This window comes from Buteo buteo, chromosome 13 (genome assembly GCF_964188355.1).
Source record: "Buteo buteo chromosome 13, bButBut1.hap1.1, whole genome shotgun sequence".
NCBI classification, from domain to species: Eukaryota; Metazoa; Chordata; class Aves; order Accipitriformes; family Accipitridae; genus Buteo; species Buteo buteo.
The window spans coordinates 20,028,995-20,101,083 of record NC_134183.1 but is presented as its reverse complement, the minus strand read 5'-3'; the positions used below and the strand labels follow the sequence as shown (position 1 = coordinate 20,101,083).

At 43.9% G+C, this 72,089-nt stretch overlaps 1 protein-coding gene and 1 long non-coding RNA gene across 4 annotated transcripts; one reads left to right on the top strand and one right to left on the bottom strand.

Annotated features, from left to right (window-relative positions):
* Nucleotides 1-49,214: 49,214 nt before the first annotated feature.
* LOC142038498 (uncharacterized) lies at nucleotides 49,215-50,910 on the bottom strand. Its single transcript, XR_012652580.1, has 2 exons — nucleotides 50,118-50,910; nucleotides 49,215-49,971 (listed from the first exon to the last, which is right to left on the bottom strand). It is a non-coding gene; the product is annotated as an uncharacterized LOC142038498 (long non-coding RNA).
* A 128-nt stretch (nucleotides 50,911-51,038) lies between these two features.
* Nucleotides 51,039-60,700, top strand: ARRDC4 (arrestin domain containing 4). Of its 3 annotated transcripts, none has more exons than XM_075045028.1 (8): nucleotides 51,039-51,723; nucleotides 52,997-53,063; nucleotides 53,350-53,497; nucleotides 55,320-55,422; nucleotides 56,205-56,461; nucleotides 57,043-57,205; nucleotides 57,751-57,905; nucleotides 58,017-60,700. In XM_075045028.1, exons 1-8 carry the CDS (start codon nucleotides 51,372-51,374, stop codon nucleotides 58,071-58,073), a joined length of 1,302 nt encoding a protein of 433 aa, XP_074901129.1. In that variant the 5' UTR covers nucleotides 51,039-51,371; the 3' UTR covers nucleotides 58,074-60,700. The 3 variants fall into 3 exon arrangements, with proteins under 3 accessions (XP_074901129.1, XP_074901131.1, XP_074901132.1); XM_075045031.1 differs by lacking the exon at nucleotides 51,039-51,723 and adding an exon at nucleotides 51,778-52,270; XM_075045030.1 differs by lacking the exon at nucleotides 51,039-51,723 and adding an exon at nucleotides 51,771-52,270 and having other exon boundaries at nucleotides 52,997-53,497.
* Nucleotides 60,701-72,089: the final 11,389 nt, after the last annotated feature.

Sequence of the window (72,089 nt, the reverse complement as noted above, 5' to 3'; positions counted from 1 at the left end):
TCAGATTTTCAAGAAGTAGGTAGGAAAGCAGCTAAACAGAACTGTAAGGGTAAGCAGGGCAAAATGTCAGAGTTGATTTAACTCATTACATTGAAGTGGAAAATAAGGGATGAAAGTTTAGTTTAAGAAAAATTAAGGAAATACCCAAGAATGAGTTTACAAAGTGCAATATTTTCTCTCAAAGCCATAGGGTTAGCAGGTTGGTATCCAGCATCTGTGACTGATTAGGGGCATTTGAGATGGCAGGTGGCTTTAGGAAATGGAAACCTTACAGGGCTTTACAAATACTTGCTGTAGTTAGGCAAAGTTATTTGATTTATTCTCACTGGTTCTCATTCTATAGCCTGGTTTAAAATCTATCAACTTGTCTTAAGCCATGTTAATATTTTCTTATAGACACAGTGTTGTGAAAATTCTCCAATCAGATTCACTAGAGTTGCTCTGGAGAATAATAGAGTTACTGGGTTTACACTACTGAGGGCCGTGTTAAGGTGAAGAACATAAATCATGGCATTTAAAAATGCCAGCCAAATCTTTTAGACAGTAATGAGATCAAGAACCAGATCTGATCATATTTGCTCCTGACAATTTTAGGGACCTATAATTCTGCATACTTCCACTATGTGTGGTCATGTTGAAATCGTATGTCTGTATTAAGAAGCCAAACCCCCCAAAAACCTACTAAGCAGGCTTAAAGGGTGCAGCAGGGTTGATACACACCACTGCTATGCACAGTGACACACAGACAGAGAATGAGCAGGGAAAGGCAAACTTGCATCTGTTCTTTGCTCTGGTCAGCAGGCCATGAGTTCCTCTGAGGCTGTGCAAGATGCAGGACCACAGAAGAGCTTATGGTACTCCTCTTTTGGTTTGGATGGGAACCAAAACTTATCTCTAGGAAGAAATATTTGGAAGAGAGTCTCAAGACAGGAAAGTAAACCCTATGGGAAATGGCTGGAGCTGCTTCAGAAATCAAGCCAATATACAACTGGCTCCTTAAAAATGATAACAATAGGTAAAATAGAATTTGCAGCGGTGAATAGTACAACTACAAGATGATTCAGGGCAGGTGGAGTTAAAAATCTCAATTAGCTTTCCCAAATAGCATTCCTGGGGAATAACTCAAGGAGCAAATACTGCAGAAGCCCCAGCACACGTTCGTTATTACTGGAGAAGAAAAATCAGCATTTGGCCAAACCTTTCCATTATCTGATATTGTAAAACCAGTCCTGCAGTGCTGTCTGAGATGTTCTAACCTTGGCACTTGTCCAGGTCCATTTCCAGCTATGGACTCTGTGTGTGTGTGTGTTCTTCTCCAGATTTATTTTAAATCGCCCTTCCTGAAGCTGTTCGGCATTCTGATTTATAGGATTTTACTGAGCTTCACATAGCCTTTTCTTTTCTTTACTAAGTATGTTTTACTACTTTGTATTTTTTTTTCCTAAAGAAATAGATTTTATTGGACAGGGGTTCACACATAGCTGCATAATGTTTGTCTTATGGATTTTGTATTAAACCACTTTAACACTTCTGTAGACCTGAGGAACTCGGCAAATACTGTGAGTGAAATGCCCTGAGCTTCATCTTGCATGCTTTGAACTGAGCACGGTGAACTTTGCCTAGTTACCGAGCTGACACGTGAACAATCCATTTGCAATTCAGAGAGACAGAGAGAGGGCCTGATCCTGCTCTTACCAAAGCCAAAGGAAATCCTGCTGCTGACTGCAGCAAGACCAGCAGCAAAATCGTAATAAGTGTTTAAGATGATATTTCACAAGTACAGTAATGTGACAATCATGATGAAGTGGTGGTTTTTCCAGAGGCAGTGTCTGAATTAATAGGGTTTTTCTAGCTAGCTCTCCTTGAAATGGGTTGCAAGAGGTAAAATAAATAAATAAAAAGTCTTAAGGATACTTTCCTGTTGTCAGGATTTTTATTCATTTAATAAATAGCTGTTATATTTTGAAGTCCTTTTTTTTTTCATCATTGTCATCTTCTCCTTTTTTATTGTAGCATGAGTAATCTAATTTTTCTGCATAGCATGTTGCAGTTTGATAGACAGGTCTCTGAGGGATGCCTTATGTGTCAGCATCAGTGAAAATGACTTCTGAGGTTGGCTCACACCCCCGCGCGAGCGTGGAATCCAAATCACCCCAGAGTTACGCATTCGCTTGCCCCACGCCTCACTGCTGGATAATGTATTCATTTGCCTCTGGCGAAAAAAAAGTGAGATCCTCCATCGCATACTGATGTCATGTGGAAGAAGCCATAATTGGGACTGGTCACATGTTAAAGGAACTGGAAGCTGCTTTTTCCCATCTGTGTAGATAAAGTTCATGTCTCTCGATCTGTACCTATAGAAGTCATGTACTCCGAGTACACACAAGGTTTGGAGACCTAGCAATTCAGACACATATTTCACAAAAAAAAAAGAAATGCAAATAGGCTGGAGGCTCCCAGGTCTGTCTCTTTTCCAGAATCCGATCGTAGTGGCAGGAGATTTTTATTTGGCTCCATCACTACTTTGGTTCATCAGTAATAATGACTTGTGCAATTGCATTCCCCACTTTAATCAAGGACAGAGAGTTCAAATCCACAGTTCTAGCAAGAAAGCATTCACAAATCAGCTGCTGATTTTCCATTTCACAGGCAGACACAGACAGGGAAAGAGATTTTTTTGCTTCAGGTGAATATAAAGCTTTACAGCTTGGCTTCCAAGAGGAGTCTTTAGGACTGAGCTTCCCAAGTTTCATGCCTCATTCCCTCCTCCCAGCAATACACCTTAAATAATTTGGGTCCCAACTATTTCAAATTCTCATGTGAAGCCCACTGAACAGACAGGAAGATTTCCAGTGATTCATCTGTTTCCAGTTATGCCCCTAAGAGCACTCCTGCCCTTTCTTCCTGCCTGTCATAGCTGGAGAAGTTACTAGGTCTGCTGGGTCTAGCTGAGGGCTCTGAATGGCCTGCCACTGATTTCTGTGGACTTACTTGGATCATTGCTCTTTAACTCAGTTTCCCCTGTTTGTAAATAACACCTTTAATAAGGGCACGGTCTCTCCAGGGTATGGAAGAGATGCTGAGCACCTGAGATGAATGCTGCTACCTGATAATACTCTAATTGCTGGCAATGACACTAGAGCTGAATCTGCAGATAATGAAATAAGGCTGTAATTTCTGATTTCATTGTCGTCCCACTTCCAGGTAGGGCAATGGAGCTGGGTTTGGAACAAACCCACCACATTCAGTCTTCTTAACCTTCAGTCTGGATAGCTGCAAAGATGAGCAGAAGAATTTTATGCCTAACATTTTAACTTGGCTTGATATGCTTCACAGTAGCATGTAAATAAACTGCCTTATTTGGAGCACTCTATTCCTGACATATAACCCATTTCTCATTTAGCAGATTTAATTTTGCAGGCTATGTGCATTTTTTCCATGACAATGGAGATGCGAACAGACATGTCTTTATCATAGAAAACCACCAACAGCAGAGATTTTTTTGAGTCCATCATTGCTGCTTTTTCAGAGTAGGAGCCCAAGACAATTCTAGTGTGGGGTTAGCCATATTATGACATTAGGCATAGTTTTACTAGCAAACTTTATAACTTTTAATAGCCGCTGTATTTCCTGGCAACTCTCAAGTAATAATGTCAGTGGATATCAAATCTTAAGTACATAAGACTTAATTATGATCTTGCAGAACACAGAGGCTGCTCAAATCCAGTCCAGACTGTGAACTCACAATCTGCTATTTACTTAAAGTATATAGAAAGTACTTGACCTCTTCTCAGTGGCATCCATGTGGAAACACTCGACAATAGAGGCCTTCCTTGGTTTTCTTAGGAGTCATGTTTCGACATTTTTATCTCCTCTAATTAAGGTCAACGGTCATATACTCCCACTTCTCTCCTCACCTCACTCTTCCACCAGAATTGCAGGCACTTACCCAGCTCCAGTTACCCTGTATGAAACATACTGGGCCCAACATGTGCATATGCAATTTGGGCAGGGGGGGCAGAATCATGAAGATTTGGGGCTTTGCTGAACCAAATACTGTGTCTAAGCTTTTGTGTTTATGTGCTCCTATACCACAATGAGCAGCAGAGTCTAATAGTCAGAAGAAAACAGGAGGTGGGGGGTAGGATTGCTGCAAATGTAATTCCACTACAAGAATATTTCCTAACCCACAGTGCGTGTTCCCACCCAGTGGGGAAGGTGTGAGAGATTTCTGAAGGAGGACGGTGGAGAGCGAATCTCATGTCCCTTTGCAACACTGTAAGTGCTAATTGCAGGTGGGAAAGAAGGGTGTAACTGGTAGACGTCTAGGAGAAAGCCTGGGGAATACGGCACAAGGACTCATTTTGTCGTTGTCGAAGAAACCCATGAGCGCTTCACGTCCCGGTATCCCTGGAAAGATTCACTTCGACACTACTGTGCTTTGACTCAAGCCCTGGCTGCAGCTTCATGAAAACCCTCATTGCACTCAGTGGGGCACCTCCGAGGAATGCTAATGCCCCAGCCTGTCAGGATGGCAGAGGACACCTCCTAGCCCACCTTCAAGGCTGAAAGAATACATCCCACTGAATAAAGGGCATGTGGGGACTAGATTTATCATTAGAAAGCCCCGGTGGCTTTTCGGAGCAGTATACATCCTGCTTAGTAATTATCTCTTTTCTACTAAAAAGATTATTCCTTTTTATTATTATTTATTATTGTTGAGTAGGTAGCAGCTATGAATCGTTAACAGTGAAAGACAGATGTTTGTGAAATAAAACTATGTGTTGGTAGAAGTCACCTTAAATATGTAAAACCAAAATTGGTCCAGACAGCTACACACCTCAGTATTTATCTAGGCTTGTAACTGATGCATTGCACTCTTTCCCTTTAGACTGACTCATTCTCATTTCTCACACATAGCAGAATATAATTTCCAGAAAAGAGCAAATGCTGTCTTTTTTTTTTATTATTTAAAAAAAAAAAAAAAACCAAACCCAGAACAAAACTAACGGAGTTGTGCCCTATATGAGATTGTCTTGACCCCTTTGCAAAGGCAGGTCTGCAAGCCACATCCTCAGCACCTCTATCAGCACATGCTTCCAGCCTAACTCCTTTACTTGTGCTGAGCTCAGCCATGGGTGCAGGATCAGGGCAACTGTTTTCTGTAGAGAATAACAGCCCCAAAACATGATTTCCCCCCCACCCCATGCTGTTTTTGTAAGTAGCTGGAAATGTCTGTTTGCTTCTAAGGGTGGAGTGGGGCAGCCTGTGCTGCTGTGCAGCTGGCACAGCACTGTGGGTTCCTCACCCCAGCGGCATGGGGACGGCGTCAGTAGTTTCCTGGCGCCAGAGAGACGTGTCGGAGTGATCTGACAACCTGGAGAGATGGATTTGTCATGTGAAAGTAGAAATTTATTAGCTCCCAAAATGTTCTCTTGTTGGTGGCAGGGCAGCTAGTGCAGCCAAGGTGAAGGCACGTGATGGGCCAACATGGCCCTGCAAAAGGTTTTGTGTTTTCACTTATTGGAGAATAGCGCAATAAAAATCAAGGATATTCAGCCTGAAAGAGCTCAGTCACATATGCCACAGGAAGATTATGTTTAATTAACTATTTAATCCCTTTATGTATTTGTACCAGGTTCTGAATTGCACTCCCTTTCCTTACAACCAGAGGACATTCCCACATCTTCAAAGATTTTACAAATAAGACTAGTTTAGAGTTTTGTTTCCTGTGGAACTGAAATTAAGCTACTTTGGAGCTGGAAACCAGCAACTCTTGAAAATCAGTCTGCCAGCAGAGCAGGCCAGGAAGAGAAAAAACCCACCGTATCCCAGAAGTGAACTACAGGGTGACTTTTTAGTAGCAGACAAACTATATTATTACTTAGTACCTACTTTGTTGTTATGTAGGAGGGCTGGCTTACACCTCTTCCATTTAGTTGTGTAACTGACCCCTGCACTTCAGTTACTCCTTATTTCATTTCTGCAGCACTTTCCTGACTCCTTTTTGGGGAAACCTTCATATTCCTGCCAAAATGTAGTCACTGGGGACTGCTTAGACATCCTCAGACCCCCCCTTGGATTTAAACTCCATCTTTTTTGCGAGTATGCTGTGAGTTTTCTTCATTGCTGGGATATGTGTTATCTTGTTCAATTGCATTTAATTTTGCATCAATTTGCACATTCTCATCCTGGGCTGAATCCGTCAAGATTTTCCCACGACACATTTTGCCTCTGCTGTTCCCATGACACATGTTCCTTCTGCTGTGGCAAGATCTACTTTGCGGATTCATCTCTTTTTTTGAGAAAAGTGAGGCTATTTTTCCAAAGTTCAGGTTCTCGCCATTAGGATTTTCTGTGCCTTCACAAATTTGTATTGATGTCGGTTTAGACACGGTATTTTTTCAGTTCAGTGGGAATGAAACTCAAAATCCTTTCTCACTCGAGTCTCTTAGTTGGCTTGAGCAAAAGGTTGCAGTTTGTGCAATGTCATCTGGTTTGCTGTTGGCTGTTTTGTGCTTTCTTTAAGCCTGTTTCTAGATTCAGAAGGCTACGTTTTAAATACCATCCAAAGACTGGTCATGAGCGTACAGCATTGGGACCCCTTTTCGAAGAACACCTTTGGCCAAGTCACTTGACCTCTCTGTGTCTCAGTTCCCCACATGTAACAGGAGAAAATAATATTAATGCCAGCCTAACTTCCTTCAGATATTGTGAGGATCAGTGTACAAACAGAGGTGATGTTCTTGGGTACTACAGTAATAGGGGTCACAGGAGATAGATAGAAAAATAAAGCAGAAGCTAGTTAAGACTTTCTCAGCTGCTAAGGATTAGTGTTCATTTTAAAATCTCTGGCTTTTGACAAATTGAGAGAGTTACTAACATGTAGTTTAAAAAAAAACCAAAACCAAAACCAGCCTCCCAGCTGAAACAAGGGTGTTGGCAAGTCTAACAGCGCAGCATAGTGTACTTTACCTCTATCTCGGTGAAAAATCAAAGGCACATTTCCAGCTGTGCCCGTGAGCACTATTTGGTCATTGAACAAAGCAACTGGCACCTCGTATCCAACCTACCGAATGATCACAGCCTGATTCAGGTGCACAAACAAGTGCAGAAATGAGCTCCATGCACAGAACTCATTGTTATTCAATCAAGCCTTTAATTGTAAATGTTTTAAGCAAGGAATTGCCCTGTTTTATGAAAGCGTGCTCAGCATTACTCCACCATGGACATCTGTCATTCAGCAGGCGCCACCCAATAAAAGTGCTTAAAATGTTCTGTTCCTCAATTAAAATATAAACCAGAGCTGTTTAAGGGTTTTTACGAGGTGATTTCTATTTACCTGACAGATTTCCACACTGGAGGAGCACGAAGCAGGATTTCAGTTTCTGATCAGAAGCGACAGCTCCACAAAATAGTAACGCTTCAATTGTTTTAATTTATTTCTTTTTTTTTTTAACTTCATGAATAGTAAAATTCCATGAATGAGAAGGAAATTCGTACACCAGAGAACAGCTCAGAACTAGGAAGGGTTGTAGCTGATCATGCACACTGTACTCCCCAAAATGAGCCAGATTGCTTCGGCCCTGGGCTGGTACACTGAAGGAACATGGGAACAAGAAAAAACCTCTGGAGTCTGCATCAGCACCTGCTAGCCTCTTCTTCCAAATTTCATCTGGCAAAAGAGTGCTCTGCTCTGGACTGAAACAGCCTCTTATGAAGAGGAACGAGGCTATGGCTAGACAAAATCCATTTTCCTCTGATGAACCACTGCATGAACGTTCTTATGGGTGTTCCACTGCACATGGACATTCATCTCCTGTCTTGCCTTACTACAGCTCTAAACAAAGACCTTTCTTTTTTCCTCCTGCTACTCAAGCAGGAGTGGACCTTACACTGAAAACAAGCATTTTCACAAAGCCCCCCCTCTACTTCTCTTTGTTCCAGAGCCTCAGAAACTCACCTTCACTGGCATGAGAGATGCCACTTGTCAGTGGCAGTGTGGCTGCTCCAAGCACATCTACTCAGGGTCGTAGAAACAAGAGTGCCCACATTAGAGGTGCCACCTTTTGCAGTAGCATTGCTGCTGCAGCAGTAATCATAAAAGGCTCAATATGCCATCGAGTAGAGGCACCCATGTGTAGCCTCACCAGGATTTCCCTGTTACTCACCTGCAGCTTTACTTAACTGTATTGTATCCCTCTCTGGTACACCTCCTTGCTGAACCACATTTGGGAAGCCGCTGCCAGCTCATGTGGGAGGCTGGCAAGCAGAGAAACGCTGGCCTGATCCATCTTCAGCCTGAAAGCTGCAGAAAAGGCACTGCTTTGTATTATGCTTTGTACAATGGCCTGATCCATGGTCCCCTGTGCTCCATCCTCTGGCAGGCCATCACTTCATCGTACCCAGTCAGCCTCGGGATGGAGGAGGATGGCAGTGTCAGGACAAGAGGGTTGTACCCTTGCAAGACAAAGCCTTCAACACCAAACCTTAAACCCAAGCCTTCTGCTCTTGCCAGGTAACAGTAATTTTTGGACTGATTCTCCCTGTCTTACATTACCAGTAAGCCATTGTGTCACTCTTCATCACACTGGGATTGCAGTTGGTCTCTGGCAGTGCAGGCAAGCAAAGGATGGAGCCTGCGGGGCTGCGCCAGGGGAAGCGAAGGTGGGTGGGTTTGCCCCACTCTTCTCCATGGCTGGGTACCACCCTGCTCCTCCGTGCAGCTGCTTTTGGGTGCCTGCAGCTTCACAGAGCTGCCACATCACGTAACGACCCTCACAGCAAGGCAAACGGGGATCCCACATCACCCCAACCTACCCCAGGAAATGCAGCCTTGTCCCAGGAGTTTCAGGTATCCTGTGTTCATCCTGCCGTGCCTAGCAGAAGAAACAAAACTGCCTGCACCGGAGGTAAAAATAATTGCTGATACTAAGCCTCGAGTTGGTGAGTCTCTGCTGAGCTGCATCATCCAGGAGAAATGTTAATTTCCTTTTAAAATTAAGGAGAGGAGAAGCAAACAGCAACTAAACCCAAGAACAGGTAAACAACCAGCTCCTGGATTTTGCACTGCAGGTACTTGGAGGAGGCTTTCTTCCGTGATCCACACTGCTCAGAAAATGCTAGGAAATCTCATGTTAGTCCTTAACTCAGTCTGTTGTGTGGGTTTTTTTCCTCTCCAGCAGCAGCATGAGTTAAGGATGAGGCATTAGCCCTTGATGTGATATACCCACTGTCAGTTCAAGTCAGATTCTTCATGTTATTTATATGTACCCTTTTGTAAGCGTATTGATTACACAAGTGAGTTCTCGAGTGCTCGGGCACTCAATACAGTCACACAATGGAGGAAGGCATCCAGGCTAACACAGAATTACACATGTGGTGAACATACCAGGGGACAAGAATAAATAGTGACATGTACAAATCAAAGCCATGTCTTAAGAGCTTTCTGTTTTGTTGCAAGGCAGCGCTTCACGCTATTAAAAATAAAACCTGCATTTTAATTTCCAAGGTGTAGCAACCAAAGTTTGTCAGAGCTATTCTTAGCCATGGCAGAATTGCCATCTTCAGGCCACTTTTGAACACACCAGATTATTCCACGATAATCCAAAATCCAGTGCAAGCTCCTCCCTCCCCTCTGTTCGTTTTACCCTCTGCATTATGAATGCTGTGGGTGAGGACTGCCTGTTTCACAGGGGGCTTGGTATCACAGAAAGCTGGTTGTTGATCTCTGGATGCCTGCAGGCCAGCATCTGCGCTACAAGTTACCCCTCTTAAAAAAAATTTTTAAAAAGACAAGTGGATAAAACTGATACAAGCATCTGTAACAAGCTAATTGGACCCTTGTGGGCAACATAGCAGATACAAAATTAAAACAAACAAAACATCTCGTCATACAACTGTACTTTCAGGACCATTATCACAAAGGGATCCGTCTGGATTTTTATTTTAGTTTTGTTTTGTTTAAAAGGACCTAATTATGGCCAGAGCTGGAGTATCACAAGTCTGTTTTCATCTATAAAGAAAGGATATTTTGCCTCTGAACCTGAGAAATTGTTAGAAGTTGGTAATTAGTATGACTTGTTAATAGAGTTTGGCTGTGATTAAGCTGTGATTGAGTGTGAGTTTGGTTCTTGTCAATGCGAATGCCTGTAAGGTTGAGAGATGTTTAATGAGACACCTGTTGTCAGCAGCACCCGGTGGGCTTTGTCGTGCCTGATTGGAATTTGTACCGCAGAGCAGGAGCCGCAGCACGCTGAAACGCAGCAGCGGGCGGGCACCCAGGGCCGCGCAACGCCGGCCGGCGGCTCAGTGGCAGCGTGAAAGGGCCCGAGTGTGACGGAGGGTCAGACCCACTGGGTACATCTGCCCGGCTGCCAAGGGCTGCCCCTCGGTCAGATCAGGCTTGCACCCTTCAGCACGGCCTGAGCCTGCGCTCGAATGCACTGGGGACGGGCCGTGTCCAACAGGTCGTGGTGTTTGGTATGGTACGTCATCCACATCGGCGGCCGTGCAATTACATCTGACTTTGGGGAGTGCGACAGGCAAAAAAATGTTGACATCTTAGTTTAGTTGCTATGGGATGTTGGCCTGTGCCACCGTGTGATGGTGGGTCTTTGGGAGAAGGCAAAAGAGGGGATGCGGCCAGGCAAGTTTAAGGCCCCCACAAATGTCCAGCCCTTGGGTAGTCGGCAATACTGGGACTCTTTAAAATGTGATGTTGATGGAGAAAGGTTCTGCACAGCCCAGCTCTTGTGCATCCTTTCCCTTGGGCATCATCCTCAAAGAAAAATGTCCCACTGAGTGACCTCAGTATCTCCCGGGCTTTGGACAGAGAAAGTTTCATTCACAGACTGCATTATTGTCTCAAAAATCAGCATAATTTTTCACATGACTCCATGTAACCACTCTCCACACCGAAATCCAGGCCTGACAATAAATTTGTGTATTTGGACTGCATACATAAAATATTATTTCACCCCAAATGTCTATTAAACATGTTCAAGTGGCTGCTACTTAAAACATACCTGGGTTTTAGATCCAAAAAGCCCAAGAAGCTGAAAGCAATCAAGCTGGCTACTGTCACAGTCTCTTAATATCTGAGAAATACGTTATCAGGAAACAAGAGCAGAAACATTTTGGCTGGTGTAGTGGTGTAATGTCCCTCAGGAAGGAGCCATTGGCTTTGTGATGAATCTGAGCAACCACTGGATGGCATTGCTCTACACGAATGTACCTGCGAGTGCAAGCAGCCGAGCTAGAGCAGGCTGCTGTGCCAAGGAGATTAATTCAGACCCGAGAGGCTCAGGCCACCGTGACCTTACCAATCCTTTAAATAATATTCAGACTTCTCTTAGCTGTCTGGCTGTGAGCTCTGGGCACAGAGCTTGGTCAGAGCAAACAAAGTCGACATCCCGAAGCAAACCTATTACTAGGCTGAGTGCATTTTCCTTTCATTTTACGTTAGATCTAATATTCAGCCAGTTTTTGATGGTTTTCATTCTCATGACATGGGAAAAAGAATCTTTTGTAATTTATGACCATATCAAACTCTCGCAGGGCAAGCGCACCCAGCTAGCGGGCGAGGACTTGACTGGAGCCCTGATCCTGCAGACATGCTGGCTGGCCAGCTCAGCTCCCAGGGCCCAGGGCTCACATGGTGGGAGTCAGCTAAGGCTGTGTAGCTGAGCAGGTTATTCGTGCGTGGTGTAAAAAACAAAACTAAAGAAAACAAGAAAAAAACTGGGTGCCCGGCATGTTCTGCTTTGATGTGGGCTCCAGAGTATCGAGACCAGGTTATTATCCCAAGTGCAGTGCCTCTTCGTGTGACAGCAGCATCTCAGCACGCATTAATACCACTTTGCCTTCTGCTAACATCACTTATTGATAAGGAATCAGCTGGTGGCCAAATAACCTGATGTTCATATTTTCCCCCAGGGGTCCGTGTTTCTTTCATTAACGACGCTCTGTGTTGGCCTAGCTCTTTTAACGACTACACCTGGCTGGCCAAGCCCATCTGAAAATGTCATTGGCCCAGTTCATGCCCAAAAGGAATCTGCTGATGGTTTTGTAGAGGCAGCAGGATATTTGGAATTGTAGCCCCATGGAAGGTGTATCTGAAGGGGAATACAGTATTTGTGAGGGTCAAGTTTGAAGTTAATTGACAGTCATAGCCAGCACGTGTATCTTCAAATTAGGATATAACTTATCATCAGGTGAGTACTTGTATATTGACTGTTAGGTAAAGCCGTTCTGGGCACAGATTGCCTATTAGTATTGCCCCAGTTTTGACCAGTCTAATAAATTTAAGAATCATAGTCAATTAGATAACTGCAGTTACACTGGGAGTAAATTAGATCAACAGTTCAAGTCCTGCAAAAGCCCCTACACTCCCAGTTCTCCGTTCTGTACTCAAACCTCTATGTAGCACTCAGCTGCCTTTTTAAGTACAGGAGAGGCGGGATGAGTAAATTGCTTTATAAAATAAATGTTACATTTCTTTTATGACCCCATTTGTCTCCTTTTTCTGGACCTACCTCCTAATCCAAACAAAAAGAGAACTGTATCCATCTTGATCTGCTCAGCAGTCCACCAGTAAATGCTTTCTACTGTCAGAAATGCTTAGGCTCGGTGGGAAATTAAGGTTGTATCAGCAGTGGGCTGTTCAAGTCTCACTTCTGGTGGCCACCACTCTGCTACAGTAACTCCAAGAGGAGGCCAGGACAACTGGTGTCGAGTAACTGTTTAATGTCTCCTGTTAGGAACCACTGCTCAAGGTTTCTTGTATCACCCATGGAGAGACCTCTACAAAGCGACACCAGCCTTACGGGGGCTCAGTGATTTCAGTCTCTTCCCACTGACTTCAGAGGAAAAGGCGCTTTCTTTCCAACTTCAGCACCTCAGGGCTGTGTTGGAACACAGGCGGGATAAATCTGAATATCTGCATTTATTTAACAGTCAAGGAGCATAAAGACTAAAAAGAAGGGTGCTTCTTATTGCTCCTCCATTTCACAACAGGCTGTTCTGTTGGACCCAGCATTCATGAGGGATGGCAGAAATCCCAACCAGGGTGCCCACTGCTGTGCTGGCTGTTTTAAGGCAGATCTGTACAGGCAATCAGCTCAGCACGTAAATTTGCCCTGGATCTTTCTAGACCTCCAAAAAGTCAAGGTGACCTTGGAAACTGCAGGGCAGTCCAGAATGCTGGCAGGCAAAGGGAATTCAGAAAAATGAAATTCTAGACTAATTCCAACCCACTACAAAACTCTCAGGAAAAATGAACTGTATCTGCTGAAGTGGCTCGTTCTGTTCAGTGGCACAATGTAATGGGGGATCTGTCACTGTCAGCGCTGCTCTTGTCTCGCTGAAAGCCACGGTGCCTTTCACAACCACTAAATAAAAATTCAAGCCAGCTGTCCCACCTGCCGAAGCAGTTTCTATTCTGAGCTCTGGTGTGCGGTAGGTATTGTGTTTATTGATTAGCTGTGGCTTATTGTCCCTTGACATTGTTAGGGAATATTCTCCTGGTTATAATCGCTAGAACTCATACAGGCAGAACATTTGAAACCTGGCTGCAGCAGCCCAGGAGGGGCTATGCTAGGCTGTGGCTACCTCTCCAGGTCAGACTATGGTGGGATTGGTACGAAATGAAAAGGAAGTTAAGAAAGGAATGTTTTGAGAAGTCACCCAAGTCAGAAAAGACTGGGGGCCTCCCTGACTCTAGCTGTCAATAAGGTGTTAGATAGGGGAAGATTAACACCCTTTAGCAATGACACAGCTGTTCCACTGAAGGTGATAACACGCAATCAGGGGAGGGAAGAGTCTAGCACGGAATAATGAACAGAGCAAGCGAATATTGACAAAAGGGAAGTTTTTAGCCCAAGAAGCTGAAAAAGCCTCTTCAAGCTGATTATTTTAGTGGATATAAGTAAGTATAAAAAACCCCAGAGCTTCACTTTAGGTCTGCAAAACAAGCTCAAATATTTACCCCTCTTTTTAAAGTCACACTGGCTCCTAGGAAGGAGAAAAATAGTGATAATGTAGAGAATAAAGTCTCTTATCTGCCTTGGCAGTGAGCGTGCAGATAAACACAAAAATCCTTACCCTGAAGACGGCATGTAGCACTGAATCTCCTCATCTGAAAGCACAGTAAGTTGTGATAAGATTAGGTTTGGGAAGACAATAGATTTAATAATGGAAAGAACCTAGTATTTTGTCCACTCTTGTCTTTCGTGGAAAGGAATCAGAACAATGAATTTCTCCCTCTACTACTAATGGCTAAAGGTAGAAATTAGTGTTTTAATATACCTTCAGTTGTTCTGCTGACCTGACTGAGCTTGTCCAATGCATCAAGAACCCCCAGGTCAGTTAAATGGCAAAGATTTCTGCTGGGGATTGTAAGACATCAGAATGCTTAATACAGAGTTAAACATGCGAATTAGATGATGCCAGTCAAGGGTACAGTTTCACACTCAGGTTAAGCAGATGTGAGGCCAAGTTGCCACCACTGTTATCTTTCCACTCACTCTGTGTATGAACAGCATTTCTTCAGCCATGTGGCCCATTCCATGATTAGATTTTAGTTGGACTTGAGCAAGATGGGGGTGTCTAGCTGAGAGATGGAGGAGAAAATGGGATCACCCCTTTAAAATCAGAGCACCCCAAGCATAAATACAGACTGGGCGATGAGTGGATTTAGAGCAGCCCTGAGAAGAAGGACTTGGAGGTATTGGTTGATGAGAAGCTCAACATGACCCGGCAATGTATGTTTGCAGCCCAGAAAGCCAACTGTATCCCGGGCTGCATCAAAAGAAGAATAACCAGCAGGTCAAGGAAGGTGATTGTCCCCCTCTACTCCGCCCTTGTGAGACCCCACCTGGAGTACTGCATTCAGCTCTGGGGCCCCCAACGTAAGAAGGACATGGACCTGTTGGAACAAGTCCAGATGAGGCCAGCAAGATGATCAGAGGGCTGGAGGACCTCTCCTATGAAGACAGGCTGAGAGAGTTGGGGTTGTGCAACCTGGAGAAGAGAAGGCTCCAGGGAGACCTTATAGCAGCCTTCCGTTACCTAAAGGGGGCCTGCAGGAAAGCCGGAGAGGGACTTTCTACAAGGCCATGTAGTGATAGAACAAGGCGTAATGGCTTTAAACTGAAAGAGGATAGATTTAGATTAGATGTAAGGAAGAAGTTCTTTACTGTGAGGGTGGTAAGGCACTGGAACAGGTTGCCCAGAGAAGTTGTGGATGCCCCATCCCTGGAAGTGTTCAAGGCCAGGTTGGATGGGGCTTTGAGCAACCTGGTCTAGTGGAAGGTGTCCCTGCCCATGGCAGGGTGATTCCAACCCAAACCATTCTATAATTCTATGAAAATGCAGCGGAGGCTTAAGCCGATCTGTAACGAAAACACAGTCTTCACAGACAGTGCTTGGGGGTCTCATCTAACAGCCATGCTCTGCCTATGTGCAGAGAGAATCCAAATCCCACGGCGCTCACTGAGAGAGGGAATATTTTAGTTGATGTCTACCAAACCTTTCAGAGCCCTGAAATCCTGCTGGGTGGGAACTGAGAACGGCCTATCTATCCTCTACAGGAGTCACAGACCCATTAGTCCTTTGCCACCTCACTGCCTGCTCCCCATCTCATCGATTACACACAATCCATCAGAAAAAGAGATTACTCTTAGCCCCCACAGCCCCAAAGGTGGCAGGTCCTGTTCCTCCCTGCCGGACACAGGCCAGTCACCCATCTCCTCTCAGACCTGCCCTGTGGGAGCATCCCTCCTCCCTCCAGGTCCCTTTTCACTCTAAACTGCTCCACAGCCATCCCGCACGAGCCATTTCTAGGAATAAAGTGAGACAGGCCATGCCACTGGCTCACAGGGAAGCGACAACAGCTACATCTGTTCACTCTCTTCAGCGCTCAGGAGCTGTGACATTGCTATCAGTACAGCCTGAAACAGAACAGGCAGGAGCTCCAGGGAAGAGGAGAGGGTCTGGATGGAAACAATAACAACCGCAGGGACACCACCGGCACCAGCGGGAGCAAAAATGTTGCTTTACCACTTCTGAGTGCAGCAGAGCATATGGACAGTCTGGGACTGTTGTCAGCAGCCCAGAATGGGGTAGCTCTGTTCTGGCAAACTCCATTTTTTGTCTTTATGACCAAAGAAGAGTTGCATGTTGGAAGCTCTGTAGTTGCTAGGGGAAGAGCCATTAATATGTTGGTGACTGAGAAGTCAGCCAAAGCAAATGCTGAGATAAAATTACTTTTTCCCACTTCTGTTTCTCCCCGAGTGTGTCATCCAGTGTGTTTGCTCAGGGTACCTAATGCACACTGTGCTGTGCTAACTTCTTTGTCCTTTTTGATTTTATTTTTCACCTTTAACAACCATGACTCCAAAGAATAATATAAATCTGACAGCCTAGAAAGACTTCTTACATGATAAATCCCTGGTTACTGGCAGAGCAAGACTGCAGACTGTTCTTCTCCTGTAAAAAAACTTTTCTCTAATAGCCTGAAAAGTAAGAATAGCAAATAAAATAATAGTGATGGTAATGGTGAGATTGTGCTGTTAAAACAAAGCATGAGAATGGGAATATACCCACAGGAGGGAAATCCTGTGGGTATATAATTAATAATTTGGTGATGAGGCTCAAGGGTGGTACCTGGTTCCCAGCACACAAAAGGTTAACACGCTTCTCCCTGCCCAGCCCTTGGGGTAACTCAGTGCATAACCTCATTCCAGAACAGCAATGTTTTTTTCCCCACCATAGATTCACCCCACTGGGGCAGGGAGCGGCTTCTGGGTAAGGCTCTCCTCCCCTTCTACGCTTGCAGCCTGTTTCTCCACGCAGGTGACAAGCCCAATTCTGGAGAGGTTTAATTCAAACCAGAACAAAATATTCTTATTCCAAAATAAGTAAGTCTGTAAATGTCCTGATTATAGAACCAAGTTCACAAAGCAATGGAGAGAATACAAGGTTAGCACCTCCTAAGCATCCCTCCCTCCCTCCAGCTCAGTCACTATCCATAAATAACAGTGCAGCTATACAGAGAAGAGGAGAATTATTTTTTTTCTCAAAAGCCCTCAGTTTTAAAGCAACTGTTCACAATTCCCTCCAGTAATTCCCTGGACACACCCCCTTTACCCTGCTACACAGGGGTATGGCTCCAAACCATTCTTGAATGAATTCAGTCCTGCTTTGCCTGTTTGTTTGCTCTAACCCACACCACTTACAGCTATTTTCAAAACTGGGAAACAATACAAAGCTGCATTTTGTATGATCATGCAATACCCTGCAAACACAAGTATTCATTAAAAAAATAGTCTAGGCGCTATGACTGCCAGCTTCTGACTCCGCTGTGATACAGGCACATTTTTTTTCTACCAGAGGATTTTTTTTTTCATCATGAGACACTGAACAAAAGTCATGAGCAGTTCCTCTGATCAAAAGAAATTTCTGCTAGAGTCTACGGCTTGCTCACCCCATCCCTTCATGCCAGCCACTGTTCATTTCACTGAACATTCGCTCTGCTCTACAGTTGGCTCTTGAGAAAGTCAGAGCAAATTCCGCACTGCACAGTAATACATTGAGAACAAATCTGTTGTTTCTATATCAGTGGAAAAGGAATTTAACTATTCCTGGGACAAGGAAACCTTGTACACAGCGGTTAGCAGTGCTGGGATCTGTTAATATTTTGCCCATAATGTCAGTATGGATGTACCTGGCCTTGTTCTGGTGCTAATCAGTGTTGTAAATAGAAACAGTATTCATTTTAAAAATGCTCTGCCTTTATTTAACAGATCAATTAAAGTCTGAAAAAATAATAATAATATGTCATATCCAGTTTGAAAGCCTTCTCAATCCCAAGGTCATTTTCTCCATAGATCGTGTGACTATTCATTTAAACTTGGGGTCAGAGTAGGACCTCAGCTGCAGTGCTGCATCAACACCTGTATCTGCTCCCTGACACTCCCAGCATCACTGAACACACCTAGTGACTTCAGCCTGCTTCAGATGCAGATACTCTGCATTAAATAACTAGCCACTTAATTATAGGTAAAAAGTATTAAATCACTACCCTGAAAGCATCTGGAAGTGTAGGAGGTGAGTTTTGTGAGACAGGAACAGCATTTGCTGAATGCACTTTGGATAACTTCAGCCACACCATGAACTGGAGTTCTTCACGTTGAGAGATCTACAGAAAAATGCATCTCTGTTTTACATGAGACTTGGCTATTTTTTCCATTGGCTTCCATGCTAATTTGGAACAAGCCCAAACATTTTGACCTTTTCCATTACAGAGAACAAGACCATGTCTCCAAGGCAGTGGGAACCATGAAATCAGGAGCTGGAATACAAGGTTGTGGCTTCTTTTTAGAAAACTGAGGAAGAGCCTGGAACCTCACAGCCCCAGAAGAGCCAGGAATCCTGCCGTCCTCACAGCTCACTGACTTCCAATATACAGATATGTGAAGGAAAAAGCCCTGCTGTGGAAGCCCCTGATGAGCAAGAAAGCCTCATGTTGTAAGCTCCCAGCTGACCATCTACAGCTCCTGAACAGAAGCCGTAAGTCTCGTAAAACCAAATGTCCACTTGAGTCTTTCCACTACAGGGAAAAAAAAGGCAGCTTGGGATTCAATGCTCCCAAATCTTCCCAACTCCTGACTTCTCCCTGGCTTGGCAGATGCATTGCAAAGGAAACAAGAGCCAATGAAGCCAGTGGGTCCCAATACCTCCCTGAGCAGCTGTGATAAAGTCAGCTAATTGGTAGGAAAAAGCAGATTCTCTTGTAACTTGGTCAGCATCTGACCCATCAATTTTCTTTAATGGAAAACTGTTCCTTGAGGGAATTGCATTGGCTCTAGTCACTAGCATCATGATAACCACAAGGGTAACCATGAGCTTTATATCATGTTTGGGCATAAAACTCCATGTCCTTCGCTAGAGAAGAAATAGATCATTATCCAAATTTCACACATAGTGAAACTGAGGCACCAAGCGGTGAAGTTCCCTAACCAGTGTTGTTCAGAAATTCACTGGTCCAGCTGGGTCTGGTTGTCGGCTCTCCTGACTTTAGCACAGGCTGTGTTTTCATGTCATCACTGCACACAGGCAGCCACAGTGGCAAAAGACCATGAACTCGGCTTTCTTACCTCTTGAATATTCAGTATCAATGCTCAAATATGGCTTCAAATGCTTTAAATGTTCTGAACTTTTTATTTAAATAAAGGGTGCTCTTCAAGGTGAGGGAAGAGTGAGACCCTTATGCTCTCTTTGCCTGGAAAAAACCTGTAATTTTTTAAGAAAATAGCCCTCATTGATTCAAATGGAATAATTGAAACGCTGTTAATAGCTATTACTTAGTAAGCTAAAGGATTAAAGAGAAAACAACGTGAATTCCTCGAGATGAGCTCCCTCTCTCACAGCACACCCCCTCCAAAACCTCCTCCTCAACTCGACTGACTTTAAACTGCCAACACCGACAAAAAGGGGATGTTGCATCTTTTATAAACAGCCTTTTGTTTGCCGCTCTGACACCTGCGAAAAGCAAAATTGTTATTTTCTTGCTGCTTGTTGCTAGTTTGATGCCCGCTCTGGGGCCCTACATCAGAGACACTGTTCAAAACAGGTTGCAGGGGTCCGTTTCCGTGCTGTCTGCCGATGGTGCTGCCTGAAGGAAAACCATGGAAACGGAGTCTGACAGGCTCGCGGGGACCCACGGCTGCCAGAGCCGCTGCCTTTGAGCGCCTGATGAAGACATCACAGAGCAAACACAACATTAAAACACTGCTGGCTGCTTTGCATCACTTAGAATGCAAATCTCTTTGTTCTGCTTGGCCCTTGCGTTTGGTAGCTGAGGAATCTGTGCCATCATCTAACATGGATTTGACAACCTTTTTTGCCTCCCTGTGTAGCCCTCCCCCCCCCAAAAAAAATAATTTGTTGCAGGAGGGAGGCTTGTGTGGGGATGTACATGTGAAATGGTCCTGGCTTTTTTCAGTTCCTGGGATTTCTACGCACAAATTAAACGCCCATCTTGCAGAGCAGAGTGGGCTGGGTTGCTTTGTTGTTCCCTGTGCATTATTTGACTTGGATACATTTACATGGCAACTCACAGGGGTAAATTTTATGTCATCTTTATGTCACAGATTAAAAGGCAAAAGTAATCCCTTATTTGAGCAGTATGTTCCTTCCAACACTTCAAGTTGTACAGATTAAAACAGAGGGGAAAACCTGCAGACCCTCCTACCCCCATAATTACAGTTTTATAACTTTCTATGCTAAATTTGAGCTGTGTGGTTATTAATTCCCCCCTCCCTTTGTAAGCAGGCTGTATTTTAGTTGCAGTTTCTGATTGCTTTGGTCAAGGTCAAAACTTGGAAATCACCTGTGCCCTGGTGCTCCTATGGGCCATTTTGGTAGCTCCTGACAGGCCGCACTAAATGTGGGGCAGCCGGGAATGCTTTTGTGCTGATTCAAGAAACCGTGATGAATGTCTGCAGAAGGAAGGAGCTGGTGGAGGACAGCAAACTGACTGTCCTCTCAGAAGCAGTAATTTATCATTTCGTTCTTCCTACGCTGCCTAACTCACACATTACTCATGCTGGGAGAGGGCTATGGTCGCTAAACTGGCAGCAATACCCAACTGTGGGCTACAGCTTGCAATCAGGACATTATTTAAGCACATGTTTAAATCCACCTCTACCAAGATCCAGTAAGACTTAAATAGGCATTTAGGTTAAAACCATTCTCAAAGACTTTCCTAAAAATACAGCTAGAGGCCTTATCTAAGTAGCTTCTCAGTAAGCTTTGGGAAGCTTGGGCTCAAGGGCCCTGGGAAGCAGCCCGTGACCAGTCGCTGCCTGGACTGGAGGACCTGGCAGTGGATGAGCCATCTTCATGGATGTAGCTTGGGGTTACACCAAAATGAAGCTACTGCCTCCTGCCCAGATCTTTTCCTAATAAAGCTGGTGGCTCCTGGGAATAATCCATAGAAAGGCCACGTTTTGCCACCCTCATTTTTAGTGGGATCAGTTCTACAACTGGCAACACAGGACGGATCTGAGGCTAAAGACATTTCCAAGTCATGGCCAAGTCCTTTTCCTTTCCTTGCCACTGCCACAGTAGATGTTGGTCTGTGTCATCTGTGGGTCCGTCAAAGCCCCAGAAGAACAGACTGCCTAGACAAGGTTTTCTAGGGAGCAGCTGTTTTCTGCTTCCAGTACTGGTCCCAAGCTGCTTTGAGTCTCTTTTCCAGCTACAGCCTGGGAAAAGACATGCTTTACAGCATGGGTTAGCTATGTCTGCAGAAACTATTATTTGTGGGTGAAATCAACATGCAGTTATTGGAAAATGTGGCTATAAATCTCCATGCAAGTGTTGAGGCGATGTCACACAGTATTTTGACAGTCGCCGAGGAGATCCAGGTGCTCTCGTTTCTCTCTGCTTCCTATGCTCCTTTGGGTTATGCAAGTCTTTCTCCTTTTACACTCCTTTCCACCCTTTTTCTTTCTTTTCAGGCTGACTCCTGGAAAGACCTTCTATTTTCTTATGGAGTCATTGACTCTGCTTTCCTGACTCAAATCCCTCTGTAAGACCTTGCAGAAGTGACATCAAAAAAATCACCATTTTGAGGCCACTTTTTTTTCCTGCCCATTGATGTCCTCTGTGTTTGAATTGCAGTGTTTAGTTTTGACTGTGAGGCAAAGTTGGCGGTTTCCTGACTAACCCAAAGTTGGGTCAGAAAAGAAGAATGAAAACCAGAAAGGCACCCCAGAATGTCTAAGCAGAAGAAAATCAAACTTCTGTGTCAAAAAGAGGGCAAAACAAAGGATGTGGGACTTGCATGAAAAATCTTGTAGACGGTTATTTTTTTTTCTCTTCCTTTCTCTCACAGTGGGACAAATTCCACTTTTATTTCAGTTCATCTGTGAAACATGAGGAGCCAGCTGAGCGTAGCGTTGGTTCAGAATGAGGGCAGCTGACAAGGGAAAGGTAAAAGGAACTTGTAAATGCTGCAGTTCTCTCCAAGAAATGATTTCAACAAGAAAAACCCTCAAACTAATTTCCAAAGAATAGGGGAAGGCACTAGGACATCATCTAACATTCCCTGACATAGCAGACTCCAAGGTGTGATTAATGCAATGATGTAATTAATTAATGTAATGCTGGTGGTGTCCTCTGGTGCATGCTTCTGAAAGATTGCAAACAAGAAGGCAGCTCTAAGAGTCTGGGAGCAGAGTTAGTGGTCAGAATATGGGTGCAGATGGAAGAGCAGGACATGGAAGAGCCACTTGGCTAGAAAAAGGTTGGGACCAACTGCTTTAGCTTACACATAAGATGTCTGGGGTATTTGGGGGGTTTATGTATGTTGGAGACCACTTTGTCTTTGATTCAGGGACCATGATACCTACAGAGTAAAGCCTGCATTTCATGCACAAGATAATTCCCAAATGTTTCTTCGTTCTCAAAGACTTCTGAAATTAATCTTCAAGGCAAGCTGTAAAAGACTAGTTCATTAGCAGCATGTGACACTTCCCATGGAACACCCTGCTTCTCTCCAGCTGCACCTCCTTACGCCTAAAACCCTAGCTCTGTTTCTCCATCTCCTTAACATGGAGAGGTACGATGGCACAAGGCATTTCCCAGGGAACTGTCCCCACTAATAGTGACACTGCTCAAGTGGAACCTGAATCCCATCAGTGGGAAAGAACCCTCCCAGCCAGACAGCAGCACTGATCAGAGAGTTTGGGATTTCCAGTATGTTACAATTTGCAAGTCTACAGCTATTAGACAGAGAGGGATATTCAGAAACAGCCTAATTAGTTGCATTTTCTTTTCTAACCTCAGTCAAAAAACAGTCAGACTCTGCTTTAGATTTTGACATCCTATTAAATGCAGAACACAGGCCAATAGCTTTCATTTTCCCTTGTGATGCTACAGACTCTTGTTTTTATAGCTTGACAGAGAGACATAATTAGGCCTCAAAAAGGACAAGTCTAGACTATTAGTTCCCCACCGAGGCTCCCTGGAAAATCAGAACCCACAATTATTCTCCACTTCCCCACTGAGGCAAATTTGCGGATATCTGCTCTCCTGCCTCAGATATCCTGTTCACAACCTTTAAGCCTGTGACTTTACAGTCACACTTGAAGGGCACAAGGGAAGAGACAGGGAAGGATGATGCCAGTGTTGGACTTTTGAAAGGGACAAGAGCAAGTTAAGGACAATATATGGCATCGCTAATACTATAGGTGTGAGTGCTTTTCAGTCCTGCAGCCAGAGCAGCAAAGAGATTTATTGCCATATTCCTGCCTCCTTCATTGCTGCCCAACAGAATTGGGCTTTAAAAAAAAAAAAGTTACAACTTTTTATCTCCATCACATGTAAAATGAACCAGACACAAAACAGAAGACTGAACATGATTCCTTTCCTGGTAGCACAGCAGCTGTCATCAGAGCAAGGCATTTAGTGACACTTTTTCACCGGGGTCCTTGCCCATTCTCCTCCTCTGCTTCTGAGTTACCTGCAGCTGCATTTTTTGTTTCTGAACAACCAGGAAGCAGATTCACTCTCTGGCTACTACAGCCTCTCCCTCACAAGCAATTCCTTAGTCTTTCTTTGCCAAGTGATACATACCAGCTCCCCCTCGCTCTTAGTTCCCAAGTGCTTGGCTGGTTTCTGTACCTCTCCTGTTGCGTTGCAACCTTGGACACACCTGATTCAAATGAGCTCTCAGCCTTAATATGAGCATGGAGCACTGGTCCTTTGTTTTTGCAATAGCATCATATTTCAGATGCATCTTCAGTTTATAATCCCCAGTAATCCTCAGATCCTGCTGTGCCTAGCCAGCAGTCCCTAATTCTATGTAAACCATTCTACAGCTGTCTTTATTACATCACATGTTACTGTTTTCAAGCCACTTCCCCAATCTATCAGCATTGTATTGAATTTTAATCCTATATTCCAAAGTGTTACTCAAACATTTCCTGGGAATTCGACTCATAAGGAGCATCAACTCCTCTTCCCTTTTGCTATGCACTTCCCATTGCTAGCCCTGGTGCATGGTCTGTTCCCATGCCAGGGACGTGCAGTGCAGAATATGCTGATGGTGCCTTTTTTTTGTTGCAGCATTGTCCTTTCCTTGTGAGATGTCAAAGCTACTCAAGACTATTTTGCCCCATGGAAAACCCTGGATGCTTGATACCACAGAAATGTGCAGATTCTGGGCAGAGCTTATTTGCCTCTTGACAAGTGCAAGAAAATGTTTTCCATTTCTAATAAGCAAGGTTTATTCCTCCCTTTGGCCATGGGATATCACAACCCTACTAGGCTGCAACAGAAACAGAAGCTCCCCATCACCCAGGGGTGTACAGTTGCTAAATGTCCTCATTGCTGACACTAGCACCTTTTCCAGAGCAAAAGGGCATTGGTCGTGGAGAGCTGTGCAAATGCCGACTGCTGCACAGTGCTCTGTAAGCACTCAATTAGACCAGGCACCGGCGTTCAGCCTCTCAATCACTTGGTGGAAGTAAGATGCTTACACCATCCCTCTGCCTACAAGGCCTTGAAATCTTTAGGGGGCCTGGCTTTGCTGCCTGGTTTTCCATTGACAGGCTGATAGAGACATCACAAATCTCCCCATAGGCCAGTCACTAGGCTTCTTTCAACATCAAAGGGTGTCAATGTTCACTCCGCCTCAGAGCCTGGGGCAATATAAATCACACATGAGTATGTGAACTGAGTGTCTGAGGTTAAATTGTCTTTGTATATACAAATATTTCTCCTTAGGTAACTGATACTATTGTGTTGTTTTCCCATCAACATCAAATATTTTCTATAAATCATAATATTCTAATGGAAAATAAAGCTTTATAGGTAAAAAACCCCACTGATGAACGAGTGTGTTGTGGGAAGAGAATTAACTAATTTTAAATATATGTTGTCATTTTCTTCGTAGAAAAGTCAGTAAACTGATGGGGTTTTGTTGGGGGTCTTTCAATGTCCATAGCGACATTCACGTTCTCTTGGACTGAATTGAGTCTCCACTCTCAGGAATCTGTACCACCTTCCCCAGACCATCTCTGGTGTCCTTCTTCCCAAAAGGACTTGATCCCCGGCCAGGCTTACAACTGCCCGTGGAGGACCTGCTCCCTGCGCTGCTCCGGTCGGCACGTGGTGCCACCCGGGCCGCACAGATGCCATCTCCTGGCTCAGGTCATCTGCTGGAGAAGGAGAAACACCTGGGTGGCGGCTGTTTGGAGAGTCTGATTCACCCTGACCGGTGCAGTTGTGGCACCTCTGCGGGGGGTCTCTACCACCTCCAAACAGGAGACGGGACAGCTGGGGCTGTCAGTAAATTACACTGCACAAAGATAGCTCTCGTGCCTGCCTAGCCTTCTGCAGGCAGGGCCCTGGCAGGAGCTCCCATGTCAGTGCTACATCAGCACATTTGCACGATGCCTGCACCGCTGCCAACTGGCCCTGCCTGCTCCCAGCAGCAGTTGCAAGCACCTGATGCTGCTGCGGAGAGAATTTGGTCCAGCATCTTGCAGAGTATTCAACAGATCATCCTGTGGGAGAGAATGCCAAGTCCCCAGGGGCTGTGCTGTTCCCAGGAAAGAAATGGCTATTAAATTCAGGCCGTTGGCTATTCAATAGACTTGCTCAGCTCCAAGTCTCCCTGCATCTCGCCTGCACTCTCAGCAGCCGGTTACATCCCCCTGGTTCAGCAGGGCAGGGAGCGAAGCAGACGGCAGCTCAGCAGCCTCTGCATCCTCCTGCAGAGCACACAGCTCGCCCTCCCCACCGTGACTGCTGTTCTTCACACCAGAGAGGGATTTTTCCCTTGGGCAGCCACCCAGCCAGCCTCCAAGGCTTCACACCAAGCAGAAATGGGAGGTGGGAAACTACCTGGTCTTAAATGGTGTGGGCTTAATGAGATATTTTTTTTTATGACCTCTGCAGTAAATTGCCTGTGCTCAGTATTGTGTTGGAGTAAGTAACACCCGGCAGAAATTGTAGTGAGGCAGTAATTGCGGAGTAGCTGTCTAAGATCTCCGTGCCATCAGGCAGGGATTTTCATTTTATACGTTAGTCACAATTTGCTGTCATAGTTGCATATAATCAGTACATCCCTTTGAATGTAAAGAAGGAAAAAGGGGAGAAAGCTGCCCAGCACTGGGGAAATGCATGGAGTTGCTGTGGGTTGTGCGGATCTCCCCATCACCCCTCCAGCCAGCTGGGGGCTGCATTGCTACTCAAGTCACATACCCCTTAACGCAAACTCGGGGATTAAGACAGGAAAAATGTGTTTGCCTGACCATATTTGGAAGGTTTTAGTGAGCATCGGGTGGATTATACACCAGATTTTCCATTATTGCCATTGCCCAAGCTGCAACAACAGCAGATTCCCAACCACCCTAGTGCAAAGTATCTCTTTTTTCTGGAAAGCTGTTCCTCAGAAATATGGACTCTTCAAAGGGATGGTGGGGAGCATGCCTCTGCTTTGCTCAGTGATGCTTAAGCACATGCACCTATAGCATTACAGGTACCTCAATAAAATAGTATTTCTGTTTCACGCTGCACTGGCCCCCTTCCTTCTGACACCAAAATGTCCTCCTGCCCCTCAGGACCATGTTTGTATTCTGATTGCTGTTAAATGCACTGAGCAGTTTCCCTACCTTCGGATCTCTGAGCTGTTAGATGCCATATCCCGAGTCAGTTTTGGTTCCCGATTCTTCCTGCTACTCCTCATCACTGCCGCCATCACAGCGTGAGTGAGGACGTGAGCCTGCGTTGTGTGATCTTCTTGGGAGGTTATCAGGACACCCTGGCAGGAGAGACAGCCACGTCAGGGACAAGCACGCGACCTGAAAGGGTGATCACTTCTGTCATATGTTGCTAAAACAGCCTGTGCTTTGGTGAGCCAGGGACAGGCTGGTGTCATTAGACAGAAAGCAGCTTGAAAAGTCAGAACTGACGGTCAGAAAAATTCCCGCATCACCTTATTTGGTGCAGGAGATATTCATTACCTCAATCCTTCAAAGCCAGCAACCACAGCTAGGGAAGAACTATGCTCTGGCACACATAATCCTTTTTTTTGGCACAACAGCGTTAGAGTCAACATTTCAGGCTGTAACTACAGGGGGAATTGTGCTTCGCCGGCAGCCAGCTATTTACACCTTTCTGGTCTGTGCTTTTAGATGTTCATCACCAGAGCCCATCACTCTGGTACCTCCACACCTCAGTCCTGTCTCTAGCTTTTCACACAGCAAAAAAGAATGGCTTTCCCTGAGATTTTAAACAGCCTTAAAAGGACCATCATGGGATTTTTCACTCATTTGTGTCCACTATTGTGAAATCATTATGTTTCAAATAGCATTTGACCCTTTCTGGATTTTTTTTGACATGCAGTCTGCTCGGCTGCAGTCAGGGAATGATTACCTTGCAGAAGTTGTACCTTGTCCATTGACTCACTGGGCGCATCTCATGTCTAGCTTAAAATCTGCACAATAAGAAGAAAGACATTTTCCTTGCAATCCATTCTCCTGCTCAAAGCTTCTCATGTGCCAGGTTGTTGTTTTTTAATCACACAAAATGGTATATATTAATGAGCTCTGAAGTTACATAAAGTTAGATCTAAAGCATAAAAACACTAATATGCCCTGTAGCATTCAGTGCTTTGAACACAGAATGGCATCTGTGTAAGAGTGTGATTGCACGCAGCTATGGAAACCAATGCCAAAAATGAGGAAATGCTGAACAAGTGGTGCAAGATTGGAAAAAACCTGGGAACGAAGATATTCAATTTACATAAAAAGGCCTAGTTCGCTAGCAGCCTGAATTGTGCAACTTCCTGCTTTTAAACGATTATTTTCTGGTTCTGCTGGAAACGTGTAGATTGTCTTTTCTTGAAAGAAAATTTTCCTCTCCCTCCAGCCCCCAAAAGAAATAAAAGGCGAGCTGGTTCCTAGGTCAGATGTGGCTATTCCAAACGGGACAAGTTTTGCAACCATGGAAAAGTGCAAGGCCTTTCCTCGTCTTTGCGTTCATCCTGAGCAATTTCCTTCTCATTTCCAGATGGTGCCAATTGAGAGTAAGAACCCCTGCCCTAACGGTTGTTAACAAAACAAGCACAATCTGAGACTTTAATGAGTAAAACTAGAGTCACATAATATGCCCAAGAGAAGCCAAAATGAAAAGAACGATTGCAGTTGGCAAACACTTAGGTTGCTGGGTCTTAAAATTGTAAAATGCTAGGGTTGGAGATTTTATTTTTAATACTGAGGGCTGCCTTCTACTGCTGAGTTCAGTGGGATTATTTTGAGGCTTAAAGATAAGCACTTGGATAAACCATTCCAATCACTGGCTGAGGCAGTAAAGCTGGGCCATATGTAATTCATATTAGAAGGTATTTTTCTAATATACTATTGAGTTCATTTTATTAATCAGTAGTTGGTAATTAGGATAGCATCCATGCTTTAAAAAAAAAAATCAGATAGTCCTGGTTAGCAGAGCTCACCATTGAGACATAACTAAAACCACCGGCTAGAAATGGAAGCTGCATGAACTTAGGCTACAAACCAGATTCGCATGTTTTATATCATGGGGAGGCAATTAACTATTGTCACAGATTACCTGAGGATGTAATGGATGATCTGTTACTTAAAAACCTCACCTTGAGGGTGAGCACCTACCTAAAGAGCATTTTCTACCGCAGCTGTGTGCAACTTTTCTCAATTTGCAGATTTCTGAAAATATTGCTATGGATGTTTCAGCTCTTGGGTAGCAAACCTTAATCTTGCCCTCTTTGTATTAGTTATCTTCTCCTGACTCTGCACAAATAAGTTGTGAACTCTGGGATTTGTGGAGCACAACCTGAAAAACCACCATTTTGCTCAACCCAAAATTCTGAAGTTGATGGAAGACTTCCTGAAAAAATCCCTGTGTCGCAAAGAGGTCCTTCTGACCATATGGTCTATAAATCCAAAAAGATATGTGGGAAGTGCAGTTGAGAGGACTTACACCGAGCAAATGTTGGATAATCTTTTCCTTTAATAATTTATTTTTGTGTTGGGAAAAATACTGTGGTATTTTTATATTTGAAAATGCTTGATTTTTTTTTTGGTATGATCTTATTCAAAGCCTGAAGACACACCAGCTGGTAGGATTCTACATCAAAACCCATAACATAAGCCTGTTAAAAAATTAAGGAAGAAATACAAATATTTCAGACTGTTCTTCTACGCCAATTTACAATATTTGCTTCCTTCCTTCCATGAAACACCAGCATGGAATAGAGCAGGTTTAACACATTTACATCACACGAGATGCTCCAGTCTTCATATGAAACCTTATAGACTGCTGGCCAAGAGGTGGCACTGAAGAAACACACTGTGCTATAACTAAGACGGGGGTGGGCTTTTTCCCCCCATCTTCAGATCTGATCTGCACAAATGTTGCTGCTCTAAGTATATGACAATAAACAAAACCCAGTTCAAGTTTCTTGGCACACTCTGTACTGTTCGGGCATATGCTGCATCGTGCTTGGGCTTTATTAAAGAACTGGCGGTTCCACTTGCAAGGGGAGCTGTAACACTGATGTGCAAACCTCTGAGGTTGCCTCTTCTTATTCAGAAGCACTCTCTCAGCTGTATTTCTCTTGTACTGCTAATTGAGGAGCCTGTGAACATCTAGGTTCAGGCGCTCACTCGGGAATGGGATCACCAGGCACTTCTGGCGAGCACAAATGAGAAACAGTCGCAACGATCACTTACAGCATGAGCTGATAAATTCCCTAGTTGTTTTAATTTTGCATCAAAATGTAAGATGACCCAAGTAGTTTGTAACTCAGCTCAGTAGAAGAGACGGACACACATGGTGAGGGGTGCAAAGGCTCCGCAGGCAGCCACCTCATCTGTACATGTATAGGTACAACTTTGGGACCAGGAACATATACATGTATAGGTACAACTTCACAGCGGGGCACGGACAGAGAAGTGGCGTTGCCCTCTGTGGTAACCAAGCCCTGTCACAGCAGTAGAAACAACGCAGTGGATCAGAAGAGGTGGGAATGAAGAACATAGAAGATAAGAGCAGTGACATGGGGGCAGACCAAAGGTCCGTCTAGCCCAGTGATTTCAGATGTCCAACCATGAGTTCGGCGAACGAGCAGGTATCATAGGAGAGTGTTTTGTGGCACTATCTCCAAAAGGGTTCCTGAACAGGGATGCAAACAGATCATCAAGTGTAACACCCACCAGTTTCCAGCTGGAGTCTCCTCCTTAAACCTCCTGTTCTCCGCACCCTGAAACCATCAAGCTTATAATGTGGCTTGGGAAGCAAAGCAGACGTGCTACCAGCTTGTCCTGCATAGGATAAGCTTCTGCCATGGCATGAGAAGATCCAGGGTAAAACCTTAAACTCAAAGAGCCCTTTGAGGGTCATGTAGCTCCTCAAAAAGGCCTCATTGCCAAAGAGTTTTCTGAAAAATTCATAAAGGTCATGTCAGTTCTGACAGTGAGGTGACTCCCTCAAGCTCAGAGTCAACTTCTGCTTCCCAAATTCCAAGAAGATAAAACTACATATTTCTCAGCATCCCCTAGAGTTTGTGCAGCCTTCCAGGTTCTTCATTGCTGTTGTATTTGTTTTGTCATTTATCACCAAAGTGAGACAGGGAACACAAGAGAGATTCAGCAGATCACAGAAGAACAAGCAGAAAGGAGAAGCTGTTGCCATTCATGTTGAGACAGCCTTAAGATCGTGTGTGTGTGCGTGTGCGCGCGCAACTGGACAGAGGGATTGAGAGCCCCTTAGGTGACTTGTTGTCACAAAAAGGTCTGCGTTACTGCTGAGACGTGGCAAGTGTTCATGCCACAGATGTGCTAAACCCACTCTTAGTTGCTGCTAACCAGCACCAGTGCAGAGCCGGCTGCTGTGGATGGCTGAACACGGGGATGGGGTTGCCTACAAGGTCTAGGAAGGTAGATGGGAAAGATCCTTTGGTTTAGGAGGAAACCCTGGTGTTTTGTCCAGACACAACGAGTCAGTTTAGAAAGCAGATTAATACCGTACAGAGGGGTTTCTGAGCCCACAAGCTGAGCTGTGCTTCATACTGCAATCAAAAAAATTAGAGGCAGCAAAAGGTTACATCAGCCAGGTCTTAATCCAGAGATACACGTACTAAAAAATGTGGCACATGGTTAAATGCTTTGCTAGGTCAGAGACCTAATTTGCTCCCTGTCAGTAGGGCTGTTCTCTATCATGGACATTGTTTGGGCTAATTAGACTCTGCTCCTGGCCACTGCAAGAGCAAAACCCAAGGCATGAATCCTCTGGCACTTCTAAGTGCTGTCAGCGCTTTGCAGATAACAACAAATAATAATAACAACCTTTGTGTTTGAGGTCTGTGCTCGGGGTGGTTTCAGGGGTGATCAGATGTGGCAGGGAGATTTCCAAGCCAATCAGGACAGCCTCAGCCCAGTGCAAAAGATGCCCCAGATACAAATCTGGATGCAGAGTTATTTTTGTGCACTTTTTTACCTCCCCTCCGCCTCCAATTTCTAAGCATTCTTGTGATCATCCCTCCCCGATTCTTGCACTTTAGATGCTAAATTGTGTCTTTGCTGGGTCTGATTTTAGGCTTGTGAAGTACATTTGCTATTGCATGACTAATTTGCATGCACAATTAACTTGCATGCACCTACACAGTGGATGATGGTCATTAAGGTGCTCTCCTGTTCCTGGATTCACCTACTCATTGCAGCTGGCTTGCAAACTTGCAAGGAAAGGACTATCTTGCACCGCTCCATGTGCGCAGTGCCTGATTCCACTTCCCACATGAGCATGCAGAAGCACTGCTGCAACACAAACAACATTAATAATGCCACGATGCTCATTGCACATGCAAATTTGACACATCATTGGGCATATATTTTGTGCATGAAATTCCACTGTTGCTTTTCTGACAACATGCTTCTTCAGCACGGTCTCCACTTTGCTTTCTGAAATCCAGGTTAATTTTTGAACCCAGTTGAACCATCTCCTATTCCATCACATAATGAAGTAACTTCATTTGCCTGAGTTACTACAATCATGTATTAAAGACCAATAACATCTGGGTATGAACAATTAAAGTTTGTTTGCTTGTCTCCCTTCCCTTTAGACTTTTTCAGCTGTTCCCAGCCTGCCACTACAATGTCTTGCTGGCCGAGGGGCCGGCAGATATGGCTGTGAACACTAGATGGCACTTCGCAGCAAGAAAGGTCAAGAGCTTATGCAACTCAATGAAAACCTCATTTATTGCCCTCATTCACAGGGCAAGACGTTTTGCTCACCGTGTCCTCGCCACCTCGTGGGCCCTAATTCAGTGTTTAGTCCACAGAGGAAAAACCTGCTCTGTTCCCAGGCAAATTCTTGCCTTCACCGGAGGATAAATCTCTGGTGAGGTGATTATTTCATGCTGAGCTCTAGCTTATATTAATATCAAACTACTTTGTGTTTTGCCTCAAGTTGAAGCATATGCAAGGAGCATCTGTATGATAATGGCTAGGTCAGATACTCCAAAAGCTGTAAATCTTCCTCCTGATTAAAAGACAAAAACGGACCCAGCAATGACCTTGTTGCCATTTACCAAATTGCAGCATCAGAGAATGAGGGTGCTGCTTCAGGTTTACAGATTCCTCCTGCTTCTCATACCAGGCTGTGTTTGGTACTTCTTGGATCATTTCAAAGGGCCAGATGTTGTCCTCAGTTCGTGCCTGGAATTCGCTGGCCCAAGGGGAGCCGAGCGATGCTGTGTTACCCACAGCCGCTCTGTGATAGAGCAGAGAGAAAATGGTCCAGCCTGGCAGAATGGGCTCCTCCTTGAAACAGTGACTGGGAGACATGCAGGTGCCTCAGACTCTCCTCTGGGTTGGCTGAGGACGAGGAGCTGCTCTTTTACCTGCTGGCACCTGGGCCAGCATTCATGTGAACGTGGCTCCCCTCATTTATGCCTGAGGCTATTCTGGGACAGTAACCCACAGCCAGCCTCAGCCTGCCTTGCAGAGCAAGTACGTGAACATAGTCCAGAGCACCCTCCTCCTCCTCGCCTGGAAGCTGAGGTTTCACCCCACCCTCTCCCAAGTCTGGCCTCCAGGCAGCACCCAGCCCAGTGAGTGCCCTGCAAACAGGGCAGGAAAGCAGGCTGAGGCCACGGTAAACAACTCACTGCTATCTATCTAGGTACAAGGGTAAATGGCCACCGATTACATGGTAAACATGATGCACAGAAGGCTTAAGGCTGCCCTCAAGACACACGGAGAGCTGCAAGTGCACCCTCTCCAGAGAGCTCAGTCCCCACAGCATCTTCCCGGGATGCCTGCGCAGGCTGTGGTGCCACACTGCTGGCAGGGCATCGCTTACAGGGCAGCAAAGGCAGAGCTGGCAAGCACTGGCTCTACACCAAGAAGAGCAGAAAGGCTGTGTGCTGCCGTGCGGCGTACAAACAGCCACGCCGTGGGCTTTGCTAAGCCAAAGCCCTTCTTCACCTCTTCCTCCAAACATCTCCCAGGTAACGCCCAGGGTAAATCTCCCACTAGTGCTACTTCACCTGTTCTGGACAGCTTTTTCATTCCTTTTATGGCCATTATTCCCTCATCCTTTTGATAACGTGTCCACCTTGACTGACTGTCAACTGTTGCTACTCCCTTAGAGCAGCAGCACTCCTGCCCAGCCTGATCTTTCCCAAGGTCTTTCTTAGCTGCTTTCAAAACAGACAACGCACTTCCCACCTTTCGTAGCTTTATCTCGCTCTTTTAAATGAAACATTTCTACATTTTTTAAGTCATCACCTGGATTAAATTTTTGTCCTCTCACCCTTTCCTATCTCCTCACCAAGGGCAGTATTCTTCATTGCTTGGAAGTATTTCTTCTCCCTTCCTCCATCAGATCACTCTACCAGGTCCTCTTTTTTCCCCAGCCACCAGTTAGGACAGCAGCTTGCTTTCCCCCAAAGTCTCCACTATACAGTTTCTGAATTAGCCAAGCTCTTAGAAGAGCTGATCACACATCTGCGCAGGTTCCACTTATTCCAGAAACAGCTGGATGATTCTCAAAAACACTTCCAGTTTCTGATGCTACCACAAATATTGTCCTTCCCTAATTTAGTAGTTTGAATTCACATTACTCTCTCTCGCTTTGTTCTGCTTTAATATTGTTTCCCAGCTGCTCAGGCAAATTCCAGGCAAATTCAAGACAACTTTTGTCTAAGGACTGAATAGACAACTTGAAATTGTAGCCCAGCCCCACAGCCGTGGCTAAACAGCACCGGTAACTACCAGCACGCTGCTGCTGGCCTCCACTGTTGGCGTCAGCTTCATCAGTGATGGCAGAGACAATGAAACAGAGACAGATGATAACAGAAAGGCGCTGGCCTGAAGCCTGGATGGGGCCACACGTCAGCGGCACCAGTCCCGCATGGACCAGCCTGGCTAACCGGTTGGGGAGGACGAAGGAAACCTCCTGCTCTTGGTCCTCCCTGGGAAGCGAGATGCAGGGGCTGGGGGTTGGCTGGTCAAGGGGCTCCTCGCAGCCAACACCGACACCTAACGCTCACCCATACAACACCCACGCAGGGCCTCATCCAGCACTGTCTGTGCTTAAAAAACCCTCCAAACCAACCAACCAACCAACAGATTGTAACACATTCTTCCATTCTTCCTGATCACAGACTCTAGCCCTATTAACCTAATAAAGATGCTTCAATCTCCCTTCAGTTCAGGAGAATTCTCCCCATTGTTTCCACAAAAATGTCTCTGGACGTACTGCCAAGACTGTGCGTTTGCTGTCGCGTTCCAAGTTGCTTGAAATAACAAAGAATTATCCTTACAATTAAGATCAGGCTGTACAATTTAGATACGTGCCTTAAAAGAGTTATTATTCTCTGCCAGAGATGTATTGTTCTTCCCCATTTAATTTTATTTACTTTTTTAGTGGATGCAACAGTTATGCTGTCATTTATCGGGGAAGAAGGAAGCAGCAGCTGCAGAGCTGTGTATATAAAATAAACACAGTGTGGATGAAGCTATCAGAAACTCAGATTTCAAGGAGAGGGGGAAGGATTGCTTTTAATAAGATCTCGTGTCAGTAAAGTTGTGAGATGGAACGGCAGGGTCTTACCCTATTAAAAATAAGAGTGGGAACAAATTCTTTTATTTAATGGAACAGCAGTGTTAGCTGTGTGTGTACAGACAGAGGGCTTAATTTAAAAAGTAAAAAGCAATTTGGTCATTCATGTTCAGACTTTGGGCACTCCGCAGAGCATACCGAACGCACTCATTTCTTTTTAACCCTTCAGCTGCAAGACCTGTACAGCATGGAAGAGGCAAAGCCAGGGTGTATCTATGCCCTTATACAGGACTTTTTCTTCTGCCTCGTGGTGCTGTGCAGGCAGCCGGCTGATCCCGGGAAAGGCAGGTGGGAGGCAGTTGTCCTGCTCCCAGCTCTGACGCTGCTTTGTTGTGTTAGCTTGGGTGAATCGTTTCACTCGCCATCAGTACAAACACAGATGCTGATGCTATCAATGGCTGCTCCTTGTTTGTTTATTCATCTGTATTAAGCCGGTGACTAGGAACCTCCCCAAAGCATGAGAGCACCCAGACCAGAGGGCTGTACGAGAGCCAGCTGCAGTTGTATTCTCCAATACGACATCGCATGCCATGACACGAATCTGCCCCATCCCTCGCACGCTCACGCGGCGGCGGGTAGCACGAGCCTGGCAGGATGCCTGAAGTCCTCTGAGGACGCATAGGCACAGTGAAATGTCTGTCCTAAAACCAGCAAAGGCAAGCACAGACTGGGGGACGGTGGCTCTGGGGTGTCTGTTTGGGCAGCTGCACCTCCTGCATGCAGCTTGCACCGTGCATCAGAACCGAGGGGTACGGGGAGCTGGGCCAGCCAAGCACGAAATCAGGTTGGATGAACACCCTTATCGCAGGTGTTTTATAATAAAGCCGAAACCATTTTGTAATAGAGCTAGATTCACCCACAGGCAATAATAGTAATAACACACATGCTCCTGCGGTATATCACCGTCTGCTCAAGCAGCACACCTCACTCGAGACGGAGCTGCACGAGCTCTGGATGACTCTGAAACAACCAACCACGGCTGTATTTTCCAAACATGTGCATACACACACACGCAGTTCTATTGTGGGCATTATTTCAGTAATAGTATAATTGTGCAAAATATGTAAGTATTTTCTGTAATTGTATAATCAGCATGTAATTATACAGAGTAAAAAATATAAACATATATTAAACAGGTGAATGCATTTATTATTCAAATATAAATTTCAGTGGTAACTGAAATCATGCCAGTCTGTACATGTGTGTGTAATTAATAGAGGATTGGAATGAAATACGTTGCATTTCTATAAACACCTGATACAGCTAAGGCCACTTTCAGACTAAGACTAAGAGATCACAGTGACAACACATATAAAGGCATCAGAAGACAGCAGAAGTGCATCTGCATTAGAGCCCTGCAGCCAGTTTGAGGGATCTCTCTCTCTCTTATCACTCTGCTGAAAAATAAATAGCAGTAACAAAAGGAAATAGAGCTTCTGTGGTGCAGCTGCAGCTGCACAGTGAGCCCTCCTTGTGCAAGGAGCCCGGTGACCACAGCATCTAACACTAGAGATTATGAAATTGCCATCTAGACCTCTCAGACCCCAAAACCTGACCTGATAAAAAGTCGTATAGAAATTTTGAAGGGAAAGGTGGTTAGACCTTTGACCTCCTTTCACTCTGGCTTCTCCTGATGTCAGCTGTAGTCGGCCACTGGAGGCAAAATTAGGCCTCTAGGGTTTTATGTCTCATCTAGAAGAGACATATTCCAGAACAACAAACCCATTAGCCCAAGCATCTTCCAAGAGAAATATTTTATCATATGGAACGGCTCAGGGATTCAGCCTTCAATGAGGACTGTGCTTCGATCACAGATGGGATCTTGGGAACTGCACTAAATCACAGATGGTATATTTTTTCCTATAATTCACAAAATGGGCTATTTCCCCTGCTTGCTGGTTTTTTTTTTCCCCTTCTCTGATTTTTATATTTTGCACATGGCAATTGCAAACATGGATACAATTTTTTAAAAGGGCCCTTGAAAACATTTTCTTTTAACGATGCATATAATCTTTTCCTGTTCAGTAAATCTAACACCACAATGTCATTCTTTTCTGAAATTAAACATACTTAATTTTAATAGGATTGCGTTTATGTTTTATATGCGTTGCTTATTTATCTTCTGTGTCATTTCTGTTTTCTTGGATAAGCTTGACGTTGCCTTGTTATCTCTTGAAATATTGCATCAGCCATGAGCTACTGCCTAGACTGAGACATGGCAGCTTCTGCTGCTGCCCACTCATGGGCCACCAGCAACCGGCAGATCACACTTTCGTACTCCTTACAGTCTATGTTATCTTAATTGTGAACCATGAGCAGCTGAAGACAGCAGCATAGCCCAAATTTCACCCCATCCGACTCTGGTCCTTGACCAGGGTGATGCGCCCTATAAAATCCCTATAGTCAGAGGAAGAGGATGGAAGGAGGGAAGGGGGAGAAAGGAGCATCCCTTGGCACATCACATTTTTTGGAGAAGCCTCTCTCTCTCTTGTCTATGTAGGGAGCCTAAGGCAGGCAGGTACTTCACCAAAGTTGGGGAAAGGAGAGGAATTTGGACATCCTCCAAACAACTTAGTCTTAAAACAACAGATGGAAACAGAGAGATATGGGGGTCCACGAACAGTCAATGAGATTGCGATATGAGTTTGCATAATACACGCCCGGCTCTGCACATCAGTGCATCTCCTCTTTCTAGCTGCCAAGTGACAGAAAAAAAAAAAAAAAAAGTCAAAATTACATCTAATACTTTCCTGAAATTGCTTCATTGCTTTTCCATGTAAACTGCTGCTATAGCTGGCACAGAGTGTTTATTTGTTTGCTGGTAGGAGAGGAGGACAGCCTATACAATATGAATAAGAGAAAAGGCAGCTAGAAGCAAATCTCTCTGTTCAGCCACAATCCAAAAAGATTTAGAGCTCCACATGTTGATATCAGTACGGTAACAACTGGGCTCCTACCAGCACCATTCTGCGATTCAACCTCTGGGGATCCTCTTCTATATCCATTTAACTTTTCCACCTCATTTGCTATCACAAGATGCTCAAATGCTGTTGTCATTTTGTTTCTGGTTTGTATTTACTGATGTTATCAAATATTACACTTCACAGGAGGGTAATCTAGACAGCATTTCATGCCCTCTTCTATACAGAGCTGCTCAAACACTCATGTGCCAGCCCCAGAGCCGAACAGTAAATCAAACCAAGGTTCCATGCAAGGCAATGGTAATCTTTCCACTGGGCTTTGAATCAGCCTTTTGGAGAGTGTTTCTAATTCACATTAAATCAGGATTTAATAATCCTTTGGCACTGATAGGTTGGTATTGTGATGACACCCAATCACGCTCAGGCTGAGTAGGTGTTTGTCACCTACCGATAGCTAGGCTTTCGGTGTCTTGTGCCGATCTTCCTGACCCTTGGGAAATGCCCACAGCAATCCCCCGGGGTCACAAACCACGATTTTGAGCCATCCAAGAGCAGCTCCAAATCCCACCATCAGTGCTTGTGCTTCAGACCTGATCACACTTATTAGCACCTTCTAATTGCACAAAATTCACAACCTCACTTCAAATCCTTGCCAATATATATCTCTCACATACCCACCACCTTTTTTAGGGGAAAATGCATGTCTAATGCAAGGTCTCAGAGGGAGAGCAGCCAAGAGGGAGAGCGGCCACATTTGTCACCCCAGCTCATGTAGACTCATCCATACAAACTCAGAGCGTGACAAAAACCCTGACAACATGGTCCCCACATACTGGATCAGAGCAAAGGCCCAGTGTCCCATCTTTGATTGGTCCAGTGCTGCTGGTCAGGCAAATCGACAGCCTGCTCATTAGATGGTCTCCTGCTTTCTGTCAATCAGAAATTAGGGACTTCTTGGATTAGGGGTTGCTTCTGGACCACCTTGTTTCAGGGCCAGGAAAGCATCTTTCCTCCACTCATTTTGCTCCTCATTTAACATATTCCTGTTGTTGGCCTCTGAGGTTTTCCACAGCCTCCCATGGCTTGCTTCACTATTTAAATATGCACTGTGCAAAATAATATTTCTTTGTGAGAGGGATTTTTTTGGACTCTTGTTGTATCCTGCTAACGTGTCCCTCTCCCAAGCCTCCTTGTGCAGACGTGGTGCTGTACTACCAAGCTGGTTGCCTTTTTGGCTAACAAGGAGAGAAAAGCTAGGAAAGTGGCCAGGCATCTGTATTTTTCACAGATCCAGGACGCTAAGTAGCCAGTGAAAAGGGGTGTGCAAAGGGTAGTCTTCTGACTGCATCTCTAAAATCTTCCCATGAGGGAGATCCACAGCTGGAATGGATACTGCTCTCAGATTTTAACGCTCACTCACCCTCTCCCATACAGCCCAACTATTCAGACTTTACGAGGGTGAAGAGGATATGAGCCTAAACATTTTAGATGCAGGGAGTTTGTACTCATGCCACACATGATTTAGCGAATAACTGATGCAAGGCAAAGAGATGGCAGAGCTCTGTGATCTAACAGCTGTGCAAACAGGCTAGAGAATTTAAAATTCAGGAAGCTGTATCTCCAGGAAAGCATTTAAAAAAAAAAAAAATCCCTAGTGCCACATCTGGTGGCATCAAATTGTCATTATGACATGGTATTTAAGATGATTTAATGGGTTTATTGCCGAGTAAGAACCTTGGAGTTTGCTTAAACTACTGTGCATTAAAAGGATGTAATTCTTTAAATGATATTCTGACAAAGTACTGCCTAAACAGTTCATTATCTTTCAGGAACACACACATATGTACATCAGCATGTGTGTATATGGAAATAAATAGATCAATAGACAGAAAGATTAATAGAGCTGCACGTCTACATACACATGTATTTAACGATACATTACAGCAGACTCACGTGTTGTGAGAGCTATCTTTTGGAAAAATTCATTCACTCCCCTTTCTGCCTCTCTCTTCTACACCTCATACATCCTTATAGCAGGCAAGATTTCTGTCCACCTTAATTACTTCTCACTTAAGGCACTGAGTCAATGGGTGGTTTTGAAACAAAGGATTCAGCCACTAAAAACAGCCTGGGAAAGTGCCTGGGAAAGGTTACCGATTATAGACGACTTCCAATAAAAGGTGTCCAGAAAAAGAAAAGGTGTCTCTTTTCTTGCTGAGTATTTTTAATGTGACTTAGTGTTTCTCTCACCTTTAGTTCCTGGAACAGTTCTCATTTCCTCTGAATGTTCTGACTTCTTATCTCAGCCTCTTTCAGTTTGTTGATTTTAAATTCAATCTGGTTAATTCAAATTCAAGGCACGCTTCTCCTGAAGTCTTTCACCGTCTTCTGATTCCACAGAATGGGGCTGTTAATGGTATGGGGTTTTGTCAGCGAGGAACGGTGCAAACTTCCTTTTACACTTATTCCTTTCATACTAGATTGACACGACACATTGCAAGCCAGGCAGACAATCTTGCTTTGGGTGTCTAACTCAGGTGGTTCTCTCTCCGCCGACTGCATACAGAGGGGAGGTTTCCAACTGAAGGTGCTCTGATGTGCAACCTGGATAGATGCCTTAAGTGAACAATAAGGATTACCACCTGCAAAATCGTATGATGGAGCAGATTTGTCCAACAGGACAAATTCCTGAACAATTCCGTCAGGTCACTGTGAGCTTTTCCATCATCTATGGCAATTTTCCACCATCAATGCGTTTGCTTTTTAGCATGCGAATAAACTGTCAAAGCATAGTCTGCCCCTGCTAGCCAACCCTGTACGCATGTAACATGAAAGCAAAAAAGGCAGTTTTTCTCTGATCCAGGCCGAATTAGCTGTTTAGATATCAGAAGTAACCTAAACAGAGTAGCATGGAGCTTCACAGGTCCCAAGTGAGCCATCAGACCCCTGCTGTGACGTGCCTACACTCTTTATGAAGAGATGTGTATGTACACCTGCCCTTCAAGGTGGGTCTCTGCTGAAGATCCCCCTCCATGTACCACCAAACAGCTCAGGGCCAGCTCTTACTGACAGTCCGCACTGTAACAATTTGCTACCTGTTTACATCTCTGACTTAAATTTCTATGTATCTATAACAAATTATATTTATTTTTCATTTATTTTTTTCCCTAGCAAAATCTGCCTCTTACAAAGCAGAAAGGAAGTTGGGGTTTGTTTCTTCTGAAAGCAAGTCAGCTTCATTTCAAAATCAGAAGGGGTCTTCAACAGCCAAAGGGTCGTTTTTTCTCTCTTTTTCTTTTTTTTTTTTCCACTAAGGGTTTGATAGTGAATAATTGGAAAAGGGAAAAAAAATCACCTCAGGTTGTATATTGCCACTTCCTTTTGCATTGCAGTTAATGCAAACCTTTGATTAGCCTGCTGAAGAGACCACACATTCAATAATTTGAAGCAAAAGGTTAATGGTGTTATTACAACTATTATCCCTTTTAAAATCATTATCCTCTTGTTTTTTATGTCTATATTACCTTCACCTTTCCATGAACCCACTTTACCAGCTGTTTCCCTCTGTCATAAAGTTTGCTGAACATCATCCTAGGAATAGGATAAATGCCATGTTTTATCAATCAAGCCTAAGGAAATTCTCAGTTTCTCATAACCCAAACTGTAAAGGGAGATTATTACAAAGTTTCTATTTTGATTTTTAAATTGGCCATGAGTGAAATATACACTTCATGTCAAGGCGCAAAATGTTGCAATTATGGCATCATTTTTCTTGGGAAGTTTTACAGATTAGCAAAGTATGAAAACTGAAGACTTAGAAGAGACTAATCCATTATAATTACTTTTAAATTGGTTATTTATTAGAAGGACAAATAGTCCCAAGCAAAAATGCATGGAATGACCAAAACAAAGATAAAGAAAATGTGCTAAATTGAGGTGATAACCAGCCCCATTTCTAAAGTATCTTCCCAACTTAGGAACCTAAATCCTACTGACTTTCAGGAAGCCTTATGTTCCTGTCCCCATACTGGAAAATGTGAACTAACTTCCTAAAATTTCAGAGTGAGACTGACTTCTAAATCCATGGCAGTGTCTGACACATATCTGAAAATGCTCCTTTCTCTCCAGAGACACTAAAAGGATCCAGATTGCCTAACTTCACCCACCTCAAGTTAGTTGCTCCATCAACATTTGAGCTAAATTTTTGCTCTTCATAAGTTAATTTCCTGGTGCAGTTGATTTACAGTTGGCATCTTCTGTAATCCATTTCTACATTTTTCAGGCCCCGTGGACACCAACAGTCAGTGTCTTCATCAGTTACACACTGAGGCCAAGACCTAGCATTGGGCCTAGAAGAACTTGTCTACACAGAAGAAATTATCAGTGAACTTTAAATCAAGTAAAAAAATAAAGCATGGTGGAAATTACAGGCCTTAAAACAATCAAATTTTATAAGTGCTCAGACTTCATTATGCCAAATAAAAATACCACACTCTTCCTGGAATTTGAAAAGAATCTGGTAATGATAATGCCTCTACATGAAAATACATTCTTTGCAGAATGGCAACAGTGCAGCATTTACTGAGCTCTTAGTAAAATAAGTGAAGTGCTCTGTGATTGCTTCCTTTGAACATGGAAAAATACAGGTAGTGCATACTAATGTTTTCCAACAATAGTGGCTATCAGGGAAAAGCTGTGATCTGTACAGATATTTAAGCAGAACAAAATGTAGGCTCTGCCTATGCCGGTTTTATAATCATGGAAGCACAGGAGAAGTTAATGCCTGTATAACTTAGAGGACTGGTGGCAGCAGAAGTGAGACGTTTTCTTTTTCTCTTTTTTAAATTCTGAACATTTTGCTACCAACTTCTGAGTGGTAATTCAAGAAGAAAAAAGGGGAAAATTTGCCACATGAACAATGTAATGAGAAGCAAATTCCCACTACAAAAGTCCTATGATTGACGTGGTCTTGTCATTATCATTGAAAATAATCTTCTGGTGTGTTATAATGACAAGAGGATGTGTAATGTTATTCTGATACAAGAAAAGACTGTGTACATTCATTGATCCAAAGAATTCTAATTTGCCCCATAGAGGAAGATAAGAATCACAACAGCAGGCAGTTAAAAGTCCATCAAGCCCTGTATCCTGGCTCTGACAATGCCTAATACTTCATATTTCAGAAGAAAGTGTCAAAATAGCTGCTTCATTGTGCGCACTTCTAAAAATGAACAGTATTAATAGTAAGTGTGTTCTTATCTCCCCATGCTTTTCATGGCTAGCTGACCATTATTGGCTTCCACAACAACTGTTACCATAGCAAGTGAGTTTTACATGTGCTCTCTTTTTCTTTTATACATATATATTTATGCATATATGTATACATGCATGTCTATAACACAGATATAATACATAAGCATGCAATAACTGAAATGATAGGAAGTCCTATCCTTTTCTTACGTTTAAGAATAATTTGTGTACTTTATTTTAAAAGGAAATACAGGCTTAACCAGCTATTGCCAGCCCAGCTTTTTCATTTCTGTTTTAATCACAGCTAGAACTGGTTACTGACAAATTTCTCCAAGAAATGTTTAAATGTTTTTAAACATGGTTAATCCACAAATGGTTTTAAAAAGCCACCGGTTTAAACGCAGATTCCCAGGTTTGGGGAAATGGGCCTCATCATATGAGGCATAACAGATTCAACTTCTTCAGCTTAGCAAAGGAAAGGTTTGGGAGGGTGATAACTCTTGATAGATATCTAGATGAATTCAGTAATGGGAATGATTCAACCTCATACAAAGTAGCAAAACAATGACCTACTATTTAGAAACTAATAATTTCTACCTTGAATTAAGACACCATTTCCTTGAAGCATGATGAATAAAAACCAGAGGTGACTAGAAAGAATAATGATCTTGCTATGTCCTGGCACCTTTATGGCAAGATTCAATATCTTTCTAGGATGCATGCTGTAATTCAGTGTTTGTGAGATTCTTTGCTTGTATACACATGAAGGGGAAGATGTGACTCAAAATGTTCTGGTCCCCCCAGGGCCTATGAAATTATTTCAGAGAGATCGAGACTCACTTCCACAATGGGACATGTTCATAAAAGGTGCAGCTCTAACCTAAGACAATCATTATAATCAGATTTCATGCCTTGCAGCATCAGCTGGTTACCAGTAAATGTAAGAGGATTTTTTCCCCTAGATATGTCAGTCAGCTTGCATCGCTGGGGGTGTTCTACCTCCCCCCAAAGCACTGGAGGCAAGAGTTCGATATCCTCTCTTGGACACCAAGAATAGCCTTGGTTGACCTGAAGACATTCCTTCCTTACATGTCCAAGGTTATTCTGGTCACTAGATTTTAGGGAAAGGTTGTTAAGGAGCTGGGTTGTTTGGGGGTATGCTTGCTTTTCTGCCTTCTTCTGCCACCCAGGGTTGATTTTTTGATGGGAGCATGTGGGGAGACCTCACCTCCACACACCTTACCAGTGATGGTGCCCTGCTTTCACTTGTTCCCCTCCTGTGCTGGGCACTGCAATTATATGATGACTGAAATATGGGCTTGGACTTTAAGCTTGAGCAAAAGCATGCAAGGAAAACTTAGTAGCTTGTGATACTGGGTCAGCTTGACTAGATGGACTTAACTCTGGACAGTTACTATGAAACTCCAAACCCTCCCTCAGTGTTAGGAGGAAAGTGGTTCCACACAATGGAGCATCTTCAGCTACCCCAAGCATAGGAAGTCGAGTATTCGAATGCCTTTGTACAGCTTCCCTAGCATCATCCTTTCTCTTGCAACATCCAACAATCTGACATCAAGCATAAGCACCTCATGACACAGGCACCTTTTTAAGGACAGAATCATACTGTGTCTATGTTGCAAATCATGCTGAAATAGCAGTAAAAGCCAAATAACGCTGTTCTAAGTTAAAGCACACATTCCCATCAGCACAGCTCGACTGCGATCCCAGGCTGCTTCCTGTCCTGACGATAACTCGTGTTATCTCAGGCTGCTGACTCCACTTTCCATCCATTGTAGCTCTTACTCTACATTCCCTTTTGGCATAAAGCATTCCATTATCTCCATTTCCTGCTGAAGTAAGATCTTTCCTAAGCCTAGGCAACAACAGCAGCCATCAGAAATGGTGTGAAAAAAACACTTCACGTGGAGCACCTCTACATCTGCTAATTGCTGTGTTGCTGGCCCGTGCTGAAAGCCATACACATCCAGGAGGGAGACTGTTTCAGCCAGATGCTGTCCAGTAAATAGCGCGCTTGGAATTAACTTTACAAACATTTTGGATATGCCACCTGTGTTTTCTCAGAGATACAATCCCACGTCATTGCTTGGTGTGAACTGGTAAGGCTGAAGAATGACCACAAGGCACACATTCCTGTGTACAGGAATGCTCTACCAAAAGATGAATTCAGATCCAGGCATGCACTTCCCTTCAGTGTGAGGTTTTCTGGTATGAGATCCGGGTTCATCCCAAGTTCAAACTTTTTCAGTTTAAATTTAAAAAAAAGACACTTTACAAAACCCTCAAAACCCTCAAATTACAGCCCATGGTAGGAACCAGCTAAAGCAGCACATAACTAAGAACCCAACTAAGTTTGTTAATTCCCCTTTCCCTTTCTGACTATTCATTCCCTTGAGCTGGAACACCAAACCACGATCCACACATGAATAACGCAGCTTTCAGAGTTGATTCTGCAACAGAAACCTGTATCCTCCCTCTTTGTCAGATATTTATAGGAATATTTCTGACCACCTTGCTTTGAAGTCAGACTCGCTGAAATGCAGAGGGGTACACGTTACAATTGTAGGAAGCTCTTCCTCCAGAGGAGCACTTCCAGAAGGCCATTTTTAATTGTGCAGGCGCCACTAACCCCAATAAATCTTTCTGTCCTCAGGGGACACCAGGATGAAGGGATGTTCTAACCACATCCATTTTTCTCTACTCGCACTGCTTTCAAAGCCTGTAGCAGCTGTAAACATCCAAAGCCACCCTGAAGCAGTCCTCTGCTGCCCAGCTGAGTGCTGGATTTAGATCACTTTTATCTAAAGGAACTAGGTGTAACAGAACCTGCAATCTGATTCACTATGTAAATATTTAAGCAAACAACAGGTCACACAAATCTTTTCTTTACCAATGCATGAAGCAACATGATGGTCCATCACATGGTGGGATGCAATCCCAGTGCATTAGGCTAGGAACTGGTATGAGGACCCTTGTCCTATAGGCAGGCTTGCTGCTGCCACTTCATGAGATTGTTCCTCTGGAGGTGAGGGGGGAAGGTCCTGGCACTGTGCTGCCACTGAAAGTGGAAAGAATCTTTTGCAGTTTGCACCACAACCCTTTCCTCTACCCCAGACTCTCAACCCATGCATGAGACACACCTCTCCCACCCCTCGGAAGGTAAGGATAAGGTAGGAGGCATCTGTGTGAACCAAGAACTCAGTGCGTAAGTTCTCAGTCATCAATCTAGTGCAACCTACTCTGTCCCTCCTCTGCCTCATACTTCCTACATCGGCTGTCCTACTGTCATTTGTGATTTTCCATTTACAGACATAACCTTGTATTAAGATTGGTCTTTTGGCCTTCGAGACAACTGTGCTTTGCCTGACGGGCTGTGTGAACAAACACCTGCTGAGAAAAAGTGCACACTTTTAGATTCCTGGGCCAGTATATCAGTTTTTCCTTTTCTCAATGTACCACATACAGCATGATTCTTAAAAATATGCTTACTGGTGTTTTACACATTGGCAGTGGTGATATATCAGACTAGCTGGGCACTGCATTTGCAGCAGCACTCGGAAAAGCATCTCTGGCTCCTTGCAATCTCCTATCTGTAAATGTCACTTAATTGTCTAAGAAAAATTTGGCTGACCTTTCAATTACTGGTAATAGAATAAAAGCAATAAAAGACTACGCGACAGCAAGTGTCACTAATACCCATTCGTAGCCTTCTTGTGCTGATTGGGAGTGCTGGGGAGAATTCACACTCTGCTCCACGGCTGCATTTTTGGCACAGCGCTGGTAAAGGAACTTGCTGGTAAAAGGCCAGGAACTAGGGAAAGAAAGGAATTGTCTCCTTTCCCTCCCTGTCCTGACTCCATAAACAAACCCAGAAAGAGCATTTCTGAATATCCGGCAAAAAAGGCCCTATATTCTGAGGGCTTTTGTGGAGCTTCAGAGTCCGTAATATCTACTTTCAGGGGTAAAGATTGCTCTCACCCAACTGCTTTCGACCATCTGTCAGACCTACTGAGATAGTTGAGACTATCTGCAGATAAAGGACGAGGTATACGGGCAAATCCTCCCTACCATGCAGAAAAAAGGCCAGTACAGAGTTTACACACTGTTCACTGCCTTTGTGAGGCCTTCATTCAAGCAGAGTCTATCTCATGGCTCTTCCACTGAACTCAACTGCAGCTCAGTCACTGTTTTTTTGCCTGTTGTGTTTGGTACTGGATAAGAAAGACACTTGAACGGATGTTATAGTACAGCAATCTCAAATAAGAAATCCACAGTTTGTAAATTAGCTGTTAGCAGCTCTCACAAACACTTCTCAAGTCCTCCTCCAGTAGCAGAAATAGCTGCTCACTCTCTAAGCTGTCAGGCTGTTGATTAAGATCAGAAAGGCTTAGTTGGCAAACTCCTAGTGCTGGTGCCTGACTCATGATTAAGGGCTCTGTCTCAGTTCCCTTCGAGCAGGAAAAGATCAGAAAATACTGATTAAGTTTTTCACTTCCTTCCCAGTCACAGCTTGGATCCCTGAAAAAGAGAGACCTTCTTGGCAGAGGTCATTGTTGCTAAGACCACTTCTTATCTTGTATCTTCCACAAAAATGGTTATTTATATATAGGGTGTCCTTCCCATTGTGGAAATTTGGAATCTATATGATACTTTCAAAACCTCTTCTGGTAGGGTCAAGCCCTGATAGCCTATTTTCAATATGTGCACTGAAATGAGTTAAAAATAATTATTACATTCTGAAACTTACACTGTCAGATTCCTCTAAATTCAGTGATCTGACCACAGCAGTCAGTTCCAAATTATCCAGCAGAGCTAGGATATTACCAGCTGCTGTAGGAAGATGTTCTCCTAGATCCTTCACCTTCAAAATAAGCCTGTGATTATTGCTAGAGCTGTTCACAGCTTTGTGGATACTCTCAAAAGAGACCTTTCTTTGTATATTCTTCACTCTTACAGGCTAACCTGTGCATTAATTAACTTGTTCAAGCAGCTCTTTCTTACGTAGTCCTGAATAAAGTGGCAAAATAAGTGAAATGAAAATATAATCAAGCATGTTAATATATCTCTTGCTCTTTCACACATACACCCACCCACAAATATCCAGTCACACACATACACCCACACTGCCTGAGTGTTCATCCTCTGTTCCTTCCTTCTGGGTTATGGGAGACTAAAATAGTGATGTGGTGGTTTCCACTGTTCATGTTACAACAACACTGTGTTGGTCACGTAAAATGCCTCATGGACAAGAAAGTATTCTCAAGATGGGTGGATGAGAAAACTAATCGCTCCATGATAATTTCAAGAAGCTCTGGTCTTTGAATCCTGCTAAAAAAATAAGTACATTAAAGGGCAAACAAACATCTGGAACAAGTATCATCTGACTGTGACAGAACGTTCCCATTAACTGTGTCCTCTACAGGCTAATTGTTCAAGTTATTCAAGCCTCCTAACTCTCACTAATTCTGTATAATGTTTTGTTTCATAAGCAATTGTCCATGTTTATTCATTTCCTTATCTAACTCATTTGCACTTGCAAAGAATAAACAGGAATGGTTGCATAATACCCATAAGAGAATTAATTCCTTTTATACAGGATCTAATTCATACAGGAAAAAAAGGGATATGCGGGATTTGGAGTTGGTTTGGTTTTTTTCCTCCTCTGTATCGTACTTTCAAAATCAGTTGCAAGAAATTGCATACACACGTTGTACCTAAGCAAATTCAGCAAATAATGAAATACTCAGTACACACATCCAAGCATGTTCTGTTGGCTGGCTACAAAACTAACTTGATACTTGCTAATGTAAAAAACTGGATATAAGGAAAAGATTTATGCAAAACTAGACATTCAAGCTGTATTAGTTTAATTGAACTAAAAAATAACAAAGATAGCATGATTTTATACACCACAGTTCCCAACCATAATGCAACATTTGCAGTTTCTATAAAAACTATTTCAAAAAGCACAAAGAGATATGAATATCCAAAAATTCTTCAAATACTCAAACAACCACCACAGCATTATTTCCTTTAGTTACACAATTCTTCATCATGACCTGGGGAATCTGTGGCCAAGGGTCCAAGTCAAGCCTACGAATTCACCCCATCTGTAACCACATTACTTCTTCCCACATTATTATTGATTAACACACAGGAGCACATTAACTTGTAGCCAGTGAAAAGTGTTCAAAAGGCCTACCTCACTCTTGGCAAGAACAAGTTCTTCATCACAGAAGTAACTCTAAATATAAGCCTGTTTTTCACAGGACAGGTTATCACAAAGGTATGCCAGGGATTCCAAGGAAGCCTGACGTTATCTTGTCAGTTATTTAAAAGCCAAGGTTCTGAGTCTGGAACACATTTTTTGCTAATTTCAGTAATTAACTGAGTCAGCTGGGAAACACTAGGCTGGTGCTTTCCAGCACGCCAGAGTGATGGAGGAATGCAGGAAGATGCAGCTGTCAGAAGCTTCAAGCAGGCAGGTGACTCGGATCGAGAAGTGACTCCTTCGTTACCAATGGAAATGCTGGCAGATCATTCACCGTACACACCTTCAGGAAGATGCACTACTGCCAACTCAGGCAACCATAAAACATGACACTTCCTAGAACAAAACTAATTTTAGTATCTGTCCAGTGTATGCAAAACATATTCTCTTGTAACATCTATTGGGTCGGCTATTGGCTGGACCTGGGGCCGGAGCTGCAGCAGCCTCACCTCCGTCTGGCTGCTGGATCTGGCCATACTCACCTATCAACATACACATATTTGCCACTCTTCCTATAGATGCTGGGGTTTTTCCTTAGCTCGCACTTCTAAAAATTGGAAATAACAGCAAACTTTGCATTTATTCTAGTGGATAAATCTTCCAAGCATTACCTACAGCTCTGTCGTGGTTTAACCCCAGCCAACAACTAAGCACCACGCAGCCGCTCACTCACTCCCCCCCCATCACCCATTTGGTATGGAAAGGTTTATGCCACACTGTTCAGGCCTAACAGCATGCTGCTCCATGTATCCATTTAGCTATCCAGTTACAAAACCGGCATTTGTAGGAACAAGCTCTTGAACCAGGGCACTTGTTGGTTTACAAAGTGCAGAAAAACTCAGCATCTGTGTGAACAGCGAGGCTTCCAGGCAATCCAGGATGGCTCCTTTAGACCGAAGCCCTTCACCACCTGCTCACCAGCGGGACGGGAAAGGGGCTCACACACGCAGCAGAGAGCTCCTGAAGTGAACCCTGGGCAAACCCAGGTGAACGGCGGCACCGCATCGTTTTGCCCTATTTAAGGTCCTCAGCCAGCCCGGCTGTCAGCGGGGAGAGGCTGAGACGGAATGCAACGCGCGATGCCCAGCCCGGTCCTTCCCCCCCTCAGCCACCATGACTGGAACCGAGGCCCGCCGAGGGCCCGAGTCCTCCCCACAGCGCGGGGCCCGCCGCCCCGCCGGGCTTCCAAGGCAGTGACCGCAGCCTGGTGATGGGAGGGCGAGGGCCCGGACCCCCAAAGGCCCCGGCTGCCCGGGCCCTCCCCACCACGGCGAGGGACGATCGGCCGCCGGCCTCCCACCCGGGCCGGGCCTCACCTCCCCGCCCCGCCCGGCCCCCTCGCCCCGCCCCGCCCCCGCGGGCCTCGCCCCGCCCCTTCCCTGCCTGTTTATCCACAGGCTGTGCACGTGGTAGCTGTGCCGCGCCATTGGCTCTCTCGCCAGGGAGCTGCAGCCGCCCTGCCAATCGGGGCGCTGTCCACGCGCGGCCGCCCGCACCCGATTGGCTCCGCCGCAGTGATCACGCAGCGTGACGCACTCCCAGTGCGTGCCCGCCGAGGCACCAATGAGGAGGGGGCCCAGGGGCAGCCCGCGGCGAATAGTAGGGCGAGGAGCTGAGGGGTGGCCAATGAGGAGCGGGCCGGGGCGGGACTTTCCGCTGCGGGCGCTGGCGGAGACGGGCGGGCTTTAAAGCAATCGTCGACGGCGGCCGTAGGCTTCCCCCGGAGCCGGGGCGCGATGGCGGCGGCCGGGCCGGGCCTGGGCCCCGGGGCCGGCGGGACGGTGAAGACGCTGGCCCTGGTGCTGGAGGACGAGGCCCGGCGCGGCGGCGGCGGCGGCGGCGGCTACTGCAGCGGGGACACGGTGTCCGGCCAGGTGCTGTTGGAGCTGGCGGGCCCGCTGCCGCTCCGCGGGCTGCGCCTGGAGGCCGCCGGCCGGGCCCGCGTCGCTTGGAGCGAGAGCTCGGGCGCTGTCCCCGGGGCGGGAACCTGGGGGGTGGCGGTGAGGGCGCCGGGGCCGGGGCCGCGGCGGGAGGCGGAGGTGCGCTACCTGGACATCCGGCAAAGCCTCCTGCGGGACCCGCCCGAAGGTGAGGGGCGGCCGGGGGTAGGGGGGTGCGGGGGGGGGGAGGGCCAAGGAACGCGGCCGTGCGGGGCCGCGGGCCGGGCCCTGAGGGGAGGCTGCCTGCCCGGCCGGCCGCCCGCCCGCCGTGGCGACAGCGGGGGTGGGACCGGGGGGCCTGGCGCCTCCTTCGCGGGGGAAGGCGGCGCGGTAAGGCTGCGGGACCAAGCTCCCACCCCGCTCCCCGGCGGGATGGCGTCCACCCCTACTTTTCCCAGAGGGGAGGAAGGCTGAGGGTTGAAGCCCTCCCCCAGCAGAAACCGGTATCCGACCTGGGAGCTGAGAAACGGCGTGAGGCCCGGGTGGGTGCCCGGCCAACGGGGACATCCTTCCCGCACTGGAAGCCTCTCGCCGGCGTAGTCACAGCCATCACGGGCATGCCTAGGGGAGGCTTGCTACAGCTTCGTCAAGTGGTCACTCGGTTCTCTGTATAAACGGCTGAAAAACGCTGAACAGGGCTGGAAGAAGGTCTGCAGCTCTTGGTTTCCTACGCTGCGCGCTGGTTTCCTGCAGAGGTTAGCTCTTCCGCGAATTGCATCGGGCACCTGCGTGTTCGTTGTGCTTTGTAAGCAGCATCTGGGAAGCTGCCCGTGGAAGACAGCCGAAGCAGTCGGCCTCCTTTTGCAGTGGCTTACGAAAAAAGAGGAAGCTCTTTGTTACGTAGGTCTAGCTGGCAGTTTTGTCACTCGGACACCGCAGCACTATGGCAGTATTGAAAAATGAAAGGGAAATGACATTTTGTTCTGTAAGGGTGAAACGCATCTCCGGTTTATCTGTGGGAAAAGGAAATTTAGGCTTTTAAAAACTGTGTAATGGTAGGCCCTCTATGAATGCAGTAAGAGTACATATATTAATAGTATTTCATAATACTGACCTTAAATTGCAGCATTTTAGCACAAAAGTTAGTTTAATTGTTAACTGAAAAAGTAGATTAATTGCTGTCCTGCTGAAAAAGAAAAGAAACTTGCTTTATGCTTTCTAGAAGCCATTTTGGATTAGAAATTGGCCAGAGTCCTGAACTGAAACTCAAGGTCTCGATGTTTCCTTGATTTTTTTCATTGAAATCGCATCACGGCGTAAATAAAGCATGGGCGCCAATCTAGAACCCACTGGGATCAATAAAAACTTCTCCTAGTCCCTCGCATTTGGGTGTTGTTATATATAAATAATTTATAAAAGCATCTGCTTTGTTCTTCTATTTATGGAATAACTAAAACATACTATTCATTTTTATCCTACAGGTGAGGAAAGCTTAATTCTTCTAGATGGAAGACATGAATTTCCGTTCAGCTTTCAACTCCCTCAAGAGTAAGTTAAATAATCCAACCTGAAGGGATTGTGCTGGACACTGCTTGTTGTGGGGCATTAACTTAATGTAATTTGACTTGTGTGGTTTTTTTAATATCAAACTGATAGGTCAGCTTTATATGTTTGTCTGAATCAACCGCCACATAGACGTGCCTTGTTTGCTTCAGTTTCCCTAAGGCCCTAGAAGTAAGCTGTAAATTGGTAAACTTTGATGTATACCGGAAGCGTTCATGTTTGGAGCTGAATTACAAATGTCTGGTAATGCTTTTATGATTGCTTGTTTCAGACCTCTGGTGACCTCTTTTACTGGGAAGTATGGCAGTATTCAGTACTATGTGAAAGCAACTCTGGAGAGGCCTGCAGCACCTGATCAAAGTGTACAGACAGAGCTTCAGGTCATTAGCCATATTGACGTCAGCTCACCAGCTTTATTGGTAAGAGGGTCCTGCACTCCTCCTCCCCCCTTTAAAGCCAGCTGCAAAAAAATCATTTCCAAGAAGCATTCACATCCATCCATCACCATTTCTATGTTATTCTGGAGTGTCATTTTCTGACTTCTGAAAGCATATAAGCTCCCTAAGCTTTTCTCTATAAATAGATGATCTTAGGTTGTGTGAATAGCAAACAGAGTGGCTTTTTTTAATACCATTGATTACATCCCTGCTGGCAGAGATGCTCTTGCCAAAAAGTTATGCAGGCTTCAGATGCATAAATAAGGCTTAATAATAATAATGTAGAAGCATAAAGTAGTTACTCTTACCAGAGCAACTACATTCACAGGGCTGCAGTGTCCTAAACTCTACAATAATAGTAGGTTGAGGAACAGTAATTATAGAAGAGTATTAATCATGCCCAGCCTGTCATTTATGCTCTGGCCATTATGTTACGTATCCTTCCATTTTGCATGTCGTTTTCTAACATTAAGTGCGTGCATGCAGCTGCTTCAGAGATCTTTTCAGTTATTTCCTTATGACAGATTTGGCCACATTAAAGCATTGAGTTTCTAATAATCACTAGAAATACTGTAGAGTAATAAGAAAGATCAGGCATTAAGTAATGAGAAAATAGGCAAGATGGAAGCTAATGAGCTGGATTCTTTTATCTCAACCCATATTATGAAAATAATATCAAATTATACCTTGCACTTTCATGATAGCAACTGGATCTAAATGGTTATTCATTTAAATATGAATGAGTAATTTCTATTTTATTTAAAATGCTAGGATAATTTTAACATTTCATCATGATGTGAATGGAGCTAAGAGATGTTTTGAGCAGGGGTTTTTTCCTCTTTATATGCTTACATTTTAATCTTTCTCTCTAGAGAGAACTTGGAGAAGTATTTTGGCAGTGAGATCTGTAAGCAGAATATAGTCTTTATATTCAACAGTGTATGTCAGGAGTATGAAGACAGCATATCCAGATACAGCAAGGATAGAGTAGGCCACAGGTTATTGCACAGGAGAGGGCTGTGGGGCACAAAGTAGGCAGTGCCTGTCTTAATGGATTCCAAGGCTACCATGCAAAAAAGTGCAAAACACCAAAAATTTTAGACTTCATAATTATATTGACTGAGCACTAGTGCCCAGTAAATCATTTTAAGTAGCTTGAATCCTGGCTTGGACCCTTGACGTGTCTACTTATAAGTTTATTCTAATGGAAATTTTACGGACAGCATACATGTCATCTAATGTGACAGTCCTCCATGAATAATTAAGATGGTTTTTGTCATAAGCCTACATTTTTGGGGGGGTTGCGTGGCTTGCAAGTTATGAAGATGCATCACCTTAGCCCAGTGTGTATGTTGATCCTTTCTTATGAAGGATACAAAGGTAAAAACAGTTTACTTGCTTAACTACTAGTCGCTTGCAAATGAAATTAATTCTGCATTCTTCTGCACTGAGTAACATGGGCATAATTACCACAATACTCTTACTAGACCTTTAAAAAGTCACTATAAAATTCTCTAAATCAATCTTTTTGAAGACGGAATACGTTCAAATGCACATGGGTCTCTGTGTTACCTAGTTGGTATGGTCTAAATGCAGGCTGGGATTTTAAAATAGCCATATGTTCAGAGAGCCAAACGTTGGTTCCATTTTACATGGTGGCAAAATTCCAGTTGCATTGTGTAGTATGGTGATTGAAATCAAGTGGATTTTAGAGCTAGATTGCAGTGACTGATAGGCATAACATGAAACTGCAAGTGATTGATAGCTTTATGCCATAAAATGAAAAATACTCTATATTTTATAGACACCTGTTCTAAGAAGTCAGGAGAAGATGGTTGGCTGTTGGTTTTTCACCTCTGGGCCAGTGTCTCTCAGTGCCAAAATTGAGAGGAAGGGATACTGTAATGGTAAGAGTAGTTCTCTTAAAAATGTGAATATTAAAGATCTAATAGGGTTTTTTTCATCACTGTGAAGTCAGCACTTCATAGTTGAAGGAATACTTTCGGTTAGTAGGTAGTAAATTGAGATCTATATGAACTTGCTTTAACAAAAATCAGCTTGCCTTTCCCCTCTATCCCCCCTTGGGAATACAAATTGAAAGCAAGTCTGTTAGTCAGTAATCATATGGAAAAGCCATGTACATTTGAGTGTAAAGAATAACAAAATGCTTTTATTTGGGATAAAATACTTAATTGGGGATGTAATCGGGTTTTTATGTCCTGTTTGTATAGGTTTACGCTTCTGTAAGAATGAGCTTTAGCAGCTTCTTTGTCATCTTGATAACATTAGATACATTGAGGAAATAAAACGTTTTGAAATTTGGTTAGTACTATATAAAAGGAAGATTGGTGTGTAATTTGCAAATAAAGCTTTTATAGCTTGTTCATATTATGCTTAATGTTTCAAAATGAATCATTGTTTATACGTAAAATGTAGTAGGTGGCTATAATTCTGCCTGGATACCACTCTGGGGAAAAAGAAGAAAAAAAACCAAACCCAAAACAACAACAACAATAACAAAAAAAAAAAACAACCAAACAAAAAAAACCCAACCAACTAGCTTGAGGAAACTAACAAGTATTGTTCTCATAACATTGCAGATGATGTACGTGCTGCATAACATGCTTTGATACTCCCAGAGGAAAGTTGGTAAATACAAATTATTCACTGAACTTTTTCTGCCTTTAAGGGGAAGCCATACCAATCTATGCAGAAATCGAGAACTGCTCTTCTCGTTTGATTGTTCCAAAAGCTGCCATTTTCCAAACACAAACTTACCTGGCCAGTGGGAAGACAAAAACCTTCCGTCAGATGGTTGCCAATGTCCGAGGAAACCATATTGCCTCTGGGAGTACAGATACCTGGAATGGGAAAACTCTGAAAATCCCACCTGTATCCCCTTCTATACTTGACTGCTGTATTATTAGAGTAGAATATTCATTAGCTGTAAGTATGGATTTTTATTACAAATGTACATACTCTTGAATATTACATTGAGTTAGGAACAGAATAATTTTCTCTACTGAGCAGCTATTAGATTTTGAATTTGGGAACAACAGCAAATATAAACAAATATCATATACCATATAGGTGAGAGACTGAAGATCACGGGGAGACTCTGAAATGGGAAGATGGGGATAACGGGGAAAATGGAAAAACATTTCTGAGGAAGAAGCAGTGTAGTTTTAGACCTGCAGAGGTTATCAGGGGAAAGTAGTTGAAGCTGAATGGGTTCTTCTAGTCATTCTTCTCAGAAATGGGAAGATAGGACTGAAAGTCAAGTGCATAATTATTTTTGTCAACCTGTTGTGCATTTTTTAATGCCATCTAGGGACAAGGTACAGAAAGAAGGAAGTAGCTGAAAAATAATGAAAGCTACCAGAGTATTAGCTAAACATACCCGGGATGAGAAAATTCCTAACTTTTAAACATAAAATCTGCGGTATAGGGAGTAGGGTAGCTTCTAGGAGCAGCAATTCAGTGGGGTCTGATGATGTCTATTTTTTTATCTGGGGCTTGTCACACAGGTGTATATCCATATTCCTGGTGCTAAGAAATTGATGATTGAAATGCCTCTGGTGATTGGCACTATTCCATGTATTGGATTTTCAAGCAGAAACTCCAGCATTACCAGCCAGTTTAGTATGGATATGAGTTGGCTGGCATTGACCATGCCAGAACACCCTGAAGGTAATACATATTGAACTCTTTATAATACAGCATAGTACTGTCTACAACAGAAGGATAGTCGTGGCAGTTTTAAGGGCACTACTAGGGATGTAGGCCATTAAAGTATGACTCATGAGAAGTGACGCACATAAATCTTAAGTCAAGATCCAAAAGGACTGGTGAGGATACCCTAGCTCCAGCCTTTTTTAAGTCTCTCTTTACCCCTATCTGATTACTTTCAGTTGAATCTTGTAATAACTGACTTCTGATAGTGGGAATTCTACTTTGGAGGTAGACACCTTAATCATTACTAAATATACCATGATACAACACAGGCATGTTGCTGGAGTAGCCCTAAAAGAATCTGTAGTGTTCCTGCTGAATCACCTAAGCTTAATAAAAACATAATTCTAGTTACAGTATTTATGACTATAGTGCACTTCATTCAATTTGATAATAGTGCAATGTTTAATACAGTCTTCATGGTCTTGGATATTGTAATGCATATGTTGTCTTGGCTGTGAGTGAATAGTTTGAAATTTGACATAGCATCTCTTGTGTTTCAGCACCACCAAATTATGCTGATGTAGTGTCTGAGGAAGAGTTCTCCAGACATGTTCCTGCTTATCCACCACCAATTGACTGTGAGGAACAATTGTGTTGTCCTGTCTTTGCTTACATACAAGAGTTCCGGTTTCAGCCTCCACCTCTTTATTCAGAGGTAAAAAAATAAACAGCAGGTGGTGTTTTTATTGTCAAAGGGCAAAAAAAGCCCCACATACAGAAATGCAAGAATTATAGGCAGTAATTGTTGCCTTTCTTCTCTCTGTAGATTGATCCACATCCAACTGATGTAGAAGAAATTCAGCCTGTTTCATTCATGCTCTGAAGAGGATTTGTAATGAGCATCATTGTGATGAATGTCTTAATCTTTCTGCTGCTTGAGCTGGTAGTGCAGCTAAAAAGGAAACAGTTTTCTTTTTCAAAACTTAAGTTTGTATACAAGAAAGGCAAAGGAAAATGGAGAGGGAGGTATGAGCATGTTTGGTGATGGAAGAGAATCTGCTGGATTAGTCTGCACAGAGGATATTGTGGGAGCAGCTATGTTTGGGATACTTGAGAAGTACCTGAAAATACTGAATGCTTTCCAAAAAGTGGATATACTACATAAAGTACGAGGAGGAGATGTAAGGATCTTCTGAAGATAACTTATATTTTGTTTGGAACACTCTGGAAGAATTTACATAATGATGTTGGTGTTGAGAACTTCTGTAGTAGAACTTGGGTAGTAGAACAGAATGTGGGGTAAGAAAACATTTCCAAAAGATTCCAGTGTTCAAGGGGCTTCAGTTTTGCACTGACTGCATCCAAGAAAGGAACACTACTAAAATGTGGAGTGAGGTCTTCACTCTAGCTTAACTTTATATTCCATGAGAACCTGCCCTTCTAACAACTGCCAAGTGGTACTATTTCATCATTCATAATGATTCTAAAGACATCATGGATGACAGAATAGCTATTACGCAATATTATGAAGGCAACCATTTACTGAATGAAAGACAAGTATGTAAAAGAAAATTGAACTTTGATAAGAGCTTATGCACTATGCTTTCTTTCAAGGGATTTCTTAAGGGAATTATTCTAGCCTCTTCTACTGTGAGTTCTTTTTCTGCATCTTAAGCCTATGGATAGCATGATAAGGGGAAGCATGGCAAGGGAGAATCCTTTTGCCAACAGCAGATATACTTAGCAAAATGGACAATACTTATTTATTCAGAAGCCTTTATAAGCCTACCTCTGTTTTGGATATTTACTTACGGTCTGATTTGAGACCAAAAAAAGTCTTGTTAAAGCTCCAGTATACTTCAAGGTTCTAAAAGGGACCCTAAATAGTTTCTGTGGTTAGTGAATGAGATAGGAGGTGTAGGGAGAGGTGTAAATATACCCAGAATAGACATAGCTTATAACTGATGTGAAAGCAGACATCAGGGGAACAAAATCCTCTGGTAATGGCACAAAGCTTTTCATTACTCCTGCATTTTTGTCTAGAGATCTATTGTCAGGGGCTGCACTGGTCATTTGCTATCCATACTATTTTTTGTCTGTGTGTTTCCTTATTTGTTTTTGCTGTTTAATTTTGTTTTGGTGCAATATTTTAATGTTTTCTTCCTCAGGTCATTTAGAACAGTGAGAGTTTGTTGCTGCTAAGAGTGAAGGCACAGCATTTTACTTGGCCCTTCTGCTGCCTTCATTTAAAGTAGAATGTTTGCTTCCTGACAAGCATCAATTGGAATAAGTAAGCCACCATCAACATCACTTAAAGGAACAGAAACACAGCATTCTTAAAACGCATGTTTACAGTCGAGTCTTTAAACTACAGGGGATTTTGAACTACTAGAACTACTCCATATGTCTTACAGAAGGGTTTGGGTTTAAAACCCGGTGCTTCATGTGGTAAAACATTGTACTTTCTGATAACTCTAAGAATAGTAATTGAGTTTCCATCATTTCATCAATAACTGCAGTTTAAAAAAGTTTAAATGGTTTTTTATGAAATCTGTCTTCATTTAAGAAGCAGGGATTTTTCTACAGGCATACACGGATATATATTTTTAGTCTTCTTTTAGTATGACTTCCTTACATTGTCTGATTTCTAGCACTTCACCTCAAGTCACTTTTACATCAGTGTAAAAGACATACTGATTGAGATTCATGTTTCCAAACTGCAGTTATTTTTTTCATTTGCAACTTTAAGTATTGTCTTCTATAGCAAATGCAGCTTTAACCAAAATTTGAGTGCATGTTTTAGAAAGGACATTCTAAAAATTAGTATTTATCTTGAGTCTCAAGATGTAGCTCTCATGCCTTTTTATTTAAGTGAGGGTGTGCCCATACAATCAATGCAGGATTTTCATTCACATCACCTGGAAAGGGAACAAGCATATTTTCCTCAAAACAGATACTATTACAGTTACTTGAAAAGTAATGTGGCTGTGTATTAACTTGCATGTTAATAATGCAGAATATTAGCTTAAAGAACATTAGGTGCTTTTTTGGACTGTAATACCCAATAGGTGATGTGTGCTACCTGGTGTAAACATGGTCAAGCAAACGAGCATGAAGGGTAAAGATGTGCTCCCCCCCCGCCCCCCCCCCCAAAATCTTTCAGTTGTTGTTTTATTATTTGCAGATAAACTGTGGCCTTAGATTGTTTGCTGCAAAAAAGACAACTAGAATGTGTTTCTTAGGAAGCACCCATGGCCCTTCAGAGGAAGGGTGAAAACAAGATTAAATTCTGCTCTCTGACACTTGGCATAGTGCAGAAATTGATCCTTAAAATTATGACTGTTTGCACAATAATAAGTTCAATATGCAGGGGCTTTGTTTTGATAACTGTGAAACAGTTTAAAAGAGACAAAATAAAAAAAAATGCTGTTTAACATACAGAAACATGATTGTATTTTGTACTAATGAATGAGCCCCATGGGTTCTTTGTTAATAAAAGTGTCAAACCTACATAGTACTGTGTCGTGGTTTAACCCCAGCTGGTAACTAAGCACCACGCAGCCGCTCACTCACTTCCTCCCACCCAGTGGGATGTGGGAGAGAATCAGGAAGAAAAAAAAAAAGTATAATTCGTGGGTTGAGATAAGAACAGTTCAGTAGAACAGAAAGGAAGAAACTAATAATGATTATAACAATAATAAGATGACAATAATAATAAAAGAATTGGAATATCCAAAACAAGTGATGCACAATGCACTTGCTCACCAACAGATGCCCAGTCTGTTCCCAAGCAGCGATTCCCCCCAGCCGACTCCCCGCATTTATATACTAGACCTGATGTCCCATGGTATGGAATACCCCTTTGGCCAGTTTGAGTCAGGTGTCCTGGTTGTGTCCCCTCCCAACTTCTTGTGCCCCTCCAGCCTTCTTGCTGGCTGGGCACGAGAAGCTGAAAAATCCTTGACTTGGTACAAACACTACTTAGCAACAACTGAAAACATCAGTGTGTTACCAACATTCTTCTCATACTGAACCCAAAACATGACACTATACCAGCTACTAGACAGAAAATTAACTCTATCCCAGCCAAAACCAGCACATGCTATTCATCTGTGTTTTGGTGTCTCTTAAGACAAATGGCTGCAATGTCAAGAAATACCCATGTTCTGTCAACTTTGAACACATACAGATTGCCTAATTCTTTTCTGATCTGGGAACTTTGTCTTCATCTGTCACTGCTTTAGTTCCCTCAACTATCCATAACCAAGAATTAGAACAAATTTATTAAACATGGCCTGCTCCCACCTATAGTTATTATGTAATATAGAGGACTTAATTGCAGGTATCTTGCCCATAATGATTGAAGTGGCAGGATGTGTGCTCTAATTGGATTCTCATCTCGGGTATTAATCTTACAGGATATTTTACTGTGTTTCCTTTAGACAAGATTATCTTTACTGTCTAGTTCATTGATCTAAATACATCAGAACAACCTTATAACCATAGCACAGAATGAGTAAAACAGAGTACCTCTTACCATGGGGAAAGAGATGACAAATTTTATCTACCACATAGCTCACCTAAGCCATAAATGAGATGAAGTCTCTGACAGGGTCCTGCCTCCCAAAGATTTGAGGAACAACAGAACAGTTGATTTCTTCTTCCTGTTTCCACTTCAAGGGAAGACAGCAAACCTCTCCTTGGAAAATCCAGGCGAAGCTGCTGTTCAGGATCATGTGTTCAAGCACTGGAGTGTGCAGAAGGGGTCATGACTCACAGAAAGGAAAGGGCAAAACCTCAAGTTCTGGGCTTAGATTTCCAAAAGGTGTCTTACTAAATGATCCTAAAATATCCTATCACTAAGTTCACAGTAGCAATTCCACTTCATCCACTGTTAAGTTTTATAGGGGACTATTTCTGTTGACAAACTGTAATTATCTATTCAAATTTGTTTAGTGTTTAAACGGGTAGTAAACAATGTGCTCTGCCATACAGGGATAGAGCAGATGATAGATAGTGCAGGCTTGTGTTTGCAGCTCTGATAATTCTGATGCTTGCATGGAAATGCACAGTTCACATACAGAGTAAAAGACATCATTTAATCAACTCCTGGAGCATGTTCCAAACTACCAAAATAGCATGTTCTGTTCCTTCACCACCCAATTTGAACAGCAAAAGAGAACATCTAACCCATTTTGTAAAATATCTACTATATATCAATAAAGAAGTGTTTGGAGACCACAGTTTTCAGACAAAGTTGATTTGAAGATAATCAATTGCTCTACTACTCCCCCCAAAACCCGCAGCAAAAATGCCTACTTTTTAGTAAAATTCCGCTGATTTTCAGTACTCTCCTTAGTGTATTGAATGAGCACAGGGACACAGAAGCCAGCTTTCAGACTGCTGCATTTTCCAAAGCTGATTATATAATATGTTAACATCAATAGTGATAGTACAGACTGCTGCACAAAGATTCTCTAAAGAACTAATTGGGTCTATGAGGAACCCAGTCACTTTTAATATTAAAATTTTATATAAGGCATAGACAGGGTGACAGTCTTATTCCAAATTATGTAGTGGTCATAATTTCTAAACAATTAATACGAAATGATAGTACACAAAAGCTGTACTAGAACATCACCACATTATTGGCATTTTAGGACAACTAGTAAGTCAAAAAACCATAAAGCACAGTTTTATGTGGAATGCAAAATGGCAACTCAAGTGGGACTTCACCAGAGTAGCTGCTCATGCCAGCAACATGCTGTGGGCCTTCTTAGTTACACAGGACAGACTCTTATCTGATTAAGTACAACTGTATTACTGATAAATCTCTGAACACCCATCCCTTCAAAAGAAAAGAGGAAATCCTTCTTAGTTTTGGCTTACATTCAACCATCTGGCTGCCTGTAGGGTGAGGAGAACATGAAATGCGAGGTGAAAGTAGGAGCAAGTGCTGGTGCTTGACAGACACCTACAAATAGATTGCCTCAAATAATCTGAAGAATGCAGAGCAGCCCAAAACATTTTTGTACAAATGCACAAGATATTTGCTGTGTCAATTGATGGCAGAGATTATCATCTGTGGTCTCAAATAACAAGTGACTGTGGTCAGATTAAGGATACCTAAGCAAGTAGTACATCTGGCATATTTTCACTTAGCACTCAGGAACTGTGACAGCCTAACAAAAAGCATCACCCAAACATCAGACCAGCCCTTCTGCTTTGCTTCTAGCTCTACTCAGTGTGCCAGACCTCTCTGGACACCCTTGCCCTTCCCTCCCCCCTCCAGCAAAACTGCTCCTTGATTCTTTGCTTGTAGCATAAGACTCAGATGGAAGTCTCTGTAGGCTCACACAGATGGGGAGAGCAGCATAAAGAAGACATTTCTGGTCTTATTAAATAGAAGGAGAATAGAGGTAAAAATGGTAGGCAGCCTTGGTGTGATGGTTGTGGGCTGGAAGCTGGACAAGTGGGGTAATGGGGAAGGTATGGAAAGCAGAAGGGGCTGGTGTCAAGCAGAGGACACAGACATGGCAGCAAGCACTCCTCTTGGAGGTATTTTAACCTGAACACCAAAACCAACCACTCGCCCCCAACTCCTTTTACTAGCAGACCTTGGTATCAGACATCGTGACACACAATGTGTGCCGACAGGATGCAGATATGTAGGCTAAACACAGCCAAATATTTTTGGCTATGAAAAACTCTCATTATTTTACAGCGCCTTGGAACAGCATCAGCCTCCCCATAAATTAGGCGTTGAGCACAGAGAGAGGTGGCTTGCCAATGACAGTCACAGACACCAACAGAAGGTGATTGATTGTACCCGTGTTTCAGTACCCAGTTGTATATTTATATCCACATGCAAAGGCTTTTCCAAAAATGAGCGGCGTATCTTGTATAATAGCAACTTCTTACAAATTAACTTCAGCATATCAGACTGTAATCACGACCTGACCTTCTGTCGTACACATCTTCAGGTCAGACCTGGCAGCGCCGGTGTATTGTGAACAGCAGTACCTCAGTTTTGGCCAACACAAACACACACTTTCGTCAGCCCTGCTTCAGGGAAAATGAAAGAGTCGGTGTAAGGGCTGATGGTGGGAATTGAAGCATGGGCAACAGGGTAATACTTTGACTGCAAGGTCTTAAACAAGATTGTTGCATACCCAGAAAGATCCCAGGTTTCTGTATAGGCCAGTCCTATGTGATGTCATGTCTAGAATCAGGCTGTGTCAGTCACAACATATCAGACCACAGCATGAGGAGAAAGTGATTCTTATTGCTGAACTAATTAGATTAATCAATGCACAAAAGACAGCACAAGTGACAAAAAGTTAATTTTCATTCAAATAATTTAAGCCCTGAAGTGCTTTTCTCCTGTGTCTTAATGTGATGTGACCAATGCATTAGCCTTAACAGATTAGAAAGATACTAAAATGAAAAATACTCTGCTGTCCTGAGTGTAAAATGATAGCAGAAAGGGAAAAGCATTAACTGATCCGACAGATTCTCATGCTACAGTGTCCTGAAGGAGGAGAGAAGCATCTGAGAGGGTTTAGTGTCCCTACAGACCTATCAAGTTTTGCATGCTGCGTGCAAGGCTGGTACCACTTGCCCCAGCAGCAGCATTTCGATGTCAGCACATCTCTCCCTCACACTGAGATCCTAGAGCAGGTTGACCTGATCCTGTATCTGCAATGCAGCAATCAATCAGATCTGCTTAACACAAGGGAGCAAGATCAGAAAGAAAAGCTGTAATGCGAAGGAGCCCTCACAAGCTGCAGCCAGTCCCTCTCCCATCTCGTGGCCTAGAGCAGCTGTGCTGTCATCTGCAAGGACATGAGCTTACACGCAAGCAGCACAACCTGCTCCTCCGACCCCATGCAGGATTCTCGCACATCGGGGGCAAAGAATTTGAGAGGTCTGTTTGCAGGAGGTGTTAAATAGAAAGGTCCACAGGAAGGGCAGCTTTGCAGGCTTTTTCTCATGTGATCCCACCTGCCATCACTGGGAGAGGACTTTACACTCATCCAAACAAATTAACAATTCATTTCCAACCCTGACATAAAGATTAACCCTGCCAATTAATTCCTTAATCTCTTGCTGCCTACAAGGTTCACAGTTGCCATGTGGATGCTTGTCCATTGGGGCCTGAAGCAGGGCCATTCTGTTTAATTAATGCTGCGTCCAGGATATGGTGTAGCTGATACTCAAACATATTCCAACTACACAAACCAGAGCTGTATCTCACACTTCACTGATGTGCCAGACAGCATTGGATGGATACCTCGAAAAGGGCGTAGATTATCTCAATGCTTATGGCAGCTTTTTGCTGCATAAAGGAGATACATCAGTACAGGGTCATTTAGCCATGGTAGAGTTATAGTAAATGCTTCTTGGTCATTTCCACAATAGATGTGGTAGCATTACAAGTTCAACAGGATTGGAAGTTTTTTTAAGATGATTGTAGGAAATAGTTGATCTTTATGATGAGACAGTGCTGTGACAACAGCAACCTCCAGTTGAAACACAGGCACACACTGCTGCATTGGGAAAGGCATCCACCCAGGCTTCTGGCAAAGAAGAGTTTCTCTCTTATTTTGCAGTTTGTTTGCCTGTGACAGAGAGAAAAAGAAGAGTGGAGAAACAAGATGGCAGTGAGAGCAAGCAGCAGGTCTGTAGCCTCGAGAAGAGCGCAGGAAAATCATTTTGGGGCAAGGTACTGCATGCCAAGCATTTGGATCCATGAGTGCAAAGTCTTGCAGTATGCAGCAGCATTCAGAAAAACAGCATTTTGCACATTTCCAGTAAGCAGCAGGAAAAGAAAACTCCACAAGACTATGTCAGTCTTCTTCCTGCTGCCTAAAATAACTGACAAGATGTTCGGTTTTGGCTCAGTGCTGGAGGGAGAAGGGGCAGCCACACTGCATGCGGAGGCTGCTTCAGGAAAGAGAGGTTAGATGCGATCTGAATTGACAGGAGTTGAGAAATGTGTGAAGTACAATAAAAAGGGAAAGTGATGCTCAGTTACCTCAAGGGCTCTTTGTAAACCAGCTATAACTAATTGGGTCAATTTTCCTTTGTTTCTATAAGTTTTGCCATACAATTAAAAAGATACTGCCCATTAAGGTGCTTTACAAAGTTAACTAATACTCAATAAAATCTATGAATAATTTTAAATTACAAAACCTCTCTGGACATGTAAACCAGGAAATTGCCAGTGTATAAAGTAAGCAAGCAACAAAACACCCATAATTTAGTGCCTGTTACAACTAGTCCAGCGGGTGGAACAATTGAAGGTATCACAGAATGCAAGGAGCGTATGGATTGTATAAACACACAACATAAATGGTGTTTACAGAGAAGTGCTGGGAAGGAGGCAGTATGATATACTGGACAGGACTCTCTGCTCCACATAGAAGTTAGGTCATGTCTGGTTTGGGGTTTTGGTTGGGGTTTTGTTACTGTTGTTTTTATGCATTTGGGTACGAGGCTCAATTACACCCTGAACTCCCTTAGCCCAGGAAGGGTCAAGGTTACCCTGTTGCAATAGCCAGCCAAGCAGAGTGAAAAATAAAGTCTGGATTTCCCTGCAGACCTCTGCCCACCAGCTCCTGACAAGGCAAGAGAAACAACTGCTGTCTCTGAGTTATGAAAGGGGAAACAACATTTGATGCAAAAATTGCATCTACCGGATTGGAACAACCACTCCAAGAGCTGTACAGGTACCCATTTCAGAGGTCAAACTAGAGAGGTATTATTTTCTTTAGTAGATCCTGTTTTTTAAGATGTGCAGCAAAACCAAGAAAGGTTTGAGGACTGGAAGAATCTGAAGCACAGATCGCTATTTACATAGCGGAGGCGTCTTCAAAGACCTGTGCCATCTTGCTGGAGAATCGAGACTTCGTGTCCTCAGGGTTTGTTTCCACAGGATTTGTCTGAAGGACAAAAAGCTCACATGATCTTTTGCATGGGCTGTTGCTTGTGACATGGCATTTTGTGCAGGGCTCTTAAGTTCTCCTTGTCGATTCTTGGTGGTGTTTCCTTCATTAAGTCACTTGGTACCGATTCTCACTAGGATTTTGGGCTACAGATGTGTGTGACTGGGGGTTAATTTGCTGCTCTCTACACGATTATTTGCAATTCCTTGTTTTCTGAAGTTGTAACACTTTCTTCTAGGAACTCCTGCTATAAATAGCTCTTGGGTGGGTGCCAGGTACGTATTTTTTTTTCCAGGCAGAAGCCCAAACCAAGCAGTGAAACACTTTACTATCAAACACTGCACATAGCAGAGTGTACTGGTACATGGACATGGGGAGAGGGAGGTAATCTGTTGGTTATGCACCACGGGAGTTGGTAGGAAAACACAAGCAGTGCTAAGAGCACCATCCTTCCCTCTTGCACTCAATTTATGCTTAAAATTATTTATCAAATGCAACTTTTTCAAAGCCACACCAAACACTGGCAGAGCTCGGAGTCCTGCTCAAGCCATGCGCATACATTTTGTCCCCCATGCTCAGCTGAGCCGATGCGTCACCCCCGGATGCATTAGGGCACAGCACAGGCTGAATGCCCCCACCCTAGCCCCACTCCGACCCCAACCTCACACCAGCCTAATGCAGAGAATCTCCGTGAGAACTCAGTCTCCCACTTCTGCACAGATCATCTTCAACCAGCAACCACAGCAATCATTTGCATCTCCTGTCATTATGCCTTCTGTTTGATCACAGCCAAGCAGCCCTTATGGGGATCTGGCACACACTTACAATCCAAGCATGTTGGGAAAATGACTTCAAGGCTATTTAGAGAGGATTCCCATGCCTACAACAGTTCACAGTTCAAGGGGATCCCCATCTCTGCCTGCAACACACACTGTTAAACACATGCTGCCAGAAAATTTTGCTTTGGAAGGGGAAAAGCAGAAGAAAGAATGGCCTGACAAGAAGGTCAACAACATCAGCCTTGGCCTGGGATGTTTTAATCTAATGCAGGATGGCAATCAAGGAGGGACCAGGCTTGGTTCTTCACCATCCCCTCTTTCTCTCCCCCACCCACACTCTCCATCCACTTACAGTGGTGCCACTTTTCCCAAGCATAAGCCATCACCCACAGGCCCGAGCAGGCAGCAATCCCTCCCACTCCTTCAACTGCACCTTAACTACTCCCTTCTTCCCAGACAACTGCACACCAATCACTGCTATCTTGGCTACATCGCAACAACAATCCCTGAGCAAAGACCAGCTATTCTATTGCCAGCCCTCAATTGTTCAATCTTTCCCTTCCCCCTCACGCCTAAATTGCATTGATCTCAAAATCCCTGCACAGAGCAGGGGGTAGCAAACGAGTAGGAGGAAGGCAGGGAACAAGGCTTCCTGTGCTCGCAACACAAGCATTTGCTGTCACAGCTCTCCTTGCCAGCTCAACTCATTTGAGCCAACGGTTGAATGAAACGAATAAGGCTGCGTCCCAGTCTCTGCTACACTAAGTGAGAAGCAATCTTGCCATTGCTGGCACATGTTCCTGGCTCTCTGGCAGACAGAGCTGGCGGGAGGCATTGCGGGATACCAGGAGATGCCCCTTCTTGGGTTACCCACCACTCCATCAGCAGCAGGGCAGCCCTTCTGCCTGGGGTCTGGCACCAGGACGTGCAGCTCGCGCGCCACGGCAACTGCTTCTGTGCCAACGCTTGTTTGAATAATGATATTTTCAAGCTGATGCCTGCAGAGATGTTTGCATTTTGCTCCCATGCACCTCAGGAGCATTTTCTTTTAATTGATCTCACAGCCTGGGATTTTCCTAAAATACTTAATGGTTTCATGGCCTTGCTTCCAGGAGGAGTTGTGTTCCCTTTAAACAGGCTTCAGTGCAGAGTAATGTGTCACTTGTTCTTTTTAAGATCTCAGGCTTTCTGGGCTCTAGAAATCCAGATGCTGGTTTTCCTGCTCTCATCCTTTGGCATCCTTTTCCTGCTCTCATCTCTTGGCAATGAAATGAAACCAATTTGCAAGAAAATCTACTGCAGACATTGTTGTCTTCAGCTGAGCGGAAACTCCCAGTTCCTTTTGCTGTTACTGGCTTAAGAACATTTGTGATTTCTGGCATGTCCCTAACAGGTATGAAACTTGTACAACTGCTGAATCATGAGCTGAGCAGGCACTGACGCAACACACCACGCAGGCAACTTTCAGAGGTGGCCTTTGGCTGAAAATTCACTGGGAGGAGGGAGAGGTGAACACCAAAAACCTCTGTGGGGATGTGGAGGCGGAAGTGTGGGCCACAGGCCAGCGGCAGCCGGGAAGAGGTGGCCCCAACCAGAAAGGGGTGTGTGGCTCATGCGGCTTGGCCCATGGAGGATTGGGCAGAGCTCCTGGAAGGATGGCTCATTTATAACACTGCTCTTTCCCAGTGTGATGGCTGCGAATGGGGGAAACAGCGTCACACCTGCCTGGCAGCCAACAGCAAAGGCAATGCCACTCCTACTTACCAAAATACAAACATGTAATGTCCTATTCTATCACCCCACGCATCCCAGGTCACTTCTAGCAAATTATTAAGGAATATAATTAGAAACGCTCTCTACGAAGGAAAAAGACAGGGTAAGCGACATTTGGACTTGAGCAAAGATGGTTTTCTGCATCAATTCTCTAATAGCCAAAAGGGCCCACTCGGCGGTAGCATCTGAAATCAACAGCTGGAAGTCTGGGCTGCTTCTCTCTCTCTGTCTTTTAAAGCAGAAAGAAAGAAATTGCTTCAGACAGACCCTGCTATTGCTAGGCAGTAAAGAAACACGCTGGGCAGCTCCTGTTCGAAGGCACATGCAGAGATATTCTATTGAATGAGCAAGGCTGCTGTCTTTTGAAAGGATGGAGGTGTAATACAAAACGATCAGCACCGTAAGAACTTCCTGGCCATGGTGATCTGTTGGCAATGGACCGCAAGTATGTGGTGGAGTTTGCATAAGGATAAACAGGCAGCCTGGTAAATTTACGCTGTGTTAGTCATGACAATAGTAGTCACAGCCTATTGTAACATAACCAGAATTCATTAGGTGCTTCCCTGTCATCCATATGAGTAATAATAATAACAACAATTAATACTTCAAACATGAACAAGTTCGTCCTGCTCTTTTAAAAGCAAAAATATTGCTGCCCTTATTTTTAGGATGGGGACCCAAGATAAGCAAGGAGGGTGACCTAATCATTGTTATTCTCTGCAGTACATGATCACTTACGGTGTTTTGGCACCTGATTCATTTAGGTAATTATTTTTGTGATCCACCCATAAGTAGAACAACAGAGACAAAGATTTGGAAATGGAGAACAGACGTAAGACCATGCTACTTTGTAGGATACTGGATACTCTTCTCACTACCTCTGACTGGAGGCAACAGATACAGGAGTTTTGGGGAAGAAAGGCAGAATATGATGGGTGAATGCATCCTGCTTAAATCTTGGCTCCAGACCTAGTGAGCACCACAAGGTCCACACATATTTTCACTCTACCCTAAAGCTCTTGGTGTAAGGGACAGACACAAAAAGGGGGCAAAGATTTTAACATCTGTCTGGAACTCAGTCTCTTGAGTCCAGAACCAGACCCGGTGTCACTGGGGCTGGATACAACATGATGTGGAAAGGGCAGAGGGCCACCCACCTCTGTTCCCACAACCAGCATGCAAAAACATGTCCCACCAGGCAGAGTCAAGGCAGTAGTTACTAATCACTCCATACTTCTAGTAAGTCTCACCTGGAAAACTCTCCAAATATTGCTTACTGATCAGTGTTCACTACATCCTGCTTTTTGTGCTGAATTCACTAAGCACACAAGTCTGCTACCACTTTTACCTACCTCGCAGTTGTTTATTTCAGCTAGTAGAAACTTCTGCTTTTAGCTTCAGACACCCAAGCTCAATCCCTTTATACAAAAAAAAGTGTAAGCCTTTATACCAAAATCTCCAAACACTCAATAAGCACTACAGTAATCGTCATAATACATATCCATCAGTCCTAGAGTAATCAGAGTAATTTTCATATCAGAGTAATTTTCCTGGGGAATGCAGAAGTCAGTGGACTCCTAAATCCCTGTCTTGCTCTCTAGCACCAGAGCAGGACAGGGGACAGGTCAGGAGCTGTACTCATTTCTGTGTAGTGAAGGAGCCATTTCACCCTATGACCACATCAGTCACATTTCAGTAACGCTGGAGGCTGCCAAGCTAGAGAAAACTGCAGTGAAGGAGGTACTCAGAAAGCTCTTGACTTAAACCAACTTATTCCTGACTCTGCTGGAAAGGCCCCTCAGCACACCCAGACTTAAGTCAAGATCCTGCCAGAGTGACAGGATGCAGTTCATAGGGATATTTCTCACACAGGCAGTTTCATCCTCATGCTAAGCTCAGCCATCCTCAAAGGTCACAGCAGAGACCTTTGATACTGGTGTATGACAGAGCGAGACAGGCAACAGTTCATGGGAAGATCCACCCTCTCCCACTCTGCAACTTTTCGCATTCACACCTATGCTCTTACTTCAGCCTCAGGCTTGGCAGGCAGGCAGATAGCTGCTTGGTTATGTAAACAGGTGGCACAGGCAGCAGAATGACTTACTTCGGCACATGCCACTTCAAGATTTGTGCAATTGTATCCAGGAGTTTTCGAAGCTCTTGGATTTTGCAAAAAAGTTTGCAAAGCTGCAAGAGGCCTTTGAAACCACAGCCCTTGAAAAATCAGCTCAGCCATGTCTCTGTTTCTTGCTTGCTGACAAAAAAAAAAATAAAACAGCACCACTGCCAGCCACGTATGTGTTGAACCGTGGAAGAAACAGGCTGTTTTCTTCATCTTCCTGCCCTGTTAACCAAATTGACAGATGCTGAGGAGGATCATGTGCTTTCTTGCAGGTTGGG

What these genes read in the sequence shown, in the direction of transcription:
- ARRDC4 (XM_075045028.1), top strand. Translation starts at nt 51,372, where the DNA reads ATGGCGGCGGCCGGGCCGGGCCTGGGCCCCGGGGCCGGCGGGACGGTG. An exon ending in CCTGCGGGACCCGCCCGAAG is followed by an intron (nt 51,724 to 52,996) that starts GTGAGGGGCGGC and finishes TTTATCCTACAG; the next exon opens with GTGAGGAAAGCTTAATTCTT. An exon ending in CTCCACCTCTTTATTCAGAG is followed by an intron (nt 57,906 to 58,016) that starts GTAAAAAAATAA and finishes TTCTCTCTGTAG; the next exon opens with ATTGATCCACATCCAACTGA.